The 63016-nt window shown below is 52.9% G+C and overlaps 2 protein-coding genes across 8 annotated transcripts; one reads left to right on the top strand and one right to left on the bottom strand.

Annotated features, from left to right (window-relative positions):
* Positions 1 to 15642: 15642 nt before the first annotated feature.
* Positions 15643 to 35646, bottom strand: MVK (mevalonate kinase). 7 transcript variants are annotated; one of them, XM_081036648.1, is made up of 12 exons: positions 35569 to 35646; positions 34788 to 34808; positions 34605 to 34696; positions 33603 to 33750; positions 30636 to 30780; positions 28415 to 28570; positions 25894 to 25997; positions 25217 to 25262; positions 21403 to 21493; positions 20886 to 21002; positions 17559 to 17712; positions 15643 to 16549 (listed from the first exon to the last, which is right to left on the bottom strand). In XM_081036648.1, exons 3-12 carry the CDS (start codon positions 34680 to 34682, stop codon positions 16398 to 16400), a joined length of 1191 nt encoding a protein of 396 aa, XP_080892774.1. In that variant the 5' UTR covers positions 34683 to 34696; positions 34788 to 34808; positions 35569 to 35646; the 3' UTR covers positions 15643 to 16397. The 7 variants fall into 7 exon arrangements, with proteins under 7 accessions (XP_080892774.1, XP_080892771.1, XP_080892775.1 ...); XM_081036645.1 differs by having other exon boundaries at positions 20886 to 21050; XM_081036649.1 differs by having other exon boundaries at positions 34788 to 34928; positions 35569 to 35645.
* A 207-nt stretch (positions 35647 to 35853) lies between these two features.
* On the top strand, positions 35854 to 52075 carry MMAB (metabolism of cobalamin associated B). Its single transcript, XM_081036967.1, has 10 exons — positions 35854 to 36052; positions 37247 to 37308; positions 39306 to 39399; positions 42188 to 42245; positions 44517 to 44589; positions 44835 to 44932; positions 45261 to 45325; positions 47093 to 47152; positions 48965 to 49081; positions 51443 to 52075. Exons 1-9 carry the CDS (start codon positions 35937 to 35939, stop codon positions 49056 to 49058), a joined length of 720 nt encoding a protein of 239 aa, XP_080893093.1. The 5' UTR covers positions 35854 to 35936; the 3' UTR covers positions 49059 to 49081; positions 51443 to 52075.
* Positions 52076 to 63016: the final 10941 nt, after the last annotated feature.

Raw genomic sequence — 63016 nt, forward strand, 5'->3', positions numbered from 1 at the left:
CAGGAGGTGAGTGGAGGGGGAAGCACCCGAGCCATCCAGCCCCATGCCCAGGACTTTGGGTTGCTTGCACCCACCTACTAGGGCTTTGCACACTGAGCCCCCCTTTGGGGCCAGCTTCCTAGGTCCTGGGCTGAGAATACAGGAGGGGATGCTTTCTCACCCTGCAGCCCTCTGGGCCACCCCCCACCACAGCACCCAAACCTCTGGAAACTCCAACTTTGAACCTGCCTCCCCGAGACACCATGCACCTCAAAGAGTGCAGTCCAGCACTAACTTGTCACTGCCGTGTCCCCAGAGTCCCACTCGGAGGAGACTCTGTCAGTTTTCGTTGTAGGACAAATGATTCTGTTTCGCTGCAGCTTGGGTTTGGGCCTGGCGCAAGCCTGGCACATAGCAGGAGTCCAAATGCTATTTGATGAATGGGTGAAACCACGAGAGGTTTATGAGAAAGAGGGTGGAGAGGGAAGGACACCAGTGCTTTACGAAGCACCTACTATGTGTTGAGCACTATGCTAGGGACACTGCTGATGTGACCTCTCTCCTCTCAAAGAGGTAAAGTCCCTAAGCCCAAGACACAAGCAAGTTGGGAATTGGTGAACCCAGGCCTGTCTGGCCATCCTCTACAGCTCCCAAGGAGCACTGTTTGGGGACCACTGAGTGCCAAGTGAGATTCTTATGCGCAGAGTGAGGCCCTGTAGAGAGGTAAGAGAAGCCCGAGGAGAGGTGACGTGGGGCCTGGTGTCAACAACATGGGCTGAAGTCCACGCCTGCTTAGGGCCTCCTCTTCCCCACTCCCCCATACTTATCCAAAGCCCTGGGATGAGGGGCTGTGGTGGGTTTATCCCTTTTCACTTAACACCTGTTCAGCCCCCACTTTCCCAGCCCGGCTCTGTGCCCGGGGAAACTAACCTCCACAGGCTGCTCCAGCCTCTGGATGCCAGAAGGACCATCTGATGGGAGGCTGGAGCGGGAGCAGGAGAGGCTGGGGTACCTCTGCCCAGCTTTGCCTGCCTCACCATGGCATTCCTGGCAATCGCTAGTGTTCCTTCAAGCCCACGGCTCCTGCCTGGTGGTGATCCCTCCAAATCTCCCCTACGACTGGGCTCTGGTAGCTCCATTTCTGCCCATTCTGGTCTAGGGGGCTCTGCTGGGTCTCAATGTCCCCGGCTGGCTTCCACCCCTCTATAAGTCCTTTAACTGAACTCTCTTCACTTGTGCCGTCCCAGGGGAACGCCGCGTCCTGCAGGATGCTGATGGAGGTGTGTGGAGTGGGAATCCAGCTCCTTGTGACAGCAGCTTCTATTCCCGCCATGCCTCCTCTGTACCTGGCACAGGGCTGAGCTGTGGGCATCCACGGGCCTATTGGAAACTTCCAACCGCTCAGTGGGATGTGCCATTTCCAGAGGAGAGCACTAAGGCTCAGAGAGGCCAGGAGACTGGCTGGGGTGCCCAGCAGGCAGGCGGGGGAGTCGGGATTTGAACTTTTCTTTGCCAACCTCCAGCCCTGTCATCTTAGCACCCACGCTGTGCGTATTCGACCCTTTGCCCCCAGCCGGTGAAAAGCTCTTTGGGGCTGTACGTTGGTGATTCTTTGGAAAGATCAGGTGTTCTCCTTTGTCCTTGAAAGGCAGCATTGACTCCTTCATGCTTCCTTGGCCTTAAGCAAAGGAAAGTCAAGCCCAAGAGAAGAGGGGCTCCCTGCATAGTGACTGTCCCCCTGATCCATACTGCCCCGGAGAGCCTGCGCTCTTCCCAGAATTTATAGGAGCGGAAAGAAGATCCCTGGCTTGGGGCAGTCCTCCCCACGTTACACGTGGGAAACTGAGGCTAAGAGAGGCAAAGGGACTTGCTCAGAACCAACAAGATATCATACAGAGCGGGCCCCAGCCCAGGAAGCCAGCCTGGTTTTCCTCAGGGCTGGAAAACGAGGCTGAGACCAGCCAAAGCTGGGCTTCCTCCCCCACTTTCAAGTTCTGGCCCTTTCTCCAAGCACCTGGGAGACTCTCCCAAGTTTATCGATCGCCATGGCAGCCTCAAGTCAATACGGTGCACTTTGCTAATTAATCTTTTCCAGATAATTGCAGGAAATTATTGGTTGGTGTGAAGTGGGGATGGAGAGGCAGCCTCTGTGCCGCCACCTGCCCAGAGCAGCTTCTGGTGGAGCATCTCCCCGGCCTCCCGCCCCTTACCCACCTCTTTCTTCCTGGCATCTAGGGCAGATGAGCCCTGCTTCCTCCTGCCCCCTGCCCAGGCCGTTCCAGAGTCCTCAGTCCAGGACTTTCACCAGGCCAGCCCTCCCAGCACCGTTCTGGGACGCAGGGGGAAACAATGGGAGTAGGGATGGTCCTAGGTTCAAATCTCAGCTCTTGCAATTACTAGCTGTGCAACATTGGACAAGTTGTTTAACTTCTCTGAGCCTCAGGTGAAAAATAGAGTTTATAATCTCTGCATCACAGGCTGCTTCTAAAGACAAAACAAAAGAAGGCACTTTAATGATGATTGATGGACAAATAGTAACAACTCCAACCACTAGAGCCAATACTGAATGGGGGCCTTGCCACATTCCAGGTACTGTTTGGTGTGTCTGCTAGGTGCTACTATTGTACCCATTTTATGGAAAGGGAAACTGAGGTGCTGACCTGAAGGTGTACCAACAGTGAGAGGTGGAGACTGAATCCCTGCTCAGTACCCTGGACGCTGATCTCTGCCTCACGTGGTGTCACCAAACCCGGCACAGAGCCATGTCACTGGGAACAAGCCCTCCACATGTTCATCTCAGAAGCCAAGGGATACTAGTGCAGGGTGGGAAGGAGTTGGGGGTGGAATGCTAGGGACGGCACAGGCCTCACCAGCGCCCACGGCTTCCCCCTCAAGCCCCTTCACCCCAAACTCTGGGCCCACCTCAAAGGGCCTAGGGAATCATGGGATCCAGGTAGACTTGGGGCCCCCAGGCGTCTCCCCCAGGCCCTTAATGTAATTAATCACACCTGGACACTCCTGGATAAAGTTTCCATCCCTTTGGGGTTTCTCTCTTTCTCCCAGATATCATTTAATACATCACCTCTCTGGGCGGTATATACCTGCTCCTAATAAACCTCTAAGATTTTAATGAACTAAATAGCAAATTACTTTTTTATTCAAGAATGAAATTTCATCATATTCATAATTCATATTTTATTTCAGACATCTGCTGCTGATTACATTACATTTAACTAAAATTAGATGACGCTCGGAATGCAATTAAGGCGCTGCCAAATTCTTCGGCCCACCAATGCTGGCGGAGCTCAGCGGGGGCCGCTAGGAACCTAATATGTAATTAGGAGCTATTTTCTAGCTGTTTTTAAAGTCTGAAAATTAGCTGCCTTTATTAATCACGCAGACAAATATAAAGTGGAACCAACGCTTGCTGAAATTTCTAAAAGGGATTTTTTGTTTAATTATACACCACAGAGCACCGTGACTCGTTTTGCATGTTGATTTGTTGTGCACTGACATTTTGACAACTGGTTCTCAATTTGTCTGTCGTACTTAGGCGACAACAAAGCTGACGGTAATACTTTAACTTTCAAAACCTTCAGTGTGCCGGGGAGAGGGAGAATGGCAGTCCTTGCTGCGGGCCCAGGACGGGGCTCTAGAAGCCACGGGGAGCCAGAGACACAGGGAGAAGGGCAGGCCAGAGACGGAGGGGGGCTCATCAGAAAAGTTAGGTGGGGAGGTGGTGGGAGCACTGAAGCAGGAGTCCAAGGCCAGGGAGTGAGCCCCAGCTCTGCAGGGTGGCTGAGGGGACAACCTTCCCCTCTGGGCCTCGGGCTCCTCCGGTGTACCTGGAAGGGTTTAGAGCTGGAGATCGTGAAGGAGCCTCAATGTGCTAAAACTGTCTTCTTTGCTCTGTGTGTCAGACTCTGCCCTCACTGGTGCTTTCCACAGTATCATTTAGCCCCTCCGCCCTCTGAGGGGGACCTTTTCTTATCTCATTGTACAGAGGATGAAACTGAGACTCGCTGAGAGTCTATGACTTATCACCGGCCGGCTGGCGGCCCCACCAGCACTCACACTTGGACGTTGTTGACTCCAGAATCCCTGGTGTAACTACTGTATCCCCAGCCTGGCTCGGCAGCGCTGAGCAGGGGCGGCCCTCCGGACCTTGTTTCCCATTTGTACCACTTGGACATGCAGAAGCAGCTTCACCAGGCTTTGGTCTGACACTGCAGCCACATGCCCTTGCCCACTTGGTAAGGGACCGTCCCACCCGCAGCCCTGCTGGGGGCCAGGGATGGGGTGTGCAGAGGGGCTTCAGCGCAGAGCGCGATAGGATCTCTGAGCAGGTCCTTGGCCCATGTGCAGTCACTGAGCTCACTCCATGCCCTCAGAGGTGCCCTGGGCCACCGGGTGGCCAGCACAACCCAGTGACATCCAGAGAGTCCTCGGGCGGGACAGGAGGGCTGCCAAGGGGCTAGTTCCACCCCACACTAACAACAAGAGCAGACAGCTTTCCCCTACGCGCTGGTGCGGTGAGACCCTTAGTGTCTGCACTCTCCCACGGATCTTACGAGGTAGGTTCCCACCCAAGCTTGGAGTCTCACACCCTGGGTTCACACCACGTCCAGGCCTGTGGTCTTGGCCAGGCCGCCTCAGCTCTCTGAGCCTGTTTCCACATCATTAATGGGAGGGTCCTGACAGCACCCAGATCTGCGGGTTCTGGTGAGGACTGAACAGAATAGGTGCTCGGCCCACAGGAAGCCTCGACCAAAGGAAGCTGCCTGTTACTACCCCATTTCACAGATGGGGCCATTGAGTCTCTACAGGGAAAAGTACTTGCTCTAAGGTGCCTACCGCTGGGCTGAGAACTTCACCTCTATGGTCTATTCCACAGCCCATATCTCACCTAGGCACCCTGATGCCTCCCTAATGCCCACCGGGGAGGGCAGGAGAAGGGCCACAGGATCTCCGTTTGGCCACCATCCTCTCCTGTCTCTCATGTCCTTCTTGCCCCCTGGAGGGGGTGCAGAGCTGGGCTGGAGCCGAGACATGGCAGAGCCCACCACGGGGGTCTCTGCCCCTGCTGAGCCCAGGCGAGCCGAACCAGTGTCCACTACCTGCCCACACCTGTCTTCAGGAGCCAGCCCCGCATCCTGCTCCTGTCGCCAGACTTGCCTGATGAAAATACCAACCGAGAAAAGGTTTTTTTGGGTGACAATGAAACTGTCAATAAAATCTCAAACACAAGGATAGGCAATGACTATTTCACTTACTTTGACAGTTGAGATTTTGCTGGGGAAGGAAAGTGACAGGCACCTGCTGACATCAATACCACTTCTTTCAGAGAAGAACCCACAGGGAAGGCATCCCCTGGAGACCTGCCTTGCCCAGATGCCATCCGGGCTGGGATTGCTGCGTTGTCAGAGGAGCTGGGGTCAGCCGTGAAGGAGAGGCTGGAGGCCCCGACTCGATCTGCTCATTTGTTCATCCTACAACTCCTCTCTGAGCACAGACATACGCCAGGCTCTGTGCTGGGGTGATAGATGCAGAAACGAACCAGGAAAACTTCTGCCCTTAAAAGTGTAATGAGTTCAGTTGTGTCCCCCCAAAAGAAATGCTGAAGTTCTAATCCCTGGTACCTGTGAATATGACCTTATTTGGAAATAGGGTCTTTGCAGATGTCAGCAAGTTAAGGGTGAGGTCATCAGGGTGGGCCCTAATCCAATGGGACTGGTGTCCGTGTAAGAGGAAAAGTCACGTGAAGACAGAGACACACAGGGAGAGGAGGGCCATGTGACGAGGGAGGCAGAGACTGGAGCACTGCAGGTGTGAGCCAAGGGACACCAAGGTCTGCCGGCCACCACCAGAAGCTGGAAGGGGCCAGGAAGGATTCTGCACAGTCTTAGAAGGAATACGGCGCTCTGACAATTCAGACTTCTAGTCCCCAGAACTGTGAGAGAACATATTTCTGTTGTTTTGAGCCTCCCGGTTTGTAGGACTGTGTTACAGCAGCACGAGGAATTAATACAAGGGATTTCGTGCCAACTAGGGAGTCAGATAAGAGGTCCCATGCCTGGCAGGAGACTATCAGAAAAGGGGTGTACCTGGTCCCTGAACAGAGGAGACAAACGACTCCAAACCTGAAAGGCCTTTCCAAGCACCTACATAATCCTCCAACCTATTGCCTCCTCCCTATCCGTCCCTAATGCCACCGTCCCATTCCAGCCATTGCCATCTCTCACCTCCCAATACCCCCCTCCATCCGCTGTGCCCCAGCCAGAGGACTTTCTCAAGCACAACTCAGATCCGTGTGTGCCCAATACCCACTCTGGCTTCCCAGGGCACTCAGGATAAACCTCATTTCACATCGGCCCAGTCCCAGGCCCTGCCTCATACAATAGGTGCTATCTGAACCATCTGCAGCTTCCCTGTATCTGCTCCAGCATAGCTCACCTCTGTGCCTTTGCTGCCCAGAACACCCTCCTTCACCTCCCAGCCCAGCCAAAATTCCGCCCAGACATCTCCTCCTCCAGGAAGCTTTCCCTGATCCCCTTCCCACACTCCGGGATGGGATAGGCAATCAGCCAACCTCTCCCTTGGCTCCTCTGGCAACTCAGAACCCACAGTTCTTTACTGTTGTTGTGTTTGCTTAGCTGGCTCTGCCCTGTGAGTCCTCGACGGCAGGGTCGGGTCTCAGTCACCCCTGATCCCAGTGCCCAATACATAGTTTGAGCTCAGGCAGTAGGACCACTTGCAAACTCAGGCCTTGGCCAAGAAGCTGGCTCTAGGAACAAATAGTGGCTTAGCCATCTAGACCTCGGCCAGTAAGTCTCTTGCTCGCGACACTCTGTGAGATTGCGCAGGGTCAGGGAAGAGAAACCGGCGTTGGGCGCAAAGGATCTGGGCTTGAGTCTCATTTACCAGCGGGCTGGTCTTGGGGGCATCATTTCATCTCTGTCACCCTCAGCATTCTTATTTGTGACATGAGAACAGCAAAACCTACAACATGGAGTCTAATTGTAGTGAGTAATGGCTTTTGTCATTATAATGATAATTGAGTCACTGTGGTTCTCACGTGAACTTCTGTTTACAAAATCCCTGGGTCCTTCATCGGTCAGCTTCTCTGACCGATTCCTCAAAATTGTGGATACTTACAAGCACACTGGAAGAGTGCCCAAAGTTTCTGTTTGTCACTTGATTCTTATAACTCTTTACAATTAACGTGTCACCCTCCCAACTGGATGACATCTCCCTTACCAGTAGGAGCTCCCTTACCTTCAAGGGCTTTTGAAGGATTCAACAAGTGCTAGTTGAGTGATTCTAGCACCGCCCACCCAGGGCCTAATACAAATCTGAAGTAATCTGGGCACTTGAGCTGAGGAGCAAACTGCAAGGCAGAGATTGCAAACTGGATCTGAAGTCAGGTGGACCTGTTTCCGTCTGGCTCTGCCTCTACCAGGCTCTGAGCCTCGGTTTTCCCTTCTGCAAAATGGGGGAGGAATACCCACATCTCAGGATGTCGGGAGACAATGTACATGAAGGTACCTGGCATTCGGCAGATGTTGGATGAACGAGCAGTATTTAACCTCAGGGTCCTGGGCTCCACCCCAGCTCCAGTCCTTCCTGGTTGGGTGATGTCTGACATGCCACCACTCTGAGACTCAGTTTTCTCTTCTGGAGAATGAGACAACATCTGCCACTGAGAACCGTTGTGAGAATAAAATGCAGTCGTGCATATTAAGCCTGACACGTATGGGGACTGTGTTCAGTTAAGTGGTGGCTGTTAATTTATTGCACTGAATTTTATAAATGTCCAGACCTGCACTCTCCCAGAGCCAGCCTGCCCCCCGCCCCAAAGTCTGGTAAATGAAGTGAGGAAGGGGGTGAAGATGGGCACTGATGGGCCCATCTTAACTCCCCCCGCCCCCAACAATGAGGATATTTCCTATGCCTGGGGCCTTCCAGCCATCACTTCAAAGGACTTTAGAAATGCTATTTGTCTCACCAGAAGCCCTGGCTGATGGGAGAGGGAGGATCTGTGGAAGGCCTTCTTTCCTTCCAAGTGAAGAATGGACAAAAAGGCAAGTGCCCATCCTTTTCTTACTAAGACCCCGACTCCTACCCATTCCTAAACCCAGCAAACTGCTTTAGAGGGCTGGAGAGGTGGCCTTGGGGCAGCCAGGACTCCTGAGCTGAACAGGGTAGCCATGTGCAGGCAAGAGGGGCCACTTCCTCCTCCTTTCGTTCTCATTCATTTAGAAAACCTCAAGCTCTCGTTCTGGGCCAGGCACTGTGCTAGACTTGGGGAGACTGCAGCGAGCAAGACTGCTATGGAGCCTGCCCTGGGGGGTGGGGTGGTGGCGGGCAATTTACTGAGGAGACAGGAGATGTAACAACAAATGATTGCACACTTCGGAAACAAAACAAAGGGAGAGATGGGAGCGGTAGTCCAGGCAGAGGGAACAGCAGAGGCAAAGGCCCTGCGATTTGTTTCGTCACCGTGGCTCTCATCTGCCCAGCACTCCCTGCGTGTACTCACGCAGCACCGTGAGAGAGTCCATGTTTATTTACCATCTACTGCACTGGAACCTAAGCTTCCTAAAGACAGGCCTGGACTCGCTTGGCCCATCATTACTACCTTCCTGACTTAGATCAGCACCTCGCACAGAGTTGTCACTCAATCAAATCTGTTGAGTGGACAGGTGGGGGATATGCAGGCACTATGCGAAATGCCCTTAACCCCCACAACCACCTTACGAGTCGTCTTCATGTTCCAGATGAAGAAACTGAGGCTCAGAGAAGTGATGTCGCTTGCCGAAGGCCAGCAAGTGGCAGAGCTGGGATTCAAACTCCGTTCTTCCGGGCTCTTTTGCTCCATGGCTCAGGCCTGGAGTGGGGGTAGGGGAAGCAACAGACAGCAGGACCCCCAACACCCCCCAAAGGAAGCAGATCGAGAGGGACGATATTACAGGCTCCATAAATAACACGGGGCCCTGGGCCCTGCTGGCGGGTCTAGCAGCCCGAGAGTGTGTGTGTAATACAAACAGCTCTAATCCTCTGTCAGTTAAACTGGATATCAGAGGAGACAAGCTTCCGAGCGGGGAGGCCTAATTGAATCGAATTGAAAAGGCGGAATGGGCGGCCGGGCTGAGGAGGCGGGATGCCGGGGAGCGAGCAGGCGCAGCGGCAGCTGTCTGGGCCTCCCCTGTCCCGGTCTGGGGGCACTCCAGCCCCCACAGCAGGGGGCCAGGCTTGGGTGGGGGCATCCCGGCCAGGGCACTCTGCCTCCTCTGGCCTCCCCTTTATCTGCTGGCTCTGCCATTTTCTCTCCATCGCTGACCCTTTTTCTGTTCCCTCTGTTATCTTGAATAATGTCACTGTCTCTTTAGAATCTATTCATCAGAGCAGAAAGAAGCCAATGCTGACACTGATAAAAAAAAAATACCATCTGTGCCTCATGGGGAAGAGCTCTCAACCCAACCTCTGGCGCCCCCGCCGCCCCTGCCACCCGCCCTCCTGCCATTTCACAGGGTGCCCCGGGGTAATCAGATTCTACTGGGGGCGGGGTGCGCTCCCACAGGTGGTGCCCCCACTCCCACACTCAGTCTCCTGAGCCAGGGGGAGATGGGCTCTAAAAGAGGTCTCAACCCTAGACGGTTTTCTGTCAGCAAAAGAGCTTGATTTGGTCATTTGCGGTTTTTTTTTAATTGTTTTTTCTTTACTGGTTGACAGTATTTAAAAAAAAACAGGGTATTCTACCAAAATATCCATATTCTTGAATTCTCTTTTAAAACTAGATAGAAAGGTTGGGCGACAGTGGATCCACCACCCCACAGGGCAATGATTGGCTGGAGCTTTGCGGGGGGCTGGCTCCTCCCGGCTGGCCCGACTCCTGGAAGCTTGTGAACTTGAGGTCCCTGAGTGGGTGGGGTTCCTCAGAACAGTGCTGACCACAGACGGGGCACTTTCGTAGAGCTGGAAACAATATCCTCAGAACCCACAGGAGACCAAGACCCAGAGAGGGGAAGCCTCCAGCCTAAGTCACACAGCATTTCAGAAATCTCCCAGCTACTGAACAGTGCTCTCCTCAGCCACAAGGCAGGTGGGGAGATGGGAGGTGGTCCTGGCTCTGGCCCTGCCATGCCTCCCTCCCTGCTTCAGATCCGTCATTAAGACTCCTGCATCTGTGTGCCATCACCCCTCCTGGGCGTGGGCTGAGCTCAAAGCTCCCCAAGGGCATGGGCAGAGGTCTTGGCATCTCCAGGGCATGCAAGGATAGTCGGCGGCTCTCCTTCCTGCTCCCCTTGCCTTACAACGTCCCGACTGAACCCAGGCCCTCATCTGGTCATGAGGCCTGAGCCTGAACCCCGGCTCTGCCATAGACACAGTGTGACCACAGGTTGCTTCCCTCTGTGCCTCAGTTTCCCCATCTGCAGAGTGCAGATCCTCGGGGTGCATCAGGGAGTGTTCTCAATGGGAGGATATCCCTTCTTAAGGGAACTGGTCGCTCTGCGGCAGATGGCAGGACATGGGAACCTGGGGTAAGGAAGAGCCCTCTGATGCCCGCCAAGGACACGCACTCAGGGCTGCCAATGTGGCCTGCAAGGGGGTGCCACATATGTGCCCTTCCTACCCCCGGCCTGTGGGACAGATGTGGCCGTCTTGGCAACAGAAGGCAGGTGCTCAGTTCCAGGGGAGCGTCTCCCTCCAGGGTCACATCCTGCAACTCCCAGACCCCCTGATAATCACTGGCTGCCGCTGTGGACTTGGGGACCAGTGTCTGAGGCAGCTCAGCCAAATTCTCTTTGTGACCCCAAGTCCTGCCCTATCCTCTCCCTCCTGGGCCAAAAGGGTTTTGTTGTCAGCAAAACCCAGCCTGGCCTGCTAAGGAGAGTGGAGAGAGCCCAGGCTTTGGAGTCAGATGCTGCTGGGTTCCAATCCCAGCTCGGACCCCAAAACCCACAAGGGAGTGAGCACTGGGAAGATAAAACGAGGGCACAAGGGCAAAGCTTTGGGCACCAGTTTTCTATGGATGCGGAAACAAAGCCCCAGAGAGGGCAAGAGACCAGCCTAAGGTCAAGCGGTGAGCTGCCTTTTGGTTTTCTCCTCAGAGGGCTGTCACAGGAAGAGCACTGTACTGGGCGTCAGGAGACCCATCTCAGGGCCTAGCTTCTGTACCTGCTGTGTGGCCTGAGCAGGGCCTTCCCTTTGGGCTTCAGTTTTCTCATCTGTCAAATGGGCCTTCTTACCCCCCTTTCCTCCTGGCCTTGCTGTGGGGGGAGTGGGGACAGAAGGGATGTGAAAGCATCCAGAGCACAGGCCAGCGTGCCCACAGGGCTCAGAGCTGCCCTATCAGTCACCTCACTTCCCCAGGGCCCAGTCCAGTTCCTGGCATGTAGTAGGTGCACACTTAATATCTGCTGAATGAATAGGAGCGGAGGAGCCGGGATCTGCTTGCAGCCCTTGGCAATTGTGGGGAGGAGGACACCCAGAAGTCCCTAGGAGGCCAAGTGCATCCCAGCAAAGCCTCTGTGCCTGTCAGCTTTCAGGGGGATACCTTGGCCTCAGCCAATACATTATGCAAATGCCTCAAAATGGATGTTTTCCTTATCAGATTTAAACATTGTGTGAGAACAGACCCAGTTAATCTCCCCAGCCAGGGGGGTTTGGCACAGCAGCCTGTGAAAGAGGCCAAATTCCCATCTCTTCCCCGTGTGTGTAATTAAGCGGCTGCCCCTCTGATGCATTTGGGCCCCCACATCCCTTCCTGCTGTTTGGAGGGAGTGGGGGGTGGCCCAGGACGACAGGGAGGCCCCTTCTCTTTCCCTTGGGCTGTGGCCCCCCCATTTCGTTTGCAGGAAGAAGCAGATCCCCAAGAGGGCCCAGCAGCTGGAGGCGTGGGGCAATCGCTGAGCCATTTTCCTACAGTCACATTTGTCACATTACAAGCTTTATGTATGGTTGGAAAAATAATAAGTAAGACAGACAATTCTGGTTTGATTTACCAGCTTGAGCCTGTGTACCCGGGGCCCAGGAGCCCCTTGCCTTCAGCCTACACCATGGAGAACAGCGTCCAGCCCCAACAGGCCAGTGCAGCGCCTTCCCACCCCAACGGGCAAAGAGAGGCCAGCCCCTACAGCACGGGAGGAGTGTCCAGGCTGATGGATGGGGTTCAAGCTTGGGCTTCACCCCCTTAGCTTCATGGCTGGGGTGAGTCACTGAACTTCTCTGAGCAGCCAGTATCTGCTTCTCTGTAGAATGCGAGATTCATTCAGGCCCACAATATAAGACACTCCAAAACCCAGAAGCTTGGCACCAAAAAGCATTTGGCAGCAAATTCAACAAGGGCTGACATACGATGCACGGTCTTCATTCTTCACACTTTTCACTGCAAGAGTCTGGGGTGGTGCTGCCCCAGACACCCAGAGGGAAGGGATGGAACACAGGGTATCTATCCCTCAAACTGCAAACTTCTGAATTCCAGGTCAGAGCTGGCTCCGGGGTTTCAGATAAGGGGCTGTGGTTCTGTCCTAGCTGCACCACAGACTTGTGGGAATGAAATGTGACAACGCCTGATGGGTTTAGCACCCTGCCTGGCATTTTACATTTGAGGAAACTGAGGTCCATGGGAGAATTTCTGCTCCAGGCCACGCAAATGAGACGTTGGACTGTGTGGTTTCCGAGGGTCCTCCTGACCCTGACGCTTTTGGATTCCAATTTTAAGCAACTGAAACATTCGTCTGGTTGATTTTGGAGGCGATCATTCTGCTCTGGTTCAATTTTGAGAAGACATGGGGTGTGGTGCTTGTTCAACCCAGTGCCAGGATTTTTGTTTGAAGGGGGGGGAGACAGTGGCTGTGGGCATCGTTTGTCATCTTTGGCAGTTCGATCAGTTTGCCCATTTGCTGTGTTGGCAGGGCCAGGTCCAAAGTGTGAGTGGCAATGAGGACCAAGGGGGCAGGAGGTAGGCGGGCACCCCTGGGATGGTTGTGACAACTTGGTTAAGATACTCAGGCAGAGAATGGAGAAGGGGCTTTGGGAGGTCACCCGTCATCTCCCAAGTAGTACAATATAGTAACTGAGAGCAGGGCTCTGACATCACACAGACCTGGGTTCAAATCCCACTCTGCCATTCGCTTGCCTTGTGACCTCGGGCAAGTCCCTTTCCTTCCCTGGGCCTCAGTTTACTCATCAACAAAATGGGCATCAGAACAATACCTATTTCACTGAACTGAGAGGATTCACACGGATAGGGGGCACAAAGCACTCGGTGCCATGCTGGGCACACAGCAGGCGCTCAGAAAGGTTGGCTGTTAGCAATTCAGCAGATGTCAAAGCCACAGGGAGGGGTCTGACCGAACAAACAATGCAGGAGACAGGACACACTACAGGACGATCAGCCAGGTCTCGAGTAAGCCATGTAATGGAGAAAACAATGTGCGTGTGTGCACACGTGTAAATATCGACCTGCTGTGCTGGATGAAGAGAAGTGAGGGCTATCGCAGCCAGATGGATGATCCCGAACAGAATTCTGGACATTTGGGGGACAACTGGGAGGACATGTGACTACGGCCTGGGCGTTCGAGATGAAAACATATTGTGTAGGCATAATGCTTAACCTCTTTGGGCCTCGGTTTCCTCATCTAAGACAATGAATGAGTGCGAATGGCACACCACAGGTACTGAGACAGCCAAGGAGCTGACCCCAAGCTAGCTGCAAGCCTGGAAGGGCTGGAGAAGGGGGTGCCTGCTAGGTGCTGGACAGCAAGCTAGGTGCCTTATAAAAATCTCTTGCCAGCGAATGAGAATGACAACGGAGACTTTGAGAGGCAAAGCACTCTGTCCCGAGCACCCTCAGATGGCAGAGCCAGCCACGACCATGCCTGCTGACCTGCAGCCGGCTGCCGAACTCAACAGGCTGCCAGTGGTCCAAGGGGGACGTTCTCGGGGAGGAAAAATCCTCACCAGCGGAAAGAACATGGGTGCAACTGCAGCAGCTCCTCTGGTGTAAATCACAATATGTGCTGCCTGTCTCCTAACAGGAGACCTCTCCCAGACCGGGGAAATTTTCTGTGAACTTCAGGCTCTGGGGGGTGCAGTGGGGGTGGGGGTGTTACATCCACAATCGGCTGCAGATGCAGATGGGAGTGGCTCCAAATGCTAACTTGAAGAACTGCTGTCCTCCAGCTGGCAAAGAGGGCACCAGGGATGTGTGGCCGTCTTTTTGGAGAGGAAGCCGGGAGGCTGGGAAGCCAGTGGGCATTGGCTGTTTCTGTAACAGTGACCCCAGGGATCTCAACCTAGGGGGTTTGGACAAACTGGGCTGGGCACTTCTAACCAGCTCTATGTTTCATTCTGAAATTTCTGGGCTGCCCAAATTTTGGGGCTGAGGGACACCTAATTTTTCAGCATAGGACAGTTATAATAACGAGCATTTATTGCGTGCTTACTCTGTGCCAGGCTCTGTGCCAAGGGCTTTATGTGCACTTTCTCACCCAATCTTCATGAAATCTCTCTCAGGTGGCTATTATTATTTCCATCTTTTAGATGAAGAGACTGGTCTCCAGAGCCGGACTGGCTTGCCCAAGGTCATGTGGCCAGTAGGTGGCCGAGCTAAATGGGAGCCCAGGCAGAGGGGAGTTGCTCAACCTCTCTGAGCTTGTTTCCTGATCTGTAAAATGGGGTTGAGACTAGCAACTAAAACACAAATCTGGGGTAGATGAAAAGAGATGTGTGTACCATGTTCAGAACAGTGCCCGGCACATGGTAAGCATTTGGTATTCACATTATCGTTTTATGCATTTTGTTTTAAAGGGTGGGGGGAAGCCATCAGTGATGCTGGGGCCATTTTTACATGTTAAGCTGGGGCTGGTGTCCTTTCTAGCACCATCACATTCCTGGCAGTGACCCCAGGTAGAGACTGGAGAGAGGCCTGGTGGGGGTGGTAGGGGTTGAGCTGATTCTGCTCTTCAGGCCAGCTGCCACCCACCCTTCCTGAGAAGATGCTGGGAAAGGCGCCAGCTGCCCCCTAGTGGCCAAGGGCAGAAGCGCACTGAGCCATTTTAAGCAAATCCAGAAACCCCTGCCCCAGCCCCCACCTCCCTGTCCTGCCCCTTGCAGGTCCCTGGTTCCAGGAGCTTCTGTTGGCAACCGCTAGATACAAGGGTTTTTGATGGATTCTGCCATTTCAAAAAAAGTCTTGACTAGTAAGTTCAAATCAGACCAGGTAGGTGCCAGGCACCGGGCCATAAGCACTTGAGTGTTTTCCCCACCCAGTTAATTTCAGAAAGAAAGGAATATTCCAGGACCTACAGCAGGTTTTTGTTTCCAAGGCTTATAAAAGTCTCTGAAATAGTGGATGCTCATGATTCTAAGAACTAGGAAGCTTACACTTCCTCATTTTGGAAAAGTAGGCTGGAGCTGTGTTGGTGGACGGAGCCTCGTGTCCTGGCATCCATTCCCGACTGGCAGGGCCATCTGGAAGAAGCCCATCTCATCTCTGAGACGCACAACCAAGTGACCCAGAGCCCTTCTTTCCTTCAACTCCTGAAGAGCTGCACTGACAAAGTGGCTGGAGAAGGGACCGGATCAGAGGAGGTAGGTGTAGGTGGGCTAGAGACTACCAGACCCTCATCCTTTTTTCCCCGACTCAGAATGGAGCAGTGTACTAAAGATCTTTTTATTTCCCCTTTGCCATCTTTTCTCCAAACCCCTTGGGTACAGACTAGAAGAAACTGCACATTGACCCGGCCTCTCGTCAACCCCTGGACCACAGGACAGACGGCCAAGACCACCACCTAGACACCCTGTAAGAGAGTCCGCAGTCTAGCTTGATAGAAGAGCAGGCCACACAAAGTGCTGAAGGTTTAAAAAGACTGAAGGTATGAAGGAGGGAAGAGTCACTCTACTAGGGCTCCGGGAAAGCTTCCTGGAAGAGGTGGGAGGGTCCTGGCCCTGAGAGACAGACGGAAGTGCGGAGACTGAAGGGAGAAGGCACGCTGCTCTGGGAACCAGAGCGCTGCATCTGAGCACCCTGCCAGGTCAGCCAGGGAGCTGGCGGCGAAGGCAGAGGCCCAAAGCAAGTGGGTCTGGCGGAGCCTCGGGCAGGACAGGAGAAAAAGCATCTCAGGTCTCAGGTCTGCAGTCTCAGAGGACCCCACGCTACCCCACTGCCAAGCTGGCTCGAGAGAAGGCAGAATGCAGACCGTGCTTTCCGGGCAGCCCAGCCCACTGCAAGTTCCAGTTCCCACCACTGGGACTAGAGGGGCACAGCCAGCGGGAGGGACATCACAGGGGGCTGGGATTCTCTGTCGGTGACAGGAACTGGGTGCCCACTGGCCAGCACAGAGGCCAACTCCCGCCCCCAGAATAATTCAGCAACGCGCTTCTTGGTGGGGCTGCAGCAGTGTGGGCTCACTTCAGAGGCCATCCAGGGCTTGCCGGACGGCGGCATCGAGGGAGGCAGCCGAGTGGACGGAGACGCCAGGGGCACCGATGCTGGTTTCCCAGCAGTCAAACCCGTCCCTGGTCAGCTCCTGCTTCGTGGCCTCCACCTCTGGCCCCTCCAGATCTGGGGGAGGGAAAGTCACAGGTCACCCCTGACACCCATCTGCTCCCTTGGAGAATGTCCGTCCCCACTCAAGGAAAAGGTGGGCTCTGGAGTCACATGGACCTGGCCTCGTCACGTATTGGCTGTGGGTCCTCAAACAAGTGACTTCTCTCTGAGCCTCAGTCTCCTCATCTGACAATGGGGCTAATAACAATACCTTCTGCTCCGGGTCACTGTGAGGCTTACAAGGGATCATGCAGATCAAGTGCCTGGCACGGTGACACCTGGCACACCATCCATGCTCGAGAAATGTTCTCTCACCATCGTCACTGACCCTGAACTAGGACCCAACAGTCAAGGTCTGGGGCAGTTAGGATGCAGCGACTTCCTGGGGCCTGGGAGTCTCACTGAGGGTGAGGGGAGGCCTCAGGGGCCACTGTGGGCTTACTGCAAAGTGAAGGGGGAAGGCAGGACAGAAAAAGGAAGGAGAAGGCACAGAAGGGGGACTGAGGGAAAGGAGACCACGAGGAGTGGGCAGAGAGCACCGAAGGAAACAGCGGCGGGCGGGAGCTCTTAGTCCCAGATCCCGAGAGCGGGGTTTGCCCTTTCCCCAAAGACTAAGGGGAAAGAAACCCTTGTTTTGAAATAAGGTCAGTCCCCATCCTGGCCACATCAAGAAGGGACAGTAGAGGGTCTGAGGCCAAAATGAGTGGTGACAGTGTCCTGGTTATTTCTCAGGCTTGTGGGAGGCTTGCAGGTAAGAAGGTGGTAGAAACAGCCACCACGATAGGAGCCCCTACCACCCCCCAGCTCTCTGCCAGGCTCTCTCAATGTATTTTTCTCCTTGAATCTGGGGAACAATCTTATAATCTAGATGTTAGCATCTTTAGTTTACCAATGTTAGTAACAAAGGCCCCGAGAGGTTAATAACTTGTCCAAGGCCACACAGCAGAGATGAGACTTATTTACAGGCCTCTTCCTCCTCCCAAGGGAAATGCCTAGGCTGGCAACCCTGCCCCCCTCCCTGTACCTGGTCTGAGGAGAGTGATGCCACAACCACCGCCACCAGCGCCAGTGAGCTTGCTGTGGAGTCCATGGGCCATGGCCACTTGGCAGAGCCGGTCCAGTGAGGCGTGACCCACACCGAGAGCATTCAGATGGTGCTGGTTCATGTCAATGAGCTCCTGGAGGAGAAGATTCAATCTGCTCCTGCTTGGCCTGCCTGAGGTCAAGGTCCTATGCCCGCCCCACCCATCTGACAGATACTGGTTTGGGACAGCAAATGGCTTTGACTATCCAGCACACCACTGTCCCTCTCTGCTGGCAAAAGAACTTCTCCTTCCTGCAGGAATTCCCATGCGGCTAGGATGGAGCTGGTAGTGAGCGTTCCAGGCCTGGCCATGGCAGCCTGTGGCCACGCTGAGTGGTCAGGGATGGGCATGGAGGCCAGTCAGGGTTTCCTCAGCCTCTTTCCACTAGAGCTGCTACAACTAGTTGGGTTCAGAGGTAAATGGCCAGAGTTATCTACCCTGTACAGGGTCAAAGGTTACATGGAAGACGGAGAGCGAGTTCAGACTAGGTTGTTTGGGCCCCTGGGTATAGCCATGCCTGAAGCTGCCACTCCCTTTGGTGTTCTCAGTTATGAGCCAATAAATTCCTTGTCTGCTAAAGCCTGGTTGAGATGGATTTCTGTCATTTACAGGAGAAGTCCCAGGTAACATGCCATCCTCCAGCTGCCTTAGGTACTGATATTCAGAAGAAAATCTCACGACAATGAAAGCGCAATTTTAGACCACGTCTGATCCAAAGCATGCAGGTGATAACTAGTTACCGAATGAACAAGTGCAGTTAGCAAAAATAGCAGGAAAGAGGCAGCCAAGTAAGAAATCGCCCTCGGACCCAGGGAAAGCTGTGTCAGCAATACCCCGGTGCTCCACCAAGGTCACACACAAGCGGGGGAAAGAGTTCAGGTTTCTTTGATCATGCATAATACAATTCCTTCTCTTCTGAGGAGCAAAGGAGATGCAGGGTGATGCCATGAAGCTTAAAGCTGCCACTGCCCAGGCACCCCCTATTCACATGTCATTTACTTCATCAGTGTTGGCCAAATGCCCACCACGGGCCGGCACCAGGCTAAACACTGGGGCTCTAAGAATGAGCGCCCAGCTACAGTCCCTGCCACTGGGAAGTTAAAAGGTGGGCTCTGGAGTCAGGCGGGCCTGGGTTTGAGTCTCAGCTCTGACACTTCATGGTGTGCGTCCTTGGACAAGGTCTTTCATTCTGAGCCTCAGTTTCCCCCCTTATACAGGGATGGTAAGAGGATCTGCCTCACTGCCGTGAGGGTGAAATGAAGTAAGCCTTCCATACAATGCCCGGCATGAGGTCAGTGCTTGGCAGACATCAACTGCTACTGGTTACTTTTACGGGGTAATGACCATCGTCCCCATTTTACAAAGGAGGAAACTGAAGCTCAACGAGGAAAGTGACTTGCCTAAGGTCACCGGACTAGTAAGGAACAGAGATGGCACCAGAGGCTGGGGCTGCCTGAATGGGAAGCTCGTGTCTGCCCTGCCTCTGGGAGCGCCCTCGGCATTCCTGCTGCCACCCACTCGCGCTACTGGGCTTGACAGCGCGCAGCTCTGCTCCAGGCGGCTGGGACCGCGGTGCGCCATGAGCACTGCCAATCATCAGCTGTCTGCGGAAGCCCACCTGGCTCTCCTGCCCAGGAAGGCAGCAGGGTGGGGTCAGCCCTCCTCCGCAGCCGCCTCCTACCTCCAGTACTTCTGACAAAGGAGCAGACAGGCGTGATGGCCCGGTGGCAGCCCCGGGTGCCTTTCAATGGGCCTGAGGGCTGGAAGTGAGGGAAAACTTCTGGGGGCCTCTCTCTGCGCCTGAGCGCCAGGTGTCACGCTGCCAAGGCAGGTTCCAGACACCTGTCACATTCTGATCCAAAATCTGTCAAGGATCAGATGACAGGCTGTGACATATGAGAACAGCTCGCTGGTTTGAGCTCAAAGCTGTCCGGGAGCCGAGGTGCACATTTCAGCGGCTGCCACAGCCAAAAATACACACAGTGTATAACCGATGAGCTGTTCTGTATTCTCGGGGGCCCAGCGGGGTGCACTGCAGGCCATACTCTATCATTATTAATTTCCTGCTCAGGAGGACCGTGTTCCTTCCTTTCCACGTGAAGGGAACTGGGAGCCAGCGAGGCAATGGCTGTGGCCATGAGGGCAAAAGCGCAGGAACTGGGTAGAGTCCCTGTGCCTGGCCCATAGTAGCTCATTAAAGAGCTGCTGACTAAAGGAATAAGTCAGTCAGTCTGACCCCTGGCTCAGCCACTCCCTAGTCGGAAAACCTTGGAGAAAGTTGCTCTCTTTAGACCTCAGTTTTTATGTCTGAAAAATGGGGGCAACAGGTAGGAATCAAATGAGAAATCATTTGTGAAAAGACTTAAAGAGTAGCAGCTTCCACTGATTACAGGGGCTACAGACTCAAATGCCTACAGTGGGACAGGGAGGCCCCAGGCAAAGATTATAGTACCTGTGGGTTAATACATAGAGAATGGTAGGGACTGGGGAGAAATGGCCACCATAGGGGGACCCTCTGCACCTCCAGCTGATTGCTGCTGCACAGCCACGACGTGGGGCTGCCTGATCCTGTGGTTCTTCAAAAGAAGCCAGATGGCTTTTTAATGTCAGCCCCCATTTACTAGGCCAGATGGACCGTGTCCGAGGACAAGCCTGGGCCCTCTGGCTTACTTACTGAGCTGGTGTTTCCTCAGGCATTGTGCTTGTACGTCACCCCTGGGACCTCACTGCATTCATTCTTAAGGCACTCCGGGGGTGGGCATGGGGCAGCGGGCAGGATTCAGACCTGGGCCTGACTAAATCCAAAGCACGAGGTCTCAACCTCTACACTAGAAGGGTAGTGGCCGGGGTAACAACGACGAAAGCACAGTCTTAGGCCATGTCTGATCCAAAGCATGCAGGTGATAACTAGTTACCGAATGAGTAAGTGCAGTTAGCACAAAGAGCAGGGAAGAGGCAGCCAAGTAAGAAATCGCCCTGGGACCCAGGGAAGACTGTGTCAGCAATACCCCGGTGCTCCTGAAACGCATGACCCCAAACCTGGCCCATCGCGCTTACCCCGAACCAGGAACTGCCCTCAGCACTTTCTTGTATCCTCTCACTTAATTACCTCAGTCACCTGGAAAGAGGCTCAAAAACGAAGGCATGCTTGCTCGTGTGTGCACGCACAGGACCCCGCCGGGGATTCTGAGCATAGTGATAGGGGAGCCGCTGCTTTGGACAGCGGTGTGGGTGAGTGACCCCGGATCCCGCGGACAAGCTCTTACTTCCAGCACGAGGTAGTGCTCTGGGGCCGGGGCGGCCGCCATCTCTCCCAGCACGCGCTCGCACTCCACGGAAATGGCATCTATGGAAGTCAGGAGAGGGGCCACAATCCCTGGGAACTGGACGGAAAGGAAGCGAGGGCCGGTCAGACCTAGGGGCAAGCAGGACTGGACAGCACCCAGGCAATGAGGCGGAGGCAGAAGGTGTCCCCATGGCTTACACCTACCCTCTGAGGAAACCGCCTCTCCTTCCGGCCTGAGCTCTGCCTTGCCCAGCCGCCCAACACATGCGGGGGTTCTCGCGGCGAAGCCAACATGTCTAATGAACGCTGTCCCTCTTCCCAGCTGGTGGGTGAACAGACAGTGCCTCCCTATCTGCCAAAAGGGCCTCCCCACTCGATGGAGACCATCACGTCCTCCCACTCTCCCTAGTACTAACCCACAGGACACAGGGAGCGCTCCCCCCCCCCCCGTGACGGTGGTGACCCTGCCGGCACCCCCCCAAGGGCGGAACAAGCACCTTGAGCAGCCTGCTCTGGACGCTGGCCACCAGAGTCTTGGTGCTGCGAGGGACTTTGGTGTTGGTCAGCAGGATCTTCAGAGCCGGTGGCCTATGGGGTGAAGGGGGTCCCCAGTGAGCTGAGGATGGAGGAGCTGGGTCCGGGGAGCTCAGCTCCTGAACCCCCAGGCCAGTGTGCCTGCAGCCGGCCACAGCTGCAGCTCCGCTTCAGCCCCTGGGCGGACGGACACTTCCCTTGGCTCTTCACTCACTCGCTCACTCACTCGGCTTTCATTGGGCACCTGTATGTGTTTGGCACATGAGAGGGCCCAGCACAGCCTGGAAGTGATAGAGCATGGCACATTCTGGAGTCAGCAGTTCCAAGGCTCTACGGTGAAGAGTCCAAGGGGCCGATGTTCCATCAAATCCCCCTGCTCCCCCAGGGAGCTCAAGTGGACGGTGCTGGAGACTGAGAAAGAAAAAGCAACAGGCCCTGGGATGGATCGCAGGGAGGGCATGCGGGGAGGGAAGATGCCCAGATTAGCTCGAGGGAGGGCAGCTTGTGGAGGAGTCGGGTTCCCAGCATGCTGAGCCCATGCCCTGCTTTGAAACCAGATGTGGTTAGAGGGACTCAGTCAGCCCCGCCAGGCTACCCCAGGTAAGAGAACAGAGGGTCGGGAAGGCCACAGTAAGCCGGCTCTCCAGCATGAGCCCGTTGTCCTCGCCTGCCCTCTGAGCTTATAATCCCTCCTAAAGCCACAATCCCGATTGTCCTTGTGGTTAGCTGCCTTCGGGGACTGCAGCCCCCATTTCTTGTCATCCCAACCTGCCTTTCAGAGAGCTGCTGGCAGGGACAGAGGGTGGAGAATTTGGATGAGCTCTGGCCTGAAACAGCTGGAAATGGGCAGACCCCTTGATACCTTTCTTTGCTTTTCTTTTCACAGCTCAAGATTGTAAAATCCAATAGGACTGGAATAGGCTGCTAGACACCTCCTTGATCTCACCGCCCATAAGCCCATGAAATTAATATCGATTCTCAGCCTTGGAGGCCGGCTCTTGTTTTCTTTTTTTTTTTTTCAACTTTACAAAAGATGAACAGTCTATTTGGCTTTTCTCTTCCCTTTAAACACAAGCCGTTCCTCCAAACAGCAGCACATTCTGGGAGGCCACATCTTGATCCACTTTGCAAACAAATGCATTTGTTTTATGGAGAAGCACCCTGCATGGTTTGGGGGCAAAAGGGCTCCCCTGTAAGCCAGCAGAGGGATTAATGTGGCCTGGCCTCTCTGCCTTGCAGAGAATCTGCCATCTGCTCGCCGTGGCGCCCTGCAGCCTGAAGTGAGCGGTTTGCTCTGTGTCCCCATCCATCCATCAGGGCAAGAGGAGTTTGGGTACTGCCTCTTCATCTTTCTTGGGTAAGTCCTCTGCAAACAGGCCAGCCCCACAAAACCCAAGGCGCCAAAGACCCCCTGTGACCATCACCTGGGGCTATGCCTTGGAAGGGCACGCGTATCCTCAGCCTGACTACCTTCCCAGCCTCATCTCATCTTCTCTCTGCCCTCCCTGGGTGCTCACTCCACTCAGCCACCCTGGCCTCCTGGCTGCTGCTCAAAAGGCCAGGCATACTCCTGCCTCAGGGCCTTTGCACTTGCCTTCCTCTGCCCAGGACCCACCTCCACCCTCCAAAGCTCTGACTTACTCTTGTATCTCATTCAGGTTTCTGGGTGCTATGATGTCATCTCACCAGACGCCTGCACTGATCATCCATCCAACTAGCTCCCTTGTCCACCTTGAGCCCCTCACCCTGCTTTATGTTTCCCAAAGGGACCTAGGCTTGCCTGACATGCTCTTACAGAGCAAATTGCTTGTTGGTTGTCTCCTCTCACAAAATGTTGAGTCCTGTGAAGGCGGGACCTTTGGTTCCCTGATGAGGCCCCAACACCTAGTAGCTGCTCAATAATGTTTGTGGAACGCATGAATACACTTCGTCAGCAAAGAGCTAAGAACTTTATAGATGTCGTTTCTGATTTCATGCTCAGATCTCCACTGTATAAATGAGGAAACGGAGGCCTCAGGAGAAGTGACTCATCCAAGGGCACTTGGCTGGCAAGTGGCAGAGCAGGGCTCAAACCCGGGACTGAGGACCCCAGAGCCTCTGTCGACCACATCACCACAAACCAGCCCCTGAGCATGTCTCAGGGTCCCCCTCGTTGGAAACTCCCCATCGTTCATCTCTTGATTTCCCCTGGTTGACTGTACACGTGCCCAGGCCCCATCTTAATTGGTTTTCTATCCTTGGAGCCCAGTTCCATGCTTAGAATACAACTGGCTTTCAGGCAACACTGAGCAAATGAAATGCCACTGCCTCCGTGAAGGCCCCTCAGATCTGTTGCCTGACTTAGGTCGCCCCCCACTGTCATCCACAGCAGACTGAGACCCCTTTGGATGCCTTTGTCCTGAGGATTATTACAGTGTGACTGCCTCCTCCGAGAGACTGAGTCTTGAGGGGGCCCAGGCCTCTCAGAACCTTCTGCTCCCTCCCGCTCTTACTGCACATGGCTTTAGTACACGTGGCGGAGCCAGGCCCAGCCAGGGCCCTGGGGCTCCCCAGCCATCGATGCCACAGGCAGCCAGAGGAAGCTGTGCCACAATCCTCCGTGGCTCTACTTCCTCCTCCTGTAGACCAGAGATAGTCACGCAGGGGGATTTTGCCCTCCACGGGACATGTGGCAATGTCTGGAGACACTTTTGGTCTTCACAACAGAGATGGGGGAGGTGCTACTGGCATCTAGTGGGTAGAATTCAGGGAGGCCACATAACATCCTACAGTGCCCAGGACGGCCCCACTATAGCGAATTATCCAGCTCACAATGGCAATAATGTGAGGTTCAGAAACCCAGAGGAAGAGCCTCAGAGAGGCAGGCCTGGCTCCCCGAAGCCGAGACGGCTGGGACAGAAATCTCCCAGAGGTGCAGGAGTGCAGCACTATGTCACCCGAGGTCACTGAGCCACTCATGGAGTGGCCCAGCTGGCAAGGGCAGTGGGTCAGGGTCTGCTGCCCATCCCCAAAGAAGACCACCCTGGGGAAAGAAGATGAGAGCCAGCCCTGGGCCCCTTAGAGGCCTGGAAAAGCCCACTGAGGCAGCAAAGTGCCCTGGGACAAACACCACCAACCGACTTGATCGAGGGCTCAGGGAACAGCCAAAAAGGACCCACTCCTGCTTGTCCCATACCTCATTCCGACATTTCTACTCTGAGTGCAAAGAGGATGTTGAATATGCACGTTGGAGATTCCAGTTACTCCAGAGGGTGGGGGTAAAGAAACAAAATGGGCTGAAAGTTGCCAAATGTCACCTCTGTGCTAAGCCTCTCACGAGCTTCCCTCGAGCTCCCGTCCTGGCTCTGCCTGGCATGCCTTCATTATGGCAACGCTCACGATGCTTGGGGGTGGCTTCTGTGTGCATGTCTGTCCCCACCTGCTCAAAACAGTGTCCAAGATTCACCTTTATATCCCTCATTCCTAGTCCAGTGTCACTGGGAACACAGTAGATACCAACTCTTGTTTGTTGAATGAATGAATGACTAAATGAGCAGTCACAGGTCTGGGGGAATGACCACATTCTGGAAGGTGGCTATGCATGACGTCCCCTGTGCTCTCTAGGCAAGATTCAAAAGCTGAAGTGGAGAAGGAAAGAGCAGGGTTTCCTCAGGGCCCCTGGCCTGTAAGGGCCACATCAGGGGAGGGGAAAGCCCAGGGACACTTGCCCCACATTATGTAACAAAGAAACAGAGCTTCCCCTCCGGAGCAGCCATGAGGAAGGTGCTGCTTAGTTACCTCTTTAAAGATGAAATCTTTCCTCGTTGGTACCGGAGCGCTCCTCCTAAAGAGAAAAACCAGCCGGTCAGAAAAGCGACAGACCTTTGCCTCTTGGGAGAGAGGCTGGATTCAGGGGCAGGTTTGTGTTTTGTCCCATTCATGGGAACAGACTAAATACTATAACCATCCTCTCAGCTTCAGCTACCAAAGGCCCAGGAGGGTACGAAGGCACTCCACGCTCTGCTAGAGAGCTCTCACCAGGCCTGGGTTCCAGGGTCACTCCCTTCCCTCCAGGCGGCCCAGCTCCACTCCGACAGGCCACATGGCGACATGGCGACAGCAGGACACAGGGCTACGTCCAGGTCCAATACGCACACATCCTCACCAGAGGGGAGCTCCACTCTGTGGTCTGTAAACACCACAGCAGCGGTTCTGCAGCCTTAACTACGGACCTCACCAGGGAGCTCACTGGAGCTGGATGGAGCTTTCCAGACCCCAGCCCCACCGGACCTGAAATTCAGACTCAGGTGTGAGGCTGAGATTTCTTCCATTCCCTTCAAAACAGGAAAATGCTATTTTTCTCAGAACCCATTGATTCTATTCATCCCAAACCAATAGTAGCTGAGCATCTGTAAGAGTTGCAAGAATCTTAAAAATAAGAAAAATAAAGAAAACAAGTGTGAGGCAGCACCTACCCCAGGTGCTGATGGCGTTGTCCACTCCAGAGGGGCTCCCATGAATCACCCTCTCCCCCTGGAAGGCCCACTTGTTAATTAATTCCAAATCCTCCTCGGTCCACCTGAAGAAGACACAGAAATTCATCTTTACCGTAGTGGTGAGTCAGGGACAGGGGTCCCTTCGGGCAGCAGAGGCAGGGGCCATAGTCTGGGCCTGGTGGAGACCAAAAAGCAAAGGGCACGAAGTTTGGGCCCTCAAACTCAGAAAGAGGAGGAAAAACAAAAAGAAAAGCTCGGAACCTCTCTGGCGAAAGCATGCGCCTTACTTTCCCTGCCCTCTGAGACCCTCTTGACTGGCACTGTGGGGAGAGCCCAGGACGGTTCCCACGGTCTTCCTTTGCCTCTTACTAGCTGAGTGACTGTGGGCCCATTACCTAACCTCTCTGAGCCCCTCTCTTCATCTGGCAAATGGTAATTCCACCCTCCTCAGCAACTAGCCTGCGTGGCAGGTGGACTGAATGCTGGCCGAGCACCCGGCTAGGTGTGCGTAGATGGTGGCTATTACTGTAACAGACCCTACAGAAGTGCCTGATCCTGAACCACGCCAGACTTGAAGAGCGAGCAGAACGACAACTGTTTCCCAAAGCCCTGCCACTAGGCCAAAAGCACAACCGTTACGAATTCAAATTCCAGACACCAGTGGTGAGCCCGATTTGCACCACCCATCTCTGGATCTCCCCCAAAGGTTCTGAGAAGGGATGACTGGGCCTGTAGCGGAGGTGGAGAACTGGTGGAAGCAGCCAGAAACCACCACCCCCCACATGCAGACACACGAGTCACCCTCTGCCTTCCAGGCTGTTGGCCTGTGGGTGTCTATTCAGGGGACCCAGGGCAGCCAGGCCACCCCTGATCTGGGTTGTAATCAGCGATTAGCAGACAGGAATGAGCAGCAGTCTCAAAGCCTCTGTCCTGAATCGCCATCTACCACAGGGTCAAGGCTGGGAGGCCCCCCACGGGGTCATGTGGAGCAGCCCTGCGCTTGCAGAGGAAATGGAGCCCCAGAGGGAAAAAGGTGGTGCAAGGCCACATAGCGAGCTAGCAGGCAGACCTTCCTGAAATTCTGGAAAACCACCACCTCCTGTTACCTCGAGGCGCAATCTCTCATTACCTGCTGGATTCCTCCCCTGACAACAGCCACCTGCCCCACCCCTCCACCTTCTTTCCACGCACAGGAGCCATTCCAAGGTGACAGAGACGTGGCCTCAACAGCCCCCAGATCCACCGCTGCCACAGGGACCAAAGTGACCTCTGGGCTCCATCTGAATTCACTATGTTTTAACCTCTGTGCCTCAGAAGAGCAATTACTGGTGGAGACAAAACTCCTACAGGGCACTCAGCGGGCTGGGGAAACAGAAAACCAATGTTTTCAGGGCTGAGGCAGAAAACCTCAGTTCAAAGTCAGACTCAGGAAGGGGACGGAGTGCCTCAGCCACAGGCCTGCACATTATGTTCTTTGGGGTTCCCCTGCAGCGGGCACAGAGGGCACAGGAACACTGCTCTCGGTGGAAACACGTGGCTGCGTCCATCCTGGCAGCCAGCACTGTCTGCGCAGCCTTCGGGTGGGCTGGCTACGCCGGGAGTTGGAAGAGGCCAGCAGTCCATCTAACACAGCACACCTGGCCTCCACGTGGCTGGGACCGGAGGCCCCCCAGCGGGAGGGCTCCCCCAAGCCCTGTAGGTCCAGGGACAGGCTTTGCCAGGAAGCTGCCAGGCTGGTTTCTGAGGCCTGATCCACAACTCCTGGGGCGAGGCCCAGGGCAAACTGCGTAACCTCTGTGCTCGGGGTGGCTTCTCCAGGCGTACTCCCTCAGGGAAAGAAACTGCCAGCAAGCCTGTCCTGACAGGCCTCCCTGGCTCAGTGAGAACCGCAGAGGTGACGCTCCCTCTGTGGAGACAAGTCAAGGACCCGCAGGAAGGGAGACGCCCTCATCTGACAGACACACCTCCTGTGCTTATCTCTCGGCACATCATAGTTTCTTCATAACCATCGATACGACCTGGCAATACCTGCCTTGGTCTCAGTATTACCATTTACAGAGGAGGGCACTGAGGCACCGACGGGTGCAGTGGCCCGGCCAAGGTCCCATAGCGAGTCAGTGGCAGAGGTGGGCCCAACGCCTCAGCTAGCCCACTGCCCTCCACATCTGGGCTCAGGCTCCTTCTACCACACCATGGGCACCTGAACCCCAAAGAGGCAAGGTGGGGGTGAGGGGCTGGGGGCTGGGGAGCTCAAGTGGTTTAGCACAGGCGTGAAGAGCTCAGGCTCTAGATCCAGACTGCCTGGATCCAAATCCCTCTCTGTCATCCCCAGCTGGGTGGCCTGGGCCAGGCCGTTTGGCCTCTCTGTCCCTCAGCTTCTTCTGTGAAGTAGCCACATGACATCTGTCACCTCAAAAGGTGGTGGTCAGCCCTCAGAGAGGGAAGCCAGGCTCAGGTCCTAGCCCACAGGAAGGTCGAGCAGGGCAAGGGCCGTGATTACCTGCCGACGGGCTCCTTGTCCTTCAGTGGGTTTGGAATCTCCTCACACGCAGTCAGGAGGGCGGCTGCCAAACACACGGAGTAGGCGGCACTGGAGCCCAAGCCGGCCCCGGTGGGCAGCTCTGACCACACCGCAATGTCCAGGCTGGGCAGAGCCCTGAAACACACACAGCAGGGCACACAGCGTGACTGGAAGGGTGGTGAGGTGCCACAGCTGAACCAGCAGCCCAGGCCCAGGGCTGGACATGGGCAGGGCCTAACGCCCACACTAGCGAGGCTTTTTCATGACCCTGCTTGGAGCAGGGGCTGGTCCCCCTGCCCGGGATAGCTTTGCACCTCTTTCTCCCCCATGGAATTTCCTACCCATCCTGCAAGACCCTTCTCAGATTTTGTCGCCAATGTGAAACGTCCCATGACCACCCGGAGGCCGTTCCTAGTCCCTCCCTACCCCCTCCAAGGATCCCCCAGCAATAAACTTTCTCCAGGGCAGCCTCATAGCAGTGCAGTGAGTGTGTTCAGGATAGGATGCGTCTCCCACCGACAGCGTTTCCCAGCATGTGTTAACACAGGCCTGCTTCGGATCACTGGCATCTTAACGTGTATTTCCCCCAAGCGAGAACTGTCAAGCTTCATGTTCGGTAATTTCCATTAAGTACTCTTCCTATTTTCCAAATATAAAATAATACTGAATCTGCCTTTTCAAACCTCACATGGCTACCTCACCGAGATCAGGGGATTCTGAATTGTACCCCTTCCCCTTCCAGGAAGGAACATATATGCCCCCTTCAAGTTGAAAATGGACAGCAAGTGTTGAGACATTTATGAAGGTGTCCTCAGCACGGCCCCTGGCACCCAGCACCTGCTTAACCAGCGTCTGTGGCACAAGTCAAGGGCTGCCGCGTGAAGCTTTCCCTTTGGGTTCTGGACCAAAAAATCACAATGACAATTCACTATGTGCCAGTTACAGGGCTAGGCCTATTTCATATACAGTTGATCCTTGAACAATGTGGGGGGTTCGGGGCACCAACTCCCAGGCGATCGAAAATCTGCATATAACTTAAGTTGGCCCTCTGCATCCGTAAATGTGAAGCCTGAGGGCTGACTGAATATTTATTGAAAAAAACCATGAGAAGTGGGACCGTATAGTTCAAACTCAGGGTGCTCAAGGGTCACCTGTATAATAGTTCTAATCCTCTAAGAGTTTTCTGAGAAAAAATAAAAAATAATAGTAATAATAATAATAATGTCTAACACTTATCAAGCAACATGCCAGGCTGTGTGTCAAGCCCTTTAGTAAATGAACTTATTTAACCTCACAAGAACCCTATGAGGTACTATTTAATAGATCCCATTTTACAGATGAGAAGACTGAGGCTCAGGAAAGGTAAGACCCACACGCGAGCCAGTAAGTGGTCAGGCTGGGGTGTGAACCCACGCAGTCTGACTCAGCCCATGCTATCACCATGTGACACCTCCTCAAAAGGACTGTCACCCCCTAGGCGCTGGCTTCCCTAAGCCCGGATAACCCAGATCTTATCGTAAGGGGTGGAGTGGATACAGGCTTCACTCTGCTAATCACAGCATCTCCCTGGCGCCTATGGGATGGGGAACAGGCCCCACAGCGAGCTGACGGCAGAGGTGGGCCCAATGTCTCATCTAGCCCACTGCCCTCTACATCTGGGCTCAGGTGCTTTCCACCACACGCTGGGTACTTGAACCCAAAAGAGGCAAGGTGGGGGCAAGGGAGGATTAGAAAACTCCTGGAGGATTAGAAATATTATACAGTTGAGTCTTGAGCAACTTGGATATGGACATGGCATGGGAGAAGCCCCACGGTGGATCCAATCCAAGGATGGAATCTGGCTTGGGTTCCACTGAACTGAAGAGGGCAGAGGAGGCAATGTGGGGTGAAGAATGTCAGCGTGCAGGTTAAAGTGGACTGAGCTGACCCCCAGCTCCACCACTTCCTAACTAGCTGCATGGCCTTCAGTGACTCTGAGTCTCAGTTTCTCCCTATACAAAATGTGGACAGTGCCTCTCTCATAGGGCTGTTGTGAATATTATAAACAGACCATACGTAACATATCTGTCACGGTGCCTGGCACATGGTGGGGCAGCCAATGGCTGTTGTCCCACCTTGTGAAACCTGGAAGGGAGCACGTGTGTTCTCCTGGAGCCAAAACTAGAGAAACCAGGACTCCTTCCCCAGCCCGCACACACACCTGTGCTTCCGGCAGATAGACAGGTACAGATAAAGGAAGGCCAGCACAGCCAGGTGCTCGTGGCTGGCACAGTCCTCACGGACGCCCGCCACCTCCTTCAGCTTCTCCACTTGTTCTGGGGTGATCGCTGTGACGTCCCCTTGCTCTGTCACACAAGCACACACAGATGGGTGAGGGCCTCTCAGGTGTTTTACAGACAACAGAATGCCAAGAACGGAGCAGCCATGGGAATTGGCATCTGGATGGGCATGGATTCGTGGTCCAAGCACCACAACCTGTCAGTGCACGTAAGGTTTTGGAAGCAGGTAGACGGGTTTGGGTCCTAACTGTGTCCCAGACTGGCTTTGTGGCCTTGAGCATGTGACTTAACCGCTCTGAACCTCAGTTTCCCTCCTGGATAAATAGGGACAAGATTGTCACGAAGATAAAGTAAAATAAATCCTTAACACATCTCTGGGAACGCAGTAAGTGCTTAATTAATACTAGTTTAAAAACACACATATATACGCAAATGAATGCTACCATAGCTCAATCAAAGGCCTGGCTTTGACTTCCATCATACAAAACCAATCCCAAAGGCAGTATTACCTTATTCCCCAAATATCTCCCTCTCCCAAAACATAATTAGCAAGAACAGGACACTCAAATCAAACCAGTGAACGTGAAATGTGGAGACTGGCTTGGGCAGGAGGAAAAGGCCAGGTAGCAGTTTCTTTCCCAATGCACGTAAGAGGCTGGAGCACGTTTGTCTGAGAGGCTGAGGTGGCAGAGCACGTCTGACCAGCTTACCTTTACACTCCCCGAGTCCCACGTCCAATTCTACAGGGGCATGAAACTGCGCTGGCGTGCCTGTTAGGAACGTCAGGGCGGGGCACGTGGGAAGTGCTATGGGTTGACTGAATTAATGATACATTAAAAGGCCACCAAGCCAGTGACAGTATCCCTGAGAGCCCAGACACTCCAGAGCGCTGCCATAGAGATGGAACGGCTCATTAAAGGCCTACATTCTGGAGTCTGGAAACATCTGGGTCTGAATCCTTTCTGTATCACCAACCAGCTGTGCAACCTGAGCCTCTTGGCCCCTGAACCTCAATTTCCTCGTCAGTAAAATGGGGATGAATAACACCACCTACTTCTAGGGAAGGCTGGAGAAGTCTAAGACTGCTGTCATTCATAATACACTAGCTCAGTACCTGGTACACATAAACGCCCAATAAATGTTCACTGAGCTTATGACTATTAGGAGAGAACCAGAGAACACTGGAAGTAAATAAAAAAGGCAGATCCCTACAACTCAATAGGAAACATTAGTCTCCCAAAGGCTCCGATTCCGTTTGTCTCTCTGTAGAAATAACTATGAAGCCCTCATGTAGGTACTACCCTCTGCATCACAGCCCTAAGCCCACCTCCCATCCTGCGGGGTCCTCACAACCACTCTCCAAGGCAACACGACTCTGCTCACAGAGGCTCAGAAGTGACCTGCCCAGGCTCACACAGCCAAGTCCCATCAGCTCTGGCTACTTCCATCCATGCTACTGACATACAGAAGCAGCAGCCAGTTCTCAGGAACATTTCCGGCCTGGCTGGTCAATGCCATGCACCATGGAAAGCAACGTCTAGCTTGCTCTGGATGGCCATTTTTCTGAGGCATGTTCCAAAGCAGTGGCTCTTAATTGAGGTGTCCCTGGGATCACCCTGGGGGGTGCCCTTCGAAATATACATCCCTGTCCCCTACCACCACCACTGATTCTCAGCAGGAGAGGGGCAGGGTCAGGAATCCATTGGTATTGTTATAAACAACATCCCCAGGGGATCTCAAGGCAGGACCAAGATTGAAAATGGTAGCTCAAACATGGGGGTTTTCAACTCTTACTCCATCTCCCTACAGTATTTGGGAGTGGCTGGTTGTGGACTGATTTCTTATGGGGGACAGGGAACAGTTAGAGATAAACCACTGGAAGAGTCCCACTTGCCCCATGCTGCCTGAGAAACACCATTCCAAACACCATTCCAAGGAAGCATCGGTCTGGAGACGAAACAACAAATGAGCACAGAACACACACTCCAGTTCGAATGCAGGTGGGGACTCCAGTGATTAAAAAACCTTGCCTGCGTAGGAGTGGACACGACATTCCCAAAGCTATCAAAAATGAGCACGCAGGTCTTTATGTATGAAGGGCACTTTCAATATACTGGAGAAGAAAAAGAGACCCACCCAGGTCTGAAGAGGTTACATGGCCCGTTCCAATTTTAGGCAAAAAACAAGATCTCTCCCTATCTCAATCTATCTCCAGATAATAATCCGGCAGGATTAACACCAAAATGCTTCAGAGCTGTCAAGCGGGGTGGGGACTGGGGGGTGGTAATAAGAAGTGCTCTGGTGTTTTTTTTTTACTTGCAATGTTCCAGTATTGACTGTATTTTCCAACAACAAGCATAAATTACTTTTATTTTAAATGATTTTTAATTGTACAAAAACTCAATACATTCTCCTTGTGAAAAATAACACCACAGAAGGGAGGCTCCCTTTGTCTATTCCCGACCCCTTGGAGACCCCCAGAGGTTAACTCACGAATCAACATTGTCAGCTTGGACGTGTATCTTTCCAGCCATTGTCTATGCATTTACATACATACTAACACTTAATCTGTGCCATTCCTCCTCATAGGATACCTGGTGTTGTGCATCTCGTGTTCTTTCCCTCAACAGTAGGCCTCGATAATCTGTTCACAACAGCCCACGAAGATCTAGTGCATCATTTTACTCTTTTAAATTAAAAAATACATAAATAAATAAACAAATAAATAAGGGAAGCTACTTGTACACGGTCTGGAGAGAAAACACCCCCAGAATGGCTGGCCTCTGGCACCCTCTGGACAGCTTGGAATACCTAGCCAGCCATTATCTTTCCCCCTCCATTCAGGGCCCACACTCTTCCCATACCTGGTTCCTCCTCCCTGCACTTACCCAAAAAGCTCGTATCCAGTAGCTGAAGCCTGGCCACATCCCATGTTTGCTTGATGCCAATGTTTGGTAAGTTGAGGCCCACTTTCCCACCATTGTGGGGTTGAAGCCGGAGGAATGTTCTCAAGTTCAAGGCCACAGCAAGTGCTACCTACAGAACATAGGGCAAAAGCAATTAGCCTGAGGGTAAGTGGCAAAAGGTACGACACCTGTCTTAGGGAAAAGGGGCCAAGGTCAATGTGCTAGCACAAAGGCCACTTGTACCCATGCCTTTGGCAGACCAACCTTGGCATACTTTCCCACTAAGCCTCGGTACTACCACTACCAATCAATCAGGAGTTAGAATCATCTACTTACATTTGCTTTTCCTATGCAAAACTTCAGAGGTTCCCAATGCCAAGGAAGAGCTTCCCCATAATCACCATGTTTTCAAAGATATATATAAGCTAAGAACATAAAGAATGACAGAGACGAGGAATGGGAAAAGCACGAGCTTTGGGTTCAGACAGACTTAGGTTTACTACTAGCTCTACCAAGGTGTATGGGACCTTTGTCAAGTCAGCAACCCGCTTCTAGGCCTCAACCGCCACATCGGTAAATCAGGATTAAAAGTGGAACCTCAGAGGGTAGTTGTACGAGTGAAATGAGATGATGCACGTTTCAGACTCCTTTGCTGAATCCTACTCATCTTCCCAATTTCTAAATGCTGAAAGACCCCGAATTCAGTCCTCAAACCTCTTTTCTTCTCCACCGAAGCTCACTTTCCGGGTGATCTCATTCCACTCGTGGGGCCTTACCTATCATCTTTTTGCTATCTTATTGAGTGGGCGAGAGAAGCCTTTCAGTGGGCACAACTCCTGTCTTTTCGATGCCTGGCTGGGGAGAAACTGATCTCCCCTCTGACGTACTCCCAGGCTATGCCTCACGGCTTCCTTTCGCCTTCTTTTAAGATTAGGAACAGGGAGAAGTGGTGTCCCATCCTTGCCGGCGCTGGGGGCCTTTTACCTTGCCGTGGACCACAGCATGCTCTCCATGAAGGATGACTTTCCCTGGAGCGGACACCAGCAGGGCTTCTGACAACATGGCTCCTGGGAATCCTGAAAGGGACAGTCAGAGGGAGGATGGAGCTGAAAGATCTCAGAAAGTGCTTAGTCCACGCTCAACAGTTAGAACAAAAAAGGCAGCTACCTCTTTAGCCCTTGCTCCATGCTCAAAAGGCAGTGCAGTGCAGTCGTCAGTACCGTGAATCAGACACATCAGAACGGTCTGGCTTCAAACCCCCGCTCTTCTACTCCCCGGTGATGACCTCGTCACTTCTCACTGAAATGGCTACGAACCTGTTTTCTCGTATGTTACATGGGGACAGTAACTGTCCTTGCCTCAACAGGTTTAGGTACGTTAAATTAAATAATGCAAGGGAAACGCTTCGTGTCTGGCACACCCTAATCACTCCATGACTGATGGCTGCTTAGGACCGGCTGTGCTCTTGGTTCCAGCCTTCACGACTACTGCTATGGAAGGGAGAGAGTTAAGGGAAATAGTGGGCCGGAAACGAACTTTCTCCTGGACACTGAGGCTGGTTCCAATGTGTCACAATTATAAACAGGTTGCAGAAAACGGCCCTTACACCTCTTTCCGCACGTGTAAACGGGGGTCTCCACAACCGAGTCCTGGAAAGTCACTTGCTGGGACCACGGGTGTGCGCAGCTTAGATTTTTATAAATAATGCAAAGTCACCCTCCATTTAAGGCTTTACCGGCATTGAATACCTGAGCAGCACAAGAACTGAACTTCACTATGAGTTAAGGACTATCGTGATCCCCGTTTCTCAGCAGGGAAACCGACTGCTTGCCCGAAGCTCAACATCAAGTCAGATTGGAAGTCTTGACTTCAGACTTCGTCCCTCACCTCAGGATGGATTCTCAGCTAGGACCTCGCGCCACCCGACCCCGCGACCACGGCCTCTCACCTGCCGCCACCGCAGACCCTAAGCGCCGGAGTCCCAGCGGCTCCAGGACTCCATCTCTGAGCGCCCCGGGGTGGGGAGGGAACCTTCCTTCCTCCCAGCCAATCAGAGCGCGCGATCCGGAAGTTCCCTTTACCAATTGGCTTGAACATTGGCCAATATGGGTTGCCAACCAAGTCGTCACGGGTTTCCCCGCCCGGCTCCTACCGTGAACCAATGGGAAACAAGTTCCTGGGAGCGTCCCGCCCTGGGCCGAGAGCCACAGACCAATGGGAAACGGTGGCTGACGAGTGGTGCGGTGGTGGTAGGTGGAGTCACCCCGCGACCTGTACTGGAGCCCGGTGGGGTCATCGCCGACAACCGCCCGGCACATGGCTGCGTGGGGCCTGGGAGGCCGCCTTGGCCTTCGCGGTTGCCTCGGCTCCCGCAGGCTACCTTGTCCCCGTTTCCAGAGCCGCGGGGCCCCGGGCGTGGAAGACGGGGACGGGTGAGTGTCCGGCTGGGAGGGTAACTCGGACACCTGCCGTGGTGTCGCCATAGTTACGTCACACGGCTGTGAGGTTACCACGGCACCTGCCAGGTGACATCCTCTCTTAGTCCTGACGTCGCTCTGGCAGCGTGGGCACCGTGGGAGCCAGAGACCAAGATTTCATTGCACACGTCGGAACGGAGCTCAGCTGTCATCCCCAGGGCGGGGAATGGACCACGTGGGCCAAAAGGGCAGGCTGGCCTGGCCTCACAGTGGGGGTGCGGGGGCCATGCAGGTTCTGCCCTATCTCCCAAGCAGTTTATACTTTCAGACACAGAGATACACCGCACAATCTAAAGAGAGATACCCCGACCAATCTTAAGGTGGTTGTCATCATAGACCTTGAAACTTGCACCCCATTCCCAGACCTCAGGACCTGTGAAGTACCATGAATTCATAATGGAATCATAGATTTCACAGATCCGGTAACTTAACATTTGAATAACTTTGTAATGTCACATGTTCACGTTGTAGTCGGTATTGAAGGTGTTACGTTGCTATTTGAAAATGCCAATTCTCGAACCTTGTTTGGGCAATTCTTTATTTCTGAGTATACTTGAAGTTTCATAGAATGGAAGTAGCCCAGTTTTCTTTCCCTGACTCGGTGGAGTAGAAGATGAGCGCTTGGGTAAGGTAGAAGCAAGAGTTTGGGGTCTGGAGTAAGATGGTCTTGGGCATGAATCCCAGCCCGACCTCTTCCTCCCTGGGTGACCTAGGACGGAGAGTCACCCTGTGAACTACAGCCTCCTCAACAGTAAGATGAAGGTCATAGATAGTGTCTGTCCTTGGGGCTGTGGGAAGATTCCAGGGATAATTTCAGGACATAATGCCGGTAATCCACTTAGCACAGTGCAGGGACTACGGAAAGTGATCAGTAAATTCTTTCAGCGAATATTTATTGAGCTTCTGCGTTGAGCAATGGACTACATCAGCGACTCCGCAGACATGGATGTGGGAAAGACACAGAGCTTGCCCACAAAGGGCTTAAAGTTCAGAGAGATGGAGGGGAAAGATGGCAACAAGAGATGGAGGCCGAGGTGGGTAGGTGCTGCCTCTGAGGCTATGAGCAGCAAGCTGGGACCCACAGAAGGAGGTGCCCCACTGTGTACGCCATCCCCGTTCACCACCTCTTGATGTCTGTTTTCTCATTAGGCCACAGCCCTCCTTGAAGACACCCAAGATCCCCAAGATTTACACCAAAACAGGAGACAAAGGTAGGGTGGGGACTGGTGAAAAATGCAGAGACGTGGCAGACTTCATTTTAAAGTTCTTCCAAATTCTTTCCAGCCATTAAAAAGTATATGGCTGATCTCAGTATACATGACCAAAATGTGTGATATGAAAGATGCCCAAAATATAGTAAGTAATCAAAGCAAGTTGCAGAACAATCCAAATACCCAAATCATTTGGATAAAAGTGTGTGTGTGTGTGTGTGTGTGTGTGTATTCAGGTATGCATCCAACAGCCTAAAAGGTTATACCTTGGACTGTTACCTGGGAGAGAGATTGAGTTGCGGGGGAGAGGAATGGACAGAAGTGCTTTCATTGTTTGCTGTAAATATTTCTATTCTATTATTCTTTTTTGACTGAGCATTACTTTGAGAATATAAAAAAAATACCAGAACATAATATGGTCCAGAAAAATGTAAGACGCAAAATATCAGTTTGATATCATTTTCTCAAGTTTAAAATGTGCAGATCACTAGGCTAGTCATATATTGATTTTTGGATATACGAGTACAGCAGGTCCTCAAATAATGTTGTTTTCTTCAACATCATTTCATTATAATGTTGATGAGATGCAGCAGGAACTTAACTCTTGTTTAAATCAATTAGCCTGTGGTCAAATTGGTTTTGTTCATTTCGCTCAAAGTTGCAGTTTCCAAGAACCTTTCAATGATGTTAAATGAAGACTTACTGTATACTTATGTAGCAGAAGTATAAAAACATGCATAGGATGTATCTTTCAAAGCAAAAATTAATATAAGAACCGGTATTATGTTATATTATATTATATTATATTATATTAATTACATTATATTATATATAAGACCCGGTCTTATTTTAATGTAAGATCGGGTCTTATATTAATTTTTGCTGCAAAAGACGCATTAGAGCTGATGGTCCAGCTAGGTCTTATTTTCGGGGAAACACGGTATGTTACCACAATAAAACGAAAAAGCATACTTAGGTATGACAACAGAAGGTGGTGTTAATGCCCTCCAGCCAAAGAACTCCAGGGTCAATCTAGTCAAGTAAAGTTGGATCAGTTAGCTCATTACACCTAGGGAGATGGCATGCCTTGGGAGCTATGGGGCAGCTCAATAAGAGGATGCTAGAAAGGCCTGGCCTTTTTGTAGGTGATTTGAAGAGAGTTCGAGGAAGTGGGGCTCTCTCTGGATTAGGTGATGTCAGAAGCAGGGATAATTCTGTAATTGGGTATCTTAATCATTTTATTTAGAAGGGGAGAAGGACAGCTTGGGCCTAAAGGCATACAGCGCATCAGGCGTAATTGATAAAGAAACAGCAGTCACTCACATTAGCCAAGAAAGGGGGACATCGGTCATTTTATAATGTTCTGTGCTCAGACGTGTTTAGGAGTGTTTCCATTTTGATCTTGATCTGTCACAATCATAGAGTGGCCCATCTGATGGTGTTCTGTGAAATCGTTTGCGTTCAACAGGAGAGAACCCATCTGTGAGTGCCTGGCCAGCACCTGGCAGCACCAAAGCCTGTCTGACAGCGCCAAGCCAGCCCGGCTGTCCAGAGCAGGTTTTCTCTTTCTCGGTGGTTGGGGGACAAAGATGGGAAATGTGACCGAGGTAGTGGTACAGAGCACTTTGATTTTATGTGAAATATAACGTATACATAATATGTACACATGTGTTTTCTTTCTTTAGCAGGATAGTTAGGACATAATTTTTTTAAGTTTAAAAGCATATCAGGAAACAAGTGAGGATAGTGGTTATCCTTGAAGGGTAGCAACTGAAAGGGGGTGGATGGGGCTTCTGGGGTGCTGGTCATATTCCGTTTCTTGATCTGGGTGCTGATCACAGAGGTATTATTCAGTGAGTAGCAATTCATCAACTTGTATACTTAATGATCCAAGCATTTTTCTGTATGTATGTTATACTTCAAGTAGAAAGTTTTCTTAAAAAGTGCATATCGGGGGGAAAAAATCTTAATTTGAGTGGCTAAACATTTTTTCACAGGGTTTTCTAGCACTTTCACTGGAGAAAGGAGACCCAAAGATGACCAAGTGTTTGAGGCCGTGGGAACGACAGATGAATTAAGTTCAGCCATCGGGTAAGGGCGACAGGATTGGCGCTGAGATTGAATTAGAATGTGGCTTCCGTAAATGTAATTGACGTGAAGCTCTCGAGAGTGCTCGCTAGTCCCAGAGGCTGCCAACCCATGGTGAACCTGCCCCAGCCTGGAAGCACCGGGTTACCTGGTCAGCCCCAAGGCAGCCGTGCTGCAGACACCTTTCCCTTTTGCGTACTCCTGTCCCATGCCATGTGAGGCAGCCCTACCCCTCCATCTCTCCTCCCTCACGCTTCAGTACGTGTGTGCTGTTGAGGTGCACATATTTATTAAGTGAAGGAGGTGAGTCGAGCACAGTATACCGTGCATCAGGTGTGATCCCTTTTGTGAGCCTTGGCTTTTCAATAAGCATGTACACAGCCAGAGTTTAGGCAGTGGACTCAGGGAATCAGTCAGGATCGGCCAGGCCATGCTGTGGTAACAGACAACCCCCCAATCCTATGGCTTACAACACCCGAAGTATGCTTACTTCAAGCCCATTGCCAGTGGGTACGTTTCAGGGCTTCATGACATCATTTTGGGTCCCAGTTTGGCAGGGACAGCCTCTGTCTAGAACAACACCAGTAATTGTAACAGAGGGAAAAGAGATCATGCCAAAGCTCACACTGTCTCTTCAAGTTTCCATGAAGTGACATCATAGCTGCTCACATTTCATTGGCCAGAGCTAGTCACATGGACACACCAGACAGCATTGCTATGGGAGGGGCAACAAATATTTGAGAACAGTTGTCCAGTCCTCCAAGCTCAGCAAACTGTTGACAGTGTGAGCGGCCCTTAGCTCAAGTGCCGGTTCTGGAGCTCTGTTGAGGCCCTGTGGGTGAAAGTCACGGGAAGCAGACAGCCCTGGCTTCAAATTGTCTATCACTGCTGACTGGCTGTGTGTCTTCAGGTAAATCACCTGGCCTCTCTGAGCCTCCATTTCCTGTTCTGTCATATGATCATAGTAATATGGTTCTTATTAGGACTGAATGAGACAATTCCATGTTTCACCCTTAAGATAGCATTTAGCGCCAGTAATAATAATGCCAGCTATCATTATTATTAAAACTTACCTGCTCATGGCTTCCATTTTCAAGGATGGGCCTGATTAAGTGAGATCTTCAGGACAGATCATTGGAGGTGTAGATAGTCTTCAAGCAGAGTAAAGAAGGCAGACCCCATGGTGTGTGGGGAAGGTGAGGGGCAGGGAGGTGGGGGCAGGCAGACACAAGATGAAGTGGGCAGAAGGGAGGGAAAGGCAAGTTCTCGCATCAGTTGCCTAAAATTAGCAAATCATCAAGCCATCATCTCTCAGCTGATGTGGGACATTGGCGAAACCTCAGTTGGGGATTCTTCCTTTGTCAGATGTTGCTCGAACATCTCTGTGTGCCAGGCACTGATAAGCAGAGAGCCTCAGCCCTGCCTTCGTGGCCACAGTCCCAGGGACAGGGGCGGGGTGCAGACAGACACTAAAGAGGCACCTACAAGTGGTGGGAGCTGGGCTGGGGCAGGCACCAAGGAGGGGCCTCCAGCTAGCTGGCATCATGGGAACATCCTTAGTGAACAGATATTCTTAGCACCTGTTACATGCCAGGCCTGAGGCATCCAGCTGTGAGGGACAGACTGTGTGTCCTGGTCTGCATAGCCCTTGCTTGCGTCCAGAGGGGAAGCCCAACACTAGACAGCTAATTACACATTTGTTTATTTAGTTCTAGTTGTAAAATGGGCTAGGAAGACAGGTGCTGGTGGTTCTTCACCTGCCCTTTCTAAGCCATTCTCCACCCATCTCTTTGCCTCTGTGTCTGGAATGCTGGCCTTTATCAGCTGGTGACTGTTTCATCCCCATTCCCTTGCCCTCTGGCTCTGTTGGGTCCAGCCAGTGGAAGGCACCAGCAGAAGATGGGACAGTGGGTGGAGAGAGGTGCAGGAGTATTTATTGCCCATTCCCCCGCTGTGTGTGGCTCTGATGGTAGCTGGCTCTCCACCTACTTTCTCTCAGCTGCGTGGTCCTGGTGGTGGCCCCCGCTGAGAATCCGGCTCTCTCCAGGGTTGGCAGTACCTTTGACCCTCGCTGGCCCCTTCAGGCTCCTGCTTTTGCTGACCTTTGCCATCCAGTGTCAGTTTCTATAACTCTTCCCATGTTCGGGAAGCTCTCCTCCGGGAACCCTTTGAAAGCACCACTATCTGTTCCCGCCAGGATCTTGACGGTACAGAAGGGGAGGGCAGAGTTCTGAGGGAGGCCACGGCCGCCAGGGTCCTGACCTGCATCTGGGGCACTTTGCTGTCCCTGCCCCTTCCCACCTTACCAGGAAACCCCTACTAAGCTTTTAAAGTCCCAACCCCAGCATCGCTTCTTCCAGAAACCCCTCCCTGAACCCTAGCCAAGACCAGGTTTCCCAGGAATCTAGCCCTTTCCTTCAGAGCACTGACTTCAGTTTGCAACTTTACCTTCAGTCACATAATATTCAATTCAGGTCTTCCTCTCCTGCCAAACAGAGCCTGTGTCACCTTTGCTCACCACCAAATTGCCTGGGCCTGGCCAGAGTAGACATTGAAAAAGGAATTACCGACTGAATGAGTAATGAGTCTAAGAGAAGGCATTTTGAGAAACAACTACCCTTAACCAAGTGGAAGGTTATGATGTTCTTATTGTCAGCAAGAAAAAGAACACGGTGGCTAGTAGAGCCAAATTATCTAAACGGCCTATCACCTGAGAATCTATTTCCTTACAGCAAGACAGGGCCTGGGGACATTATATTAGAGGCAAATTCTTTTTCCTTCTTTCTCATAGGTTTGCTATGGAATTAATCACAGAGAAGGGCCACCCGTTTGCTGAAGAGCTTGAGAAAGTGAGTAACGTCGTCTCCCACCAAGCTGGGATTTTTTTATCCCTGCGGCCTGCTGGCCGTAACTGGCTTTGCCATCGGACCATGGCTTCCTTTCTGTGTCACCTGGGACCTGTCACTCTTCCTCTAGGAGCCTCAGTTTCTCCATCTGTATAGTGGGGACATACAAAGATAATCCTCCCTCCCAGGCGAGTGATGAGGATTGCACTAAAAGAGGGAAATGTAAAGTGCGGTGGTCTCACCCTGGGGCAGTTCTGCCTCCCAGGGGACATTTGGCAATGTCTGGAGACATTTTTGATTGTCTTTCCAACCGGAGGTGGAGTTGTCACTGGCATCTCGTGGGGGGAGGCCAGGGATACTGCCAAACATCCTATGGTGCACAGAACAGCCCCCACCACAAAGAAGGACCCAGCCCAAAATGTCAGTGGCGCTGAGGTTGAGAAACTGGAAGCCTGGCTGCAGTAAGCCCTTACCCAGGGAGTATGTCATACTAATGATCTACTTACTAATGATGTACATGCTATATCCTGTGATGATACACATACTGTATACTTACTACTGATATACATACTGTATCATACCAATAAGTATGACTGTTTGGCTCCTTAGGCACTGGAAGCTCTGACCCCCAGAGAGGACTTCAGAAATGGAGGCAGGGACTCCCTACCTAGGACACACAGGATGAAGCTTCACACGTTGACCTGAGTCTTTGGGAACTGCTCCCTGGAGGGCTGCTCCTCAGCCCGCTTCCAGACCAGGCTGGAGCCTCCTCGGGCTCCTGGGAGCAGGTGGAGGGCAGTGAGGGTGCTGCGGAAGGATGCGAGGCCCCAGCTGCTGGCACGTTCTGTGAACGAGTCGCCTCCTGTGTGACGGAGGGCAGTCTTCAGCCTCGTAATGGGAACCTAACTGTTCCCGTCCAGAGGGCATCTCTGTCTGCTGTGCTCATCTGAGTGGGGCTTGCAGAGGGCAAGCTGGGACAGCGACACGATGAGCACACCTTGTGCTCCCCGTCCTTTGGGTCACAGCTTTCACCTCACCACTGCCAGTCACCTTCCCTGGCCACCCCACCTCCAGCTGGGTGTGTGCCTCTCCCAGGTTTCCACAGCTCCTGTGCTTCCCGCTCAAATAGCAGGCGTCACTGGAGTGTCAGACCACCCAGTCCCCTGCCTTGTTCCCCACCTGCCCAGGGCATCCTGATGTTGCAGACCATGGTTTGTTCATATGGGGGGGCCAGTCTGGTCCCCAGAGGCTGCAGGAGAATGCCAGGCAGCCCGTTTGCTGCTTTCCTCACATCTCCCCGTTTGATCCGCACAGGAGCCCAGAAGGGGCGACTTGCCCAAGGTCCCACAGCCAGGGATTAGTGGAGCTGGGCCCTGATTCCCAAACCAGAGCCACCTCTCTCCAGCATTACCTGGGGTGATCGCCGCAGGTGCCAGCCCCTGGGCAGTATTGTTAACGCCCTTCCACCAGAAGCCACAGGCACCAGGCGGCCACTGAGTCACTCAGGTCGGTGGCCCAGGGAGGGTCTCGTCCCCTGCTGGGTGGGGAGCCTTTCTGTTCATCTGCTGTGTCCTCCTCCTGGCACACGTCACAGTGGCCATCTTAACAGAAGTCGAAGACCTCCACTCTCCCCACAGTTCACCGTCCAGCTCGCGTGGACCCAGCTGGGCAGAAAGTTAGAGGTGGTGTTTGTGGGTCTCATCGGCACAGGAGCCCCATCGGTCATTTGTCAGGCAGGGGCCTGGAGTCCTTTCCCCAGAGCTCAACAGGCCACCTCTGTTCTAAGCAAAGCCCCTTGCTCCTGCCGCTGAGAGCAGAGGCCTCACCCAGCCATGCTTCTTGCCCCTCAGCTGCCCATGTTCTCAGAGACCCTGGCCTTTATCATTGAGAAAGCATCGTCATATGTGGTCTCCTGGCCCCACGGTTACAGGTTAGAAAACCAAAGCTGTCCGTTCAGAGAAAGAAAAAAGCCTCCCAGGGCCCAGGCACCTGGGAGGCACGGGTGGGGATAGGAGACCCTCTTGGCCACCCCTGGGCATTTTCTGTAACCTAGTCGTCCCCAAGGAAGCCAGGGCCCCTCTCAACAGGGCTGGCGTCCAACGTCCTGAAGGTGCAGACAGGTTGCTAATTAGCCTTTAAATGCCAGCTAATCAAAGGTTCCGACAGTCCCCGTGTGTCCTGCGCGTCTGGTGGCAGCTGTGCACATGGGCCCACGTTATCCCCGCTGGGCTTGCCGGGAATAGACCTTCATTCCTGCCTCTGTTGCTTCCTCAGATCCAGTGCTCACTGCAGGACATCGGCTCTGCCCTGGCGACACCGCGCTCCTCGGCCAGGGAGGCTCACTTAAGTAACTCTCTGAACCCGCTGTGTGTGTCCACAGAGCTCCACGGGCGGCTAGGCCCAAGGCGGGGTGGAACGGGGACTCTCCTGAGTGTCACCTGCGAGCCCTGTCAGCCGGGCTGTAGACCCTGAGAGGAAAGGAACCTTTCAAGACACTGGAAGTGGTTTGGAGGGCACATGGGGAAGGTTTCCTTGATGCTCTGGCCAGCAATGGGCCTCATGGCTGTGTCCTTCTGCTCCCTGACCCCTCAGGACATACCACGTTCGAGGCAGGGCCCATCCTGCAGCTGGAGCAGTGGATTGACAAATACTCCAGCCAGCTCCCCCCTCTCACGGCTTTCATTCTGCCTGTAGGTACTGGGCAGTCTCCACCTGGGGGTGAGGCGGGCGGGGGGAGCTGCCGGCCAAGTGTCTTAACAAAAACACATGGGTGTTGAATAAATCCCCTCTTTAATTTTTAGTAGTGACAGAAGCTCCCCTCTAGACCCTCCCCAGCTCGGCCCATTCTGGGCAGGGGTGCCCAGTGGGTGCCTCCCAGCAGGGCCCCATGAAGGCAGAACACTGTCCACTGAGGGGCAGGTCCTGTGTATCCATCTGTCCGTTTGAGGAGCTCCCTTTCTACAGTGGGCACACCCGCCTACCCCTTTGCTCTGGCCATCGCCCACTTTCTCCTTTCAGTCGGGAGGCAAGAGCAGCTCTGCACTGCATTTCTGTCGGACTGTGTGTCGCCGAGCTGAGAGACGGTAAGGGGCCCAGGGCAGAGGGCGTGGGATCCTGGTCGGAGCGGGAGGCAGCTGCGTGCAAAGAGTGCCATCCAGCCACCTGGTGACGTCTTTCCCGGCACCTCCGCCGTGCCAGGTGGACACCAAGCCAGACCAAGTGCCTAGCCTCAGAGCACTGCATTGCGCAGGGCAGACAGCAACCTGTGACCAGACAAATGACAGATGATGTAACTACACGTCAAGATCAGAGCTTGTAGAAAAACAAGCAGTTGTGGATGAACAGAGGGGAGGAAGTCCTAGTGGGTTTAGTTGGTTATTTATAATTATAACACTCCAATTCAAAAGGGTATTCAGTGAAAATTCTCCCCTGTGCCCCAGCTCCCTCATTCCTGGGGGTTCATTTAAATGAGACAGTCTGAGCGGAGCAGAAATGATTGACGAGCCCACACCATGATAAGCGCTGTGAAGGAGGGTGTGGGGCGCCAGTGACCCAGGCTGGGTGCAGGGAGGGTCTCCAGTCATCCTACGAGAGCCAAGAATGGAAGGATTGGGGTAAAGGGGATGGGACAGTGTCAGGGGAGAGGCAGCAGCTGCACTGAAGGGACAGAAAGGCCGAGTGTCTGGATCCACGGTGAGAGCCGTAGGGCACGATGAGGCCAGCGGCTGACCGAGGCCAGACTGGGCAGGGCCTCGTGTAAGCCCAGAGGGGTCCGCCTTTCTCCAGAGAGCACCAGGAAGCCGTGACAGGCGTTAGGCCATGGGGTGACTCGAAAGGGTCCTGCTGCCTGCTGGGTACAGAAGGACCCAGAGGGCCCCACGTGAGTGTGGGCCCCAAGTAGAAGTGGTCGATAGACGAGCCACTTGTTATTCCAACCTCCCCAACTCAGAGTTGGGGAGAGGAGGGACCCCCAGAAGCTACTGACAGCCTTTTCAAGGAAACTTAATAATTGCAAAATCTTTGTTTCCATCACTCAGACCAGGCTGCCACCCAACTTGATAAAGAAATGGAAAGAAAGCCCTACCTTGATGTAACAGGCAGGGCTGAGCTGGGCACGTTATAGTCATTATTTCATTGATTCTTCACGGCTCTGGGAGAGAGGTGGGGGCAGCCCCCACTTTACAGGAGTCAGGAAGTCAGGGCTCAGAGAGGTGACATTATGGCCAGGATCACCCGAGAGGCCCATGGCACAGTCTGGATTGGAGCCCGGGTCTGTCCAGTCCAAACCCGAGTTCTGTACATCACCCCACATCCTAAAGGTTTCATCCTTCATGAAAGGCTTTTGGACCCAAGTGGTTCCTAAAGGGACCCTGGGTAACAGGAAGAGCTTTGGCTTCAAAAGAAGAAAAAAAATCATTTGTACAAAGCCGTGCATGTCAGCCATGCTCATAACAAAAAATTGGAGACAACCCAAAGGCCAACAGTGGGGAGTGGCCAAGCAGAGGGTGGATCCTCAGTCTACCAGAAAGGGGTGTGCAGATGTACATGTGGGACACCACTGGGTGAAAAAGCCCCTTGGGCAGGGGACACAAACCCAGAGCCTCGTTTTGGGGAGAGTGTCTCCTGGCAAGGGTTTTGCAGCAGAGGCGATGTGCGCAAAGCGCTTAGCAAGGTCCTCCCCCATCGTCGATGTCCCCAGACCGCAGGCCACAGCCTCGAATGTCCTCATAGACTGGCACAAACACCAGACCAGGCAGTAGCGGCCAGACATGCCAGCTTGGGACCGAGCCCTGGGTCCTGGGGAGCGTTGATCCCCTAAGTTAGTGATCCTGTGTGTTCTCCCTTTCCAGCGTGGTGCCTCTTGTCCAAACGGGTGAGACGGATCCCAACGTGGCCAAGTTCTTAAACAGGTACTTAGATGGGATTTGGAGTGTCTCCTCTGAAAAGTGAGCCACATGGTGGGGAAGTGACCACAACCAAATAGGCTTCGCTCATCTCTTCGCAGAGGGCCTGCTGTGTGCCAGGCACGGTGCTGGGCATGAAGGTGCAGCTGAGAACAAGGCAGGGACCGTCCTTGTCCCCGGGGAGGTGCAGATCTTGTTGGGAGAGGCCACTGTAAAACCCAGCCAAGGGAAACATCGGAACAAAGGGATAATGCAGCAGCAAGGGGCCCGCTTTGAGGCTGGGTAACCGGGGAGGCCATGGGAAGTATGGTGGTGGCTGACCAGGGAGCCCAGGCAGGAGTCAGACCCCTCTCTCAACCAGTCCCCCTCCCTGCGAGGCCCCCGAGCAGTGTGAGCTGAGAGGAGACAGCCAGGCAAAGTGAGCTCAGGTCCACCTGGGCCCAGGCCCCTGGCACAGGACCTGGTGAGCTGATGGCCCAGGGAGGGCCCCTGCAGCCCATCACTCAGCCTCCGAGGCCACAGCTGGCCCAAGGCCTGCTCCACTGGGTCTGCTCCAGCCTTGGCTTGTGCAGTCCTCATATGGGCAGGGGCAGGTCAAGAGTTAGGGGACCCCTGCAAGATGTCCTGGGTGTCTAGAGAGTGACTTCACATCCGGGGTCTGGCCCCTTCCTATGGTCACTCCTTTCACAGGTACTTGGCCTGGGCTGTGAGGGGTCCTAACCAGCTCCTTTACTCCTGGGAGGAGAGTGAGCCTGACAGGGAATGAGGCACGTTCCATTCATCATCACAGCACCAATGCCTGGGGGGAGCCCTGCCAGTCCTACAGGTGTTGTGAGGACCCAGTCAGCTCATTCCCTCAGCCAGGCATTAGAAGGCAGGGGGCCTAATCCCAGGGGCAGCAGGGGTGGGGAAGGTTCTGGCAGGACCTGGCTTGGAGCTGGCCTCAGTGGGTAGAGGTGGGGCGGGGGGAGATGGAGGAAGTGGTGATCAGTGGTCAGCACGCAAACAAGAAGTGCAGGAAGGCCAGGTGGAGAGCTGCATGAACCCCCTGCAAGCACCTGAAGGGCCGGCTCGGTGTCTCCTCTTGGATTTCTTCTGCCCCAACTCCTGCCCACAGGCCTCATCCCTGGGGGTTCAGCAAGAAGGGAGAGGCAGACTAGGGCCTAGCAGGCCAGTGCTTCTCAACCGGGACACCTGGCAGTGTCTGGAGACATGTTTGGTTGCCATTGAGGGTAGAGACCAGAGATGGTACCTGACGTTCCGTGATCCACAGGACAGTCCCTTTCCCCCACCACAAAAAACGAGCCCGCCGGTCAGTAGTGCCGAGGTTGAGAACCCCACCCTAGGCCTCCTCTACCCAAAGTGTGTCACCTGGGCACAGGTCGGACCTGCAGAATCCCAGGCCTGGCCCAGCGCACCTCCCACCAGTCAGAATTTGCACCTCTCTGGGATCCCCAGGGGACTCGTGTGCATGCTCCAATTTGGGGGTCACCAGCCCTGGTCACTCACTGGACAATATAGAAACTAGCCCAGGGCATGGCCCAAAGTCGCCAGCCCTGTGAGGTGGCTCGTGGGTAGCGGCCTTGTCCTGTAGGAGCCGCCCCAGCTCTGGCGCCACAGTCGGGCACTTGGCTCGCACAGAAGCTGGCTCCGAGTGCCATCCATCATGCCCAAGTTGACCGAGCACCCGCTGTCCTGCCTGATGCTCCTGGGGCCGTGTGATTTATATTTCCTCCTTGAAGGCTAATATGGGAAGGACCCAGTTAGCATTGATTGCTCATCTCAGATTATTCCGTCTGTTTCTCTCTGTCCCTCCAGACTCAGCGACTATCTCTTTACATTAGCCAGATATGCAGCCATGAAGGAGGGGAATCAAGAAAAAATATACAAGAAAAATGACCCATCGGCCTGAACCTGCGGCACTTGAAAATAATGGTAAGGGGGAGCTTTGTAGACCCCTCAGTGGTGACAGTGACAAGATGAAAAGAAGTTTGCCCTTTGTGTCCTGATTCCTGAAGGTCTCACCCAGAGGGGCTGGAAGCTGGTCTTTTGTCCAGACTCAGCTGCCTTTCAGACCCCCCCGCCACTTCCCTCAAGGAGTGGCTGCTGGAGAATTCTGCCCCCACTTCCCCGGGCTCTCCTTGGTCTTAGAGGAAGTGGGAAGAATTCAGTATTGCAGAAAAGAAAGGTAAAGTGAGTGATGCCATGAGAAGAAGCCACACAGAACAAAGAATAAAAGTGGGAAAGGCTCGAAACAAGTGTGTGTGTGGCGGGGAGGGAGAGAGCCCTTCCACTGCCAGCTCAGCTTGTTCAAGGATTTGGAGTGGGACCAGAGGCACTTGGAAATGTAATTGTGATTTACCTGTGCCAAAGGGGCTTTAAATGTCACATGTATAAAGGGAAAGGCAGACAGGATTTGGAAGTTTAGTCACCTCTGAGCCACCCATCACCGCCTAAATGTGGGGGAAGGACAGCTGCAGACTGACAGGCCAGGCCTCGGAAACACACTTGGGTAGACGTGCATGGCGGGGCTGCAGCCTGGAGAAGCCTCTCTCACAGGATCCTTCCCCCACCCAGGGCTGGAGGCCCTGGTGAGAGAAACACCACCTAAAGGAGGGTATGTCCAGCCCAAGCAGATGGTGTCCCGGGGCTGAGGTGGAGCGTATTCAGCTCAAGCAGTAAGATCTCCTGTTCCCAGCGAGGCCGACATAGACGAGACTTACTTCCCTGATGTTGCACTTGGCTGGTTTACGCCTCTGAGATCCATGCCATTGCTGTATTTTATTTCACGTGTCACCACTGCTCCCTCCTGCTATGAAACCACACTGCCAGTGCCAGCTGTGTCCTTGGGCAGGGGGATATTTATGAAGGGCGAGGAGGCAGCCCTGGGAACCTGAAGATGCCACGCTGCTAATTGCAGGAAATGACTTCAGAAGGGCAGGCTCTTGCTAACTATCAGCACTGAACTGCCTGGTGCACTCCATTCAGCAATCATTTACTTACCGAGTGCCTGCTTAGCATGAGACACCAGCAAGGCCCGTCCGGCACGCAGGTCACTCCGCTGTCCTTGCCCGCCCATCAGCCAACGTTAAAACTGTCAGTCACGTGCATATTTTTGCTTTGGCGCTCACCACCTCGCCTGCTAATTTTGCTGGAAGAACAGGTTCATTTCAGACCTTCTGGGGCCGTTTGTTCCCAGCAGGCCGCGCTGGCCCCCGTAAGCCTTGGGCAGAGGGGCTGAGGTGTAAGTGACCGTGAGTGAAAGTGAAAACCCTCCCCACGTGACCATGTGGGGTGCCCCCCCGTGGTCCCTGTGGTTAGCACCCGGCCTGGTACCATAGCAGGTGCTGGTGTTTATGCACAGAATGAAACAGTAAAAGCACGAGAGTTGCAGGGCAGCTGACAGTGGTTAAGTGCCCCATCTGAGTGCAGCACTCAGGCTGGGCTGGGAAGAGTGTTCCACGAGCTTGCAGCGAAAGGCTCAATGCACTCGGTTCTGCCCTCCAAGTCTTTCCAGAAGGAGCAGGACGTGGGTAGTAAAACAACAGTCCTGCGCTCCTGGCTACGATGAAACATACCCCCACAAAGAACAAGAGAAGGTCTTTGTGTAAATATAACATCTTCAAGTGACTCTCTTTGAAACAAGGCTGTTTGCCTTTGCCAAATCCCGTCCCCACCTGCCCTTGCTGGGAGCGGCTGTTGCAGGCCAGATTTTTCCCGGGTTCCCAGGTCCCCCTCTGCATCTGCCCTTCACCAACAATGTTCCCACAGAGACAGCCCTAGGACAGGGCACACTTGGCATCTCCGGAGTTGTGTCCTGTGTCACCAACCTGGGAAAACCAGGAATTCTGCGTTGGGGAGCTGGAAGATGGTTTAGTTGGAAATGTTTGCTCTTCTGCAGCGCCTTACGAAGCTGTATTGGAGCCTAAGGCAAAAGGCAACACGTGCACCCCATGCACACGTAACAAGATAGCCTCCATGTCTTGAAGCCAGTCAGAGAAGTTAACGAAAGCTCCAGTCAGACCACGGGACTGTAAAGCCCAATCTGTTTGCACACCACTGTCAGCCGTCATCCATGATTGTCCCCACTGCACAGTAATGCAGGGTTGGAAAAGAAACATCAGGCTGTTTTATTTAAAGTTGTGATACCTTATTGATCATAAGATGTTGTGTGTGCATAATTTTGATTTTTAAAAATACTGTGTGAAAGGATTGCTTATCTTGATTACCGGGGATTTGGGCGCACCCAGACATTTTGCACCCAAGACAGTGCCTTGCCTGCCTCCCTTCGTCCAGGTCCAGCTCTCAGAAACACATTACGTACCGTTGCCAGAGACGAGCAGATGGTTGGACCTCCCATCGCAGAGAACCCCACCGTGGTCACGCCGGCACCGGCTTCATCTCCTGTAAAGCCCACAGCAACCTTGAAGGAGACACTCGTGTGCTGTCGCTTTGCAGGTGAGGAAACGGGCTCAGAGAAACCAACTTGTCTCAGGGAGTCAGCGCGTAGATGGGGGCCCAGGAAGTGGCCTTGTGACTCCTGGCCCAGTGCTCTTCGCCTCCCGCCCAGCCGCCACTTGACAGTCATTTTAATCACGACCTGGACCGCCGAGAACAATGTCAGGCCTAATAGATTCTGCTGTCTCATTTCTCAACCTAGTTTCCCTTAACTGATATTTCATGGCTATTGTTAATGTGCATTTTTCACCGAGTAATTTTCACAGCCCGAACTTGTAACACATCCCAATGACAAACGTTCCCAGTTCCGAATCTCCCATCAGCGGCAATGTCACCCTCACCTCCTCCCCGGCACCTTCCTCCGACAGCCCATCCAGTTTTATGATCGCTGTGTCCCAGTTATCACTACTGAACCTTTAAGAATCCAGACGCATTTCAAGTTTAATTGAATAAAATTCTTTGTATGATAAATTCTGCGTGAACGCTACATAAATCAGTGCCTGGAAGGATTTGCAGTTTGCCCCCCCACCCCCTTTAGACCAGGCCCGGGAATCCCACTGACAATACTGGACCCAGGATGGTCCAGTCTTCCTTATCGAGGGGACTAGATTCACCTTTGCAGCCCAACTGGGGGTACAGTTTTCATTTGCGTTGGCCTGTTGCTTTTCTTGTCTTGTGGAAGACACACATGCACTCAAGCAGAGGCAGGGAACGAGCAGGTTGGGCACACCCGGGAACTTTGGGGATGTCTCTTGTATTCTCCCACTCCCCAGGATCAGAAACTTCTGTGAAGGCTACACTCCCCCTAGATACATGCGCACAGACGTGTCCACGGTTTGCACACTGTCTGAGGAAGTCTGTGGGAGCCCTAGGCGAGGACCCGTGTTCTAGAATGGCCAGGGCAGCCTCCTTAGGAGCGAATCGGACTGACAAGGCTGCCTGCTCTAGCAGCCTTTGTGGGGTGTGTATGGCTCCAGCTTTGACGTGTGGGAAAGGAGCATTTGGGGTTGGCCGGGGAGGCTGTTGAATGACCTTTGATGCTCGCAAGCCTGCAGGGCACCGAACAACAGTCAAATGCACGCCTTGGGTGGTGGCCTCTGGCAGACTCAAGTTCAAGACCAGCTCTGTCCCTTCCTAGCCTCATGATTCTGGGCAAGTCATTCCGTCTTTCTCAGATTTGCTTCTGCATCTGTAAAATGGGAATGATAAAACAGTCGTCCCTTCTTATCCATGGGGTATACTTTCTAAGACTGCCAGCGGCTGTCTGAAACCGTGGGTAGTACTGAGACATATATACCGGGGGTGCCAAAAAAATATATAGACATTTTAAAATGTGCATACATTTTTTTGACTTTTTTGGCACCCTCTGTATATATACTATGTTTTTTTCCTATGCATTCATACCTATAAGAAAGGTTAGTGTATAAATTAGGCACAGTAAGAAATTAACAGTATGTAATAAAAACAAGTATAACAATATACTATAATAAAAGGTATGTGAATATGGTCTCTCTCTCTCTCTCTCACTGATAACGGAGACGGCTACTAAGTGACTCACGGGCAGGGAGTATACGCAGCCTGGAGATGCTGGACAAAGGGATGATTCACGCCCCAGTTAGGACAGAGCAGGATGGCACAAGCTTTCATCAGGCTACTCAGAACGGTGCGCAATTTAAAATGTGTTAATCATACCTGGAATTTTCCATTTAATAGTTTTGGACTGCGGTTGACCACAGACAGGTAACTGAAACCACGGAAAGCGAAACCACAAATAAGGGGGGAACTACTGTATTGTCTACCGAAAAGGGCCACTAGGCGAGTTTAATGAGGCAATCTTTATAATAAAAGGATTTAGCACTCCTCTGGCATAGATGAGCTGCCATTATTATAGACGATGATATGATGATGATGATGATGATGATGATGATTTGAATTCAAGTTATGACCCGGCCACTTTTTTTTTTTTTTAAGTTTTTATTGGGGAGGGGGAACAGGACTTTATAGGGAAACAGTGTGTACTTCCAGGACTTTTTTCCAAGTCAAGTTGTTGTCCTTTCAGCCTTAGTTGTGGAGGGTGTAGCTCAGCTCCAGGTCCAGTTGCCGTTGCTAGTTGCAGGGGGAGCAGCCCACCGTCCCTTGTGGGAGATGAACCGGCAACCTTGTGGTTGAGAGCCCACTGGCCCATGTGAGAATCGAACCGGCAGCCTTCGGAGTTAGGAGCACGGAGCTCTAACTGCCTGAGCCACCGCTGGCCCTTCTTAGCTGAGTCACCTCAAGTCGTTTAACCAGTCTTAGCCTCAGTGTTCATCTTTTATAATGGGGGACGATACCAACTTCCAGGGTTCAGGGAATAAGTCTGGCACATGGTGGCAGCTCAAAAAGAAGTAGGTTGGTTGTTGAATCACGTTTTATTCTTTTCAAAGCACTTTCAAGTAGCTCGGGCCCAGGTGAAGCACAGAGGCCCACTGAGCAGCTCTTCTGGTTCGTTTCGACTTGTCGAGGGCAAAGGAGACAAGTGACTTCACTAGGGTCTGGTACCAGTCGGCCTGGGGGACATGGCTCCAGGAATACCATACCAAAGTGAAAGGGAGAATTGACTGGGTCACAGAGCAGTGAGAGCTGAAAGGGAGCTCAGATCATTGCCCCATCTTACAGATGAGCGAAGTGAGGCCCAGAAAGGAGAAATGACTTTCTCAAGGTCACACAGCTCTAGGAGGTGAAGCTAGGCTTTCAATTGGAGCTGTTTGCCTCCAAACCCCATGACTAGCATTTATTATCACGTAGCTACGTGCCCAACTGTACCACAAAGCCAGGTCTTTGATGTGTCGTCTTAGTTCTCAGAGCCCTGTGAGGTGTGTACAGTTATTCTCCCCATTTCACAGGTGAGGAAACAGAGGGGGTGAAGTCCCTTGCTCAGAATCACGCAGTGTCCGCTGGGGTGATGAGGATGGTTATAATGATCCATTATACACAGCTGACATGTATTGAGTTCCTACACGCAGAACTTTTGAAACCGTCACCACCGCAATACAAGAACAATTCCTTGTGCGCTTAGCAATTACTCCCACAGCAGCCCCATCAGGTAGATAGTAGTATCTCCATTTCAGATACAGGCGCCGACACAGAGGCACCGGGAGACGGCACCTTGGCCAGTGTCGCACAGTGAGGAAGAGGCCAAATTTGGATTTGAACGTGGCTCTGCCTACCTCCAGCACGTTCTTACTTCTCCATGGTGACAAATGCTGTTCGATGTCTCCCCGTGGGCTGTAGCAGAGCCAGGACAAGAACAGTCTTCAGACTCCCACGGGGGGGCATCTTGGGTAAGGATGTGATTGACAACAAAGTGGTGCAGGGGAGGAGAAGAGGGTACCATAAACCTGGGAGGCCCCACCTCCCCTGCAAGCTGCCTCTCTGAGTGAGAAGCAGGCACCAGCTCAGGGTGGAGGCAGCCTGGAGAATTGATTGCGTAAATCCCAGAAAGGCGTCCAGCTGCCTCAGGACCTGGGGGTGCCTGGGGGCCCTCTCTGCCCCTCTTTCCCCATCAGATGCTCCCAAGGCACGCATCCTTCGGCCCACGTCCCCTCCCCAGTGAGCAGGTGCCTTTATTTACAATCACCTTGGAAGGGTCGAGCAGACATATGTTGCTAAGGGTCGTTTATTCTTGTTTATAAAATTTATGGCTTCACCTCGATTACACACTGTCAAAACGGGAAGGATTGGCCCCAAAGTCTCTTGCCGCATGACTGCCTCAGACGTGTGTACATCTGTTAACTCTGTAGGAGCTGTAGAGGGAAATAAGGTTGACGATAATTCAAAAGCTCGCTGTCCCATCACAGGTGTGGGTGGTAGGCTTTGACAAAAGACATCCAGGTGCCTACGTGGGAACGGAGGAGGTTAGGGTCTGCAAGTGGCCGTGTCAGGTGGCATCCGGACCCTACCCCCACCTGGCAATGGACTCTCTCAGGGGACCTGGGTTGGGGAGTGAGAGAGGAAGATATTGGCTCTGACGGCCCTCGGGGGTCCTGCCACAGGAGCCGGCAGCTGGAGAGAGTTCCGAGCCTGTGGCTTTCCACCTGCAGATGTCAGCGGGGAGAGAGGAACGTTGACTCTCCACTGCTGGGGTATTGGAGATGGTCTGACCTTTCAGGGGGGCGATTTGGCAATGCAGATGAAAGTGCTAGAAATGTGCGTCCTTCTGGCCCAGCAATTCCGCTGCTGAGGATTTCTCTCAAGTAAATGGATACATTGGTGGAGCCATAAGGGGTTTTTTGTTGTTGTTGTTTTAGTGCTGTGCTGCTCATTACAATGAAAATTTGGAAACAAATGTTCAATAATACAGAACTAATCATTAAATAAGTAAAATATTTGACAATAAGGGACTATAAGAAATATAAAGCTACTGAAAGTGATGATGTCTATGTATTTATTACTATGGAAAAGTGTTCACAATCTATTACGTAAAAACACAAAACAAACAAACAAAAAACACCGAGTTATAAAATGGTACGTATGGAATGATCCAAATCCTGTGAAAGAAATATACGTGTGTATGTGTATGAATGCCACCGAAAAAAAATGCACGGAGCCATTCTATATGTTAATACTTATCTCTAAGTCATGGGATTATGGGTGGTTTTAACTTTCATTTTTGCTCGGATTTTCCAATTTTTTTTATTTGTTTACTATGAGTTTGGGTTGGATTTAACAAAGGCTTAATAAACATGAGTGAAAAAGAAAAGAAACGGACAACTGCTTTCCCTGCCTGTAATAAATCATCTCTCTCCCTTGGGACGTTTGGAGCCAAAAGGAGGGTGTCCTCCTGTAGACAAAGCCACGGGGTCCCTCCAACGTCTAGAAGCCTGGAGAATAGGCCCTGTGTTTGTTCCACCGGAGACAACTGGCTGTCGGAGTGCAGCCCCCATACAGCCTGAATGTGGACGTTAGCTTCCATTCTAGGGCAACGGAGGAGAGAAATGACCACAGCCCCCCTGAGAGGCCCTGGGGTGGGGGAATCGTGCCAACTTTTCACAGGATGTCGAGGACGATAGCATTCTTCCCTTTCCTGTGGGCTACTGCCTCTAACTTGTATGGGGTTTGAGAGTAGATGAAGAACTGTCGTATTTATTATCTTGTATGGATTTTCATACCGGATTACCACTCTAACTTTACCAGACCAAAGTGGTGCCCCATCAGGTAGAGTCATGAGTCCAACGTGCCACAGTCAGCACATGGCAAAACCAACACTCCCCTGGGCCTTTTGGGTCAACATCCAGCTTCCTTTCCCAACTCTGTTCTGCTAAAACAGGGGAAGGGCTTATTCCCCCTGGGTGGAAAGGACACGCCCATTCCAGTTGATTGGTAGTGGCTGCCTGGGGGGCATTAAGAAGGGGCCTGAGGCGGGATTCAGATTCCGCAGGGAGGAGTTTGGTAATCCATTGGTAATGTCTTGCCCTGGCTTCCCAGGACGGACGTAGTGGAACAGATGGCGTGTATTTGACATTTTTGGACTCCTAGGCCAAAGCCCTCACAGATCTCAAAAAGGTGATTTCAGAGGAAGGTATGGTCTCTAGGCTGCCTGAGAGTAGTCAGACTGTCCCTCCAAGCCAGCCCTACAAGTAGTTCTCCCAGCCTCACAGCTCCCCAAGAGAGCCAACGGGCAGGACAGATATCTTAGTTTTCAAGTGACACATCAGGGTCATAGATTGAGAACCAAATACTTATAAATCTGACTAATTGATTAGTCAGCCTGACATGCTCGCCGCCGTAATTCAGAATCCCTAATTACATTTCACATTAAAGCAAGCAAAATTAAGATTAAAGCAAATGAGAAACCTCCTGACCCCAGCCCACCGCCAATCTCTGCCACCCTCGTCTGTCTCTCCTCCCTCCAGCAGGCAGGTCTCCAAGGACAGGGGCTGTAGTTCCAGAAGCCCCTTCCCTTTGTCTGCTTTTTCTCTCAGGTCCCTCTGGTGAGTCGCGGAACCAAGTTGGATGACTGTCTTGTTGCAACGAGAGAGCACACACAGCACTGGGGACCTCGGGGTGTTCCAGCGAGAGGGTGTTAGAAAGGACTTAGAGGATTTGGGCTTGTGTTGGTTGCTTTGGGGGAGGTTCAAGGAAGCAGGGTGGCTCTGATTAGATATCTTAATAAATCTTGTCTAGAAGGACGGAGAGATGAATGAAGCTAAAGCTGGAACGGAATACACTGGCATAGCCCCCAACCTCAAAGGCCTGGCTTGGGACACCCACTTTGCACACACACACACACACACACACACACACCCCAGATGTCATCAAGTACTTGGTATGGGAAGTAACTTGCATTCTCACTATATGCCAGGCACTGCACGCATGACCTCATCTGACCTTACAGCAACCCTACGTGGGGAGAATTATCACTTCCATTTTGCCGGCTTGGAGATACTAGGTGATTGCCCAGGTTACTGAGAGGAAGTGGCCAAGGCTAGATTTGAATTCTAGTCTGTCTGATTCCAGAACCTGAATCCTTACCACTGTCCTAGGGGCCACTGGAAGCCTTAAAAATCTCAGGAACACTCTTGTGGATATTTGCTGTGTGGGGGGACCTCCCCTCGATAGCCGTGTCTTCATTTCCTTTTGGGGATTGACTTTTCCCATGGGATATGACGTATGTGAGGCTCTTTGTCTTATTTTCAACCCATCAGAAATGATCTCATTGGTTTCCTGTTTAGTGCCTGTCTCTCCCACAGTGGCCTGTACCCTGGTGCCGAGAACGGTGCTTGGCACATAGCATGTGCCCATCAATTGTTATGGAATGACTAAATGAAAGAATGACATCAGTGCCACTCTATCTCTCCCTGAATTTTCCCTGGATCTCCTGGAAGACTCCTACAGGATGTGAATGAGGATCGGCTTCTGGTGGAGCTGAGTCATTCGCCCCCACAGAGTCCTGAAGAGATTCAGGCCCCCTGAACCGCCCTGGCTCTCGTCGTGCCTCAGGCCTGGTCCTCCAGGCCTCAGTATCTGCCAGGAAATTCCTTTCCTGTCCACGCGAGCCAGAGCAGGTTGCTGTTGCTTGCAGTTCAAGAATCCTGGCTGATGGTGGTGGGACATGAGCAGTTTCCAACCTTCCAGTTTCAGCGTTGACCCCCTGCTGGGACAAGCTGCCCAGCATGTTCATCTGGGGCCACTGTGACAGCACACCGAGAGGGAGGACCAAGGAACTCTGGGGTTCCCTGTGGAAGCAGTGGCAGGTTCACCATCATTATCAGGGTGTCTTGGAGGTTGAGGGACAAGGCCTTCCCTGCAGATCTGAATGGATCATGTTCCCACATGCGTGAAGGAGCCATTCCTGGAGCAGACACCTGTGTCTCTGCCTCAGCCGGTGACAAGAGAAAGGGGCTGCAGCGTGTTGGGACAGGAGTGATGAGCTAAGAAAGTGGTGGGGGTCCTGAAGCGCCTGCAGTCTCCCTCCACCTGGGGAGTTCGACAGGGTGGGGGTGGGGAGATGAAAATACAGCAGAGAAGGTCGCCTTTTGCTCAGGTACGCCCCCAAATCCAACTCTGCCTTTTCCTCTGTGGCCGTGGATCGGTGCTGTTGGATAGATTGTTGCCACTCCTGGTTGTGCCAGGACTTCGGGAGACAAGAGCTCTGGGGTCCTCAGCAAGTCCTTAAAAATGCTGCAGGCCCTTATTTGTGAAGTGGGTGCAATTTTGTCCGTTTCCAGCAGTCCCCACGAGGGAGATGGAACAGGCATGAATACATGCAACAGGCTCTGGAGAGGGGACAGAACAGCTCCTGGGGTTTTGCTCAAGCGTGGCCCCTTCGCCTGGAAGGCTCTGCCACCCCTCTCCTGCTACTCAGACTGGGTAAGGGCTCTGGAGTGTGCCGGACCAGGGTGCGAATCTTGGCTGTACCACTTCTTGACTCTGGGACCTCGCACAAGGGCCTCACTCCCCATCTGAGAACCTGTTTTCCCAGATACGAAGTGGGCCTCCTAACAGTGTGGCATTCGGCACTAGGGGTAAGTGATCCTCCATCTCCTTTGATTAGCTCTGCCTCCTCCCCCCACCTTAGTGAGCTCGGTAAGCCACAGTGGTGCCCATATTCTTCCTGCCTGTACCCCCAGCCTGGAGCATAGGTAGGGCCTACGTGTCTATTTGTTGGATGAATGAACACGAGCCTGAACTCCTTGGCAGTCTGGCTTCTTGGGCTGACTCCTGGCTGGGACACCTGCCAGCTGCCAGGCCCATCTGGCACCATCTGGGATGGTGACAAGGCCATCCAGGCTACACGGCAGACTCTAGGCGGCCCCTTACTGCCCCATTCAGGGTGATGCCATGCTCCCTTCCCAGGACAGTGTCCCTGGCTGGGACACGCGCAGGTCAGGGAGAGTCAGTGGGGCCAGGACCTGTGGGGAAAGCATCACTGATCCTGATACGTGGTACAGATACCGGAGCAGGCAAAACTGTCAAGAGGACAAAGTGTCGCTGTGTACCTCCCTCTCTTTGCTCCCAACTTCAGGCTCCCCTCCTTCCCCATGTAGTTTCCCTCGATCTGTTTGTACCCAGTGACTCCCCCTCCCCACCACACGGGGCATCCAGCACAGACCCTTCCCTGAGGCAGCAAAGCTAATGGAGTTGAAGGGCGACCGACCTTCGGAGTCACAGACCTAGGGCTGAATCCCAGCTCTCATGCTTTCGAGCTGTGTTGTCTCTTGCAAGTGAATCCACCTCTCTAAACCTGTGTCCTCATTTGCAAGGTGGACCAGCTACATTCCCAGCGTCCAGGGTCCCCAAGTGGATTAAATGCGACCTCTGTGCAGAAGGCTGAGTGCAGTGTGCAGCTGGGGTGAAGACCCCAGGGATGGCAGCCACCGCCTCTACCATTTGTGGTATGACACCCCATTCTTGTTCTTGGTGACAGGAGTTCTAATTCCCTCTGTTCACCAACTGACACCTTTGGTCTGGCTGTTTCCTCTGTCCCGAATGTCTACCTTCCTGTCTGCAAAGTGGAAACCCTCTTTCCAGGCGAAAATAAAAGAACACATCCTTTTTGGCCCCTTCTCCCCAAGCAGATGGGACCTGTTTTCTTTGATCCCCATGTACTACTGTCCCATTACCATAGATGCTTTTTCAGGTGGGACTCACTAGGCCCATTTCTCAGGTGAGAGTGAGGCTCGGAGAGGTGGCCAATGCTTCCCAACCAGTGAGTGGCCGGGCCAGGCTTAGCACCCGTGTTCTGACCCCACAGCTCCTGTCTCCACCTCGGCCCCGAGCTGTTTGGAGGTAATCAGGACAGGCATTACTATTATTACTGGGATGATTTTACGGATGAGGAAAGAAGGTTCAGAGAGCTGGAAACCTGCTCAGGGTCACTCAGCCAGTTTTTCATGCCAAGTTCAGGTCTCATCCCACTTGCTGAATGCTGGGCCTGGCTGACGACAGGCTCTAACCCGATCTCACCGTGAGCCTGTCAGGAATGTGGGGTCCCGGGCCCACACGGACCTGCTGAATCCGGATCTCCCGGTGGTGGTGGTGACCTGGCACTGGTATGCATGGAAACGTCTGAGGAGCTCTGATTTGGGGTGACGGTTTCAGCTTCCTCTGCAGGCTGCTCTGGGGTGAGGGCTGCAGCCCCTTTTTGGCGGGGCTTCTTCTGTCGTCACTGATGGATTCTTGCAGCCTGGTTCTCATGCAGAAGGGGCTGGAAACGGACACAAACCTTATCTCCATCCTGAGACTCCATCCCAGCCTGAGTCTCCCCACCGCTCAGACCCTCCTCATTGCCAAGGGCTGAGAAAACCACGGAGGGAATGCGGCTGTGGTCCCGGGTCAGGCGGAAGCTGTGCCAAGTGTGTGGTGGGGGCTCCGGGTCTGGCAGAGCAGCCAAAACCCGGGGGTTGAGGGTGAAGCCCAGCAGAAGCTCCTGGGGGCGTCCTGGAGTCTGAAAAATGAAGGTAACTCCAGAGAAGGCGTCAGTTAGGTCCCTGGGATAAATGACGACTGTTGTAACAGCCATGAGACACCGACTGTCCCTCGAAGGCCCAACATAGGCGGGAGCTTTTTAGGCAACGCTGCATGGCAGGTGCTGCTATGGCTGCAGTTCTTGGAAGAAACCACAGCCAGGAGCCCCGAGAAGCGAGAAGCGAGGGGCCTGGCCTCTGGCCTCACAGCTGGTGAGTGGTGGGGGGTTGGGAGGGGCATAAGCTCCACAGAGCTCACAACAGGTCATGGGGAGCCCCATTTTCTTAAAGTGAAAGGTGAGGAAATATAGAAAGGGGACTAACATCTGAGTGATTTGGTGCCAGGAGCTGAGCTGGGTGCACTTGACCCATGACTTCGTTTAATTCTCAGTGCCCCTGAAGTAGGCATGGAGACTCTCAGGGAACACATGCAGAGGCCGAACCCCGACCCCCCGGGACTCAGAGCCAGGAGTGAGGGGCTGGGTTTGCATGTCGGACTCGCAGTCCATGGCCCTTGCTTTGCTTCCTGGAAAAGTGCACTGAATGAACCACTTTTCACAGTTCTTCAGCCGCTCTTACCAATTTAACAAGTTCCAGGAAATAAGTCTGAGGCCCAGGAGAGCCCTGAATCTACCAGTAACCAACCCATCTGTCCACACCCATCACAGCCTGGCGCCTGCTAAATTAACAGGACAAAGAGGCCAGTGGCTTCCCTGCAGTCAGAAACAGTGGAGACCAGCGTTTCTCAAGCTGTGTTCCACCTAAACATTCTTTGGCACTTGCAAGTTCTGTCAGTGTGTTAAAATTGTCATTTTAATGTTATTTTTCCCAGTTATAAAAACAAACTTTCTTTGCAATGATGGCTTTTAATTAAAAGCCACAATGTAGAGGAGGCCAGATGGCTCAGGGTTACAGCGCGAGCTCTCAACATGGTTGTCGGTTCAATTCCCGCATGGGATGGTGGGCTGCGCCCCCAGCAACTAAGATTGAAAACGGCGACTGGACTTGGAGCTGAGCTGCGCCCTCCACAGCTAGACTGAAGGACAATGACTTGGAGCTGATGGGCCCTGGAGAAACACACTATTCCCCCATATCCAATATTCCCCAATAAAAATTAAAAACCCCCCAAAAAACTAAAAAAAAAAATAAAAGCCACAACGTCACAGAATAAGGCTTTAGATTTTTAGGTGGGTGTGTCTCACACTGGAGGCCACTGATGTATTTGGGGGACTGCAGTTTTTTTCTTTTTGTCATATAGACGCTCAATGTGAGAAAGGCTGCCCTGCAAATTCCTCTTGGGTGCAGAGGCTGGTTCTAAGTGTTGGAAAAGGGCCCATCAGGCTTTCACTCTTTCTTTCCTGAAACCCTGGATTTTCACCGGCCAGTGTCCTGCTCCGATCCTCAGGCGCCCCCAGGCCAGGGGAGGCAGCGAGAACTTTCAGGTGAAGGGAAAAGCCACCCAAGGTAG

Source organism: Rhinolophus hipposideros (genome assembly GCF_964194185.1).
Source record: "Rhinolophus hipposideros genome assembly, chromosome: 24".
Classification (NCBI taxonomy): domain Eukaryota; kingdom Metazoa; phylum Chordata; class Mammalia; order Chiroptera; family Rhinolophidae; genus Rhinolophus; species Rhinolophus hipposideros.

Excerpts from the sequence above, each read along its gene's own strand:
- MVK (XM_081036645.1), bottom strand. The coding sequence starts at position 34,682 with ATGTTGTCAGAAGCCCTGCTGGTGTCCGCTCCAGGGAAAGTCATCCTT. Across the intron at positions 25,998-28,414 it reads GACAAGGAGCCCGTCGGCAG|GTGGACCGAGGAGGATTTGG; the intron begins GTAATCACGGCC and ends TGTCTTCTTCAG. Across the intron at positions 17,713-20,885 it reads AGCACTACCTCGTGCTGGAA|GAGCTCATTGACATGAACCA; the intron begins GTAAGAGCTTGT and ends CTTCTCCTCCAG.
- MMAB (XM_081036967.1), top strand. The coding sequence starts at position 35,937 with ATGGCTGCGTGGGGCCTGGGAGGCCGCCTTGGCCTTCGCGGTTGCCTC. Across the intron at positions 36,053-37,246 it reads GGCGTGGAAGACGGGGACGG|GCCACAGCCCTCCTTGAAGA; the intron begins GTGAGTGTCCGG and ends TTTTCTCATTAG. Across the intron at positions 44,590-44,834 it reads GGCCAGGGAGGCTCACTTAA|GACATACCACGTTCGAGGCA; the intron begins GTAACTCTCTGA and ends CTGACCCCTCAG.